The 63,269-nt window shown below is 42.3% G+C and overlaps 4 protein-coding genes across 6 annotated transcripts; 2 read left to right on the forward strand and 2 right to left on the reverse strand.

The window, feature by feature from the left end:
* The first annotated feature begins 6,684 nt into the window (after positions 1-6,684).
* LOC139657349 (circadian-associated transcriptional repressor) lies at positions 6,685-14,591 on the forward strand. Of its 2 annotated transcripts, none has more exons than XM_071535148.1 (6): positions 6,685-6,777; positions 9,024-9,468; positions 9,849-9,924; positions 10,685-10,763; positions 12,366-12,492; positions 12,969-14,591. In XM_071535148.1, exons 2-6 carry the CDS (start codon positions 9,064-9,066, stop codon positions 13,368-13,370), a joined length of 1,089 nt encoding a protein of 362 aa, XP_071391249.1. In that variant the 5' UTR covers positions 6,685-6,777; positions 9,024-9,063; the 3' UTR covers positions 13,371-14,591. The 2 variants fall into 2 exon arrangements, with proteins under 2 accessions (XP_071391249.1, XP_071391250.1); XM_071535149.1 differs by having other exon boundaries at positions 6,686-6,772.
* Positions 14,592-23,048: 8,457 nt separating this feature from the next.
* LOC139657348 (death-associated protein kinase 2-like) lies at positions 23,049-38,726 on the reverse strand. Of its 2 annotated transcripts, XM_071535146.1 has the most exons (13): positions 38,620-38,726; positions 37,700-37,872; positions 30,889-31,110; positions 29,747-29,885; positions 28,685-28,814; positions 28,489-28,537; positions 28,370-28,396; positions 28,111-28,263; positions 27,351-27,396; positions 25,943-26,541; positions 24,692-24,749; positions 24,493-24,573; positions 23,049-24,094 (listed from the first exon to the last, which is right to left on the reverse strand). In XM_071535146.1, the coding sequence occupies exons 2-13, from the start codon at positions 37,774-37,776 to the stop codon at positions 24,017-24,019; spliced, it is 1,659 nt and encodes a 552-aa protein (XP_071391247.1). In that variant the 5' UTR covers positions 37,777-37,872; positions 38,620-38,726; the 3' UTR covers positions 23,049-24,016. The 2 variants fall into 2 exon arrangements, with proteins under 2 accessions (XP_071391247.1, XP_071391248.1); XM_071535147.1 differs by lacking the exon at positions 25,943-26,541 and having other exon boundaries at positions 23,050-24,094; positions 24,692-24,781.
* A 288-nt stretch (positions 38,727-39,014) lies between these two features.
* On the reverse strand, positions 39,015-53,852 carry tbc1d2b (TBC1 domain family, member 2B). Its single transcript, XM_071535145.1, has 13 exons — positions 53,496-53,852; positions 52,284-52,434; positions 50,561-50,735; positions 49,022-49,170; positions 48,475-48,716; positions 45,900-46,319; positions 45,550-45,660; positions 45,153-45,349; positions 43,579-44,073; positions 43,111-43,228; positions 42,591-42,776; positions 42,138-42,259; positions 39,015-41,613 (listed from the first exon to the last, which is right to left on the reverse strand). The coding sequence occupies exons 1-13, from the start codon at positions 53,835-53,837 to the stop codon at positions 41,418-41,420; spliced, it is 2,904 nt and encodes a 967-aa protein (XP_071391246.1). The 5' UTR covers positions 53,838-53,852; the 3' UTR covers positions 39,015-41,417.
* A 2,714-nt stretch (positions 53,853-56,566) lies between these two features.
* LOC139657350 (SH2 domain-containing protein 7-like) lies at positions 56,567-60,416 on the forward strand. The gene is made up of 8 exons (XM_071535150.1): positions 56,567-56,772; positions 56,893-57,032; positions 57,534-57,700; positions 58,564-58,653; positions 58,755-58,920; positions 59,007-59,162; positions 59,299-60,027; positions 60,124-60,416. The coding sequence occupies exons 1-8, from the start codon at positions 56,730-56,732 to the stop codon at positions 60,166-60,168; spliced, it is 1,536 nt and encodes a 511-aa protein (XP_071391251.1). The 5' UTR covers positions 56,567-56,729; the 3' UTR covers positions 60,169-60,416.
* The last annotated feature ends 2,853 nt before the right edge of the window (positions 60,417-63,269 follow it).

Raw genomic sequence — 63,269 nt, forward strand, 5'->3', positions numbered from 1 at the left:
TGCAAGCCGGTAAAAAATTCTCGGTCCATATCACATCGCATCTAGATAGGAGCTCACACTAAAACGCCCACATAATGATTCCATAAAAGTGCTAGCAGAGGGAGCGTGGGCAGATCTACATTGGACCTAGATTTGGCAGATAGCCTGTTGTCAGCCAGCTCATCATTTCTCCACAGGGAACCTGAAGTAAAGGTTCAGTCGACCTACCAAGAAGTGTCTGCATGGTGTGCTTCACATTCACACAAAGGCTACAGCCAATCACTCCCCAATGACTTTGAATTATTCTATGCCATATGATCGCGATGCACTGATGAATCTCTATTTGATAATGGCAAAAAGTTGTGTGTAGAACAGCCATTGCTTATATGAACAAGAGGCTCACTTTTTGGACTTTGGACTTTTTGTTTCTATCCAAATCCAAATCCTATCAGAGGTTGTGCCTGCTGCAGGAGCCATACTGTATTTCTTGCATAGTCTGACCTCTTCTGCTGCTTACCAGAATGATGTAAAGATTACATTATACTACTACCAGCTGAAAATGTTATCTGACATTACTGAGAATGACACACTTGCTGATGGCATATTTCAGCTGTAATAACCAGGAGTGAAAGTGAGCAGAGTCCACAACACTGAAAAGCCAGTTTCTATGTTGTGCGTATTGGCTTTTCAAAGTCCCAGCCTAGTGAAGGAATTATTCAATGTGCTGTGAAGGCAATGCTTGTGGTGAGCTCACAGTCCTCTGCATCATGTGTAGCCCTCCTCATCCGTGCGTGGAGCGCAGGCTGGAGCACTTACATAACCCAGTTAAAATATACCCCCAGTCACATGTAACGTTCAGCCCTGCAGATAGATATCCCACTGTCGCTTGAGCTGTTCTGGCAGCCGTTCAGACATTAGAGAGAGTATAAACACACACAAACACGCACACACACACACGCATACACACACACACACACACACACAAACACACACACACACACGCAGAGCCATTAAGGTTTCGATCGTGATTCGCTGCCAGACATTCTAAACTGCCTGCATGTGAACTGTCAGTGGAAAATGGTCAGGGAGCTTTTCTCTCTGAGTGAAGCGCATGTGACTGACTGGAGTTGGACCGGGGAGAAGCCACAAAAATAGAGGGAGTGTACATGACGGGGCGCCGGAGGACCAACCCTTTAAAGTCACAGCACAGGCTTCTTGGAAACCAGCCCGGTATCACTTCTTCTCTGACTACATAACCTCTAACACCAGCCCAAAACGCTATTGGTTGAACCTTGCCACACACAACTGGCACTTTTTTTTCTCCACGCTGCTGCAGCATGCCCACACTGCATGCAGTCACATTTCTTGTGTGTGGGCGGGGTTAACTGAGCGGAACTAGCATTTACAGTAACAGGATGACATCTCTGGAGGTGTAGGCAGACTAGTGAGAGATGGAAGACACATTCTAACCACAGAGAGAAGATTAAAGAAATTTCTGCCCGATTATGCAAGGAATTATGCAAGGAACACACTTGTTTAGGTTGTAAAGGTTAAAAGCAAGGTTCTGCCACCAAGCTTCCTGTGATTAATGTTGTGAAAAACATCTGTGGGGAGTTTTACAAAACACTTCAACAGAATTTGCTTTGTTTTCTGGGTTTATAAAAGAGTCTGAGTACAAAGTTGCAATGATCTGTTTTATTTAGAAACTGACGACCTTGTCATTCATTTCAAAAGACGAGAGGGGTTTGAAGCAGCACTGCGGCTGGTCAAAACTCCAAGGCCTTACAAAATCAGGAGGGAACTATTGTGTAATCTTGTGATTACAAGGTTGTGATTTACTGGAAGTGCTGAATATTCTATCATCCAGTTGCATAATCCAGTTGTGACCAGCCACATCCACTGCATGCGTCTTTAAGGTCTTATCCACGTTTGTCATGGCTCATACTGTTTGTGTTTATAATTACGTTCCCTGTAGCCATGTCGGTTACTGTTAACACAGTAATGAACATTCCAGTCGGTCTTCAACCCTCCAAGCCGCAACCTGTGTCTGGGTAATGCTTGAGCTATTAGTGGTGAATGGTCACAGTATGAGCTATACTCTGGAAAGGCTACTGATTGGTGTCCCCATTTAGAGACATACTGCACCGTACACAGCATGCACAAACCCATACAATGACACACTCACACACACACACACACACACACACACACACATACACCAGTATGGGTCCCAGTGTGGGTACTGAAAGGCATATGGACCAAAGCCAGGGTAGACAGAGCTGAGTCATATGCACAGCTCATAGCAAGGGACAGCTGCTAGTAAGACAAGACACACACAAACATATTCCCCTGCCAGCACACAAGCATTCTCACATACACACACATATCCGCTTGCAGCCACACACATGCAGGTATGGACATGTTCACCTACTGTACAGCATGTCATGTGAAGCAGGGGTAAACTGAGGCTGTCGGCAGCATTCATCACACTACACCGAGATGCACACACTTTTTCCAGCTGCCCATGGTTGGTGACACTCTTGCAACTGGACTCATATTTTCAATAGTTATTGCATTAGACGTGCCACATGATTGGAAAATGAGAAACAGGTTTTGCAATAGCTTGTAAATTGTACACATGTGAGAAAGATGACAGATTGTAGCTTTTAGGTATTCTGCTGTGTCTTATTGTGTATTATGTGATGAATGAGGGGTTGGAGGGATTAGGGTCGCTTTAGTAGTTAGGGGAAAAAAAAGACAATTTGTAAAATTATATAAAAAAAGATATTGTGGGTTCCACACATGCGCACATCTTGAGCATTCAGTCAGCACTGGGATTGGGATTGGCATTATGAGTGTGTGGGTATCGTTTTACACTACATCTTGGAGGCTCATTAAAGCGACTTAGAAATGTCAAAGACTCATCTGAGGTTGCGTAAAGGTGATCTTCTCACTGAATAAAGAAAGCTTTTGCGCACATGAGAGGTCTTAGTGACAGGTGCGTAGGAGAAGACTGACAGTCCACAAAAATAGAGAAAACGCCCACACATCGTCTGCACTTGCACATCAAAACATACATTTATTAGGAAGTGTAGAAAAACACCTGACGCTATAGCCAGTTGTTCTGATCCTTCTAGCCGAGGATAAGGATATAGCGGTAGTCTTACTGACCAACCACAGTCTGACGCACACAGTATCTCAAACAGGAAGCAACGTTTTGGTCAAGGACCTTCATCAGGCATCCTGTTGCATCAAAATGGTGGAGGACATGAGAAGCAATCCTCTCTAAGTAAAGCAGAGCGAACGATTCCATGCACTAGGTCGATGTCCAGCACCGCAAAGTTATGGTGGATTGTAGCAAGAGTCTCTACTGCCTGGTAGTGAGATTCTGTGCTAACACTCTCCTTCTGAATGGTGCTGGAGGAACGCCTGTGAATGTCATGGAAAAGCAGCTGCATTTCAGACCTCAATTTTGCCTGAATCAAGATGACTTTTGGGCATTGAGTCATTTGTTTGCTGGAGTGAAAAATACATTTGACAGGAAAAATGAGCAGAGAGTTATGGTTGATGGACTGATATTGTCACGATTGTGTCTTTCAAAAATGTCTAAATGTCTACTACTGCATGTATTGTAGTTGCTTTAATGAAAAAGTTTGAATGATTTCCAACAACTGTTGTATGGGTTAGTTTATGTCATCTTTGCTATGCGCCGTGAAGTTCTTCCAGCAAATTCTTCAGTATAGAAGTTCTGAATAAAATGTGATTGATGTGTTTTCAAACTTTGGCCTCTTGTGTGTCATTCAAGAAAATTGTGCTCTTTTTAGTATGTGTGTGTGTGTGTATGCGGGTGTCTCGGGAGGCCTACAATTAAAAAAAAAGAAAAGAAAAAGAGTAGGACCGGTTCCCGCCCGGCTGGACACCTGCACCCCCCCCTACCCGCTTACATAACCATCAAGCTCGTCACATCTAATTAACAAAAACAATACCCTGGAAAAACCTTATCTAATCATCTCTCTCATATCCATGAAATCCTCAAAAGGCACAACGCCTCCAAAATTCCTCAGTCCTTAGGGTGAGGTGGGGCGCTGATCTTCACCCACGCACACGTGCTGTGCTTTTCTTAGAGGGAGGGTTGGGACCAATGTTTAGCGTATGCCCCTATAATGAAATGGGTCTGTGCCTCTGATTTGGCTTTTATTTTTTATGAATGAGAGTGGGAGACATCCAGTCTCGTTCGGGCACAGAATCAGCCAGCCTCTCTGACAAATCGTAAATCACAGTGCCAGTTTTTGTATGTGTGACTCATCTCAGACCTGACAGAAGAATGCGTCAACAAAAGAGCCGTGTATGTATGTGTGTTTGTGCATATGAGTGTGAAAACATCCTCTTTGTGAGGAGAATGAAAATTGCTCGCTGTTGTCCTTTATGTGAATGCCAACTGCAAAAGAATTGAATGGAGTTGGATTCTTCTTAGTGCAGAAATGTTCCTCAAGTTCACACAGAAAACGCATTTAACAAATCCACAGCAATTTGTGATTTAACACTCAAAAACGCTTTGTGTTTGTGCAACAAAGACAAAAAGGATGTCAGGATGTCAGGAAAATAGGGCTCAAAGAGCAATAAGAAAAGACATTTAGGTATTTCTGAACATTTGCTACTGATATACATGTAGACACTAGAAATCTGAATTTTGTGGAGATTTTGATTCCATTTTAGACTAATATCTGTGCAGGCTTTTGCCGTTATTCTAAGCACTACATGTGCCTGAAATATCTCTTTGATCGAAGAAAAAATGTAGATGTTTGTTTCCTATCCTTTGATGTGACGTACACCAGAGTGACAGGGGAGCCTTGGAGACAAAAAAGGGAAATGAGAGTTGCCGGGAAACTGTAGGAAGTGCATGGTCGTCTCAGAGGCCGGGGTCACGGAGGATGTGGGTCTGGGGAGCGAGACGACAGGAGACTGCTCATGGGATGTTTAAAGGATTGCAGTGGCAAACAGCACGATTTTAATTCTACATGAGCGGCTCGCTGTCCCAGCAGGCGAGTCACCTCCACCGGCTTTATGGGAACACTGGGGTCTGCGGTGCGCATTCTTCACAGCGGGATGTGATTAAATGCACAGCAGCGAGAAGTAAACCCATCTCTCTCTAGGCCTGGACACTGGGCTGCTGTTGCCCCTCTCCTGCCTGCTCCTCACTTTAGACAGCAGAGCATAAAACACAAGTAACCACATGTGCGCCTCTATGATCGCTTGACCGCAGAATGCCCTTAGAATCTATTTACCCAGCTGCAATTAAGTAAGGTTTTTATAAATTGTACGGAACATGCTCATTTTAGCAAGCGCAGAGGACACTCCAAGAAGTCCTTCTACATTTAAAGCCAGACAGATTTGCACCCAGTTGTTAAACTGTCTGGGCGGCGTCTTTGGCTCTGTAAACATCCCAAAGTGCATTTTCACATGCAACCTATCCACTCTGCAGACAGAGGGGGGAAAACAGAAGGAATGAGGAGGGGAGTTGAAGAGAGGTGAAGAAGAAGGGGAAACATGTTGCTTTTAATTCTGTTTGACTTGGCTAATTATGATTGTCAATGGAGGGAGACGGGGAGCATGGGCTGGATGTTTTGAGTGGGCGTCTCCCAAGTGAACGTGATCACGTTTGCTGTGAAGGGGTTTGTGACTCACTGGCTCCAGGCTCTGAATCCTCGTCTGGCTTCCCACCAGAGCGTGCTGCACTCAGCCTCTCAGGCAGCCAAACACAGGCGCTGTGAGTCATGCCTTTACCGTCACTGTGTCCACAGAAAAAGAACAAAAAATAATCAATAACAATCAATACGAACATTTAACACGGTGCATGTGAATTGTCTTCACTGACAGACTTTGTCAGAAGGTGGTTCAGGTCTTGCATGTCAAATTAATCTTAGGGTTTGATGTCTTGGCTTAGACTTTTTAAAGGTGGATGATATGAAACAATAACAAAGAATTTTAGATTAGCATTAGATCTATGCAGTCTAGATACTGAAGGGAAAAGGCATAACAACATAAGTAAAGAACTATATTGTGAAGTGGGAAGTAAGATTAAGACAGTTTACTTAGGAAAACATTAGGCAGCTAATCAAACAAAGTCAACAGGCTATCTTGTTTAAATTGTTGCAATGATACTGGCAAGGTGGCAGGGTGGCCTAGTGGTTAAACCATCCTTGGCCTGTACCAGAACCCCTGTGTCCACAAACATCTGCCCTGCTGAAGTGTCCTTGAGCAACACGCTGAACCTACCAGCTCCAGACTTTCTCCACAGGGAGTAATAAAGTATAACAATATTATTAAATACTAATTGAAAATGCTGACTATGCCTTTAGTGAGCTGGGCTGCTTACTGGCATGCCACAAGTGAAGCATCATCCAGATGATATAATGAGGAAGAATGCCTCTACAATGACCAAAACTAGCCCCGGATTGACTTTTCGCCCAGCTGCTGAAATGAAACTGATCCGCGTGTCCACGTGTTTGTGTCATTTCCATTTCATTTGAATATGTAAGCCGGTCTCGCCTATCGGTCCGAGGCTGCCTTGAAAAGCAAACTCTATTTGTCAGAGAGGGGGGGTTTGAAGAGCAAATGGGAGAGCCCGGCGTCTTTAACCCCGCCCCCCCAGACACGTTGCCTTGGGAGAAGCAACACGGGCCGCTGAATCGCAGTGCTGCTTCACTCACACACCGTTCAGCACATCAGCTGCTGTCCGCCCGGAGTCTGGATTTACCGCTGAACAAAGAAGAGTGCGATTCACTCCATCCCGGTAAGGTCGGTACCTCACTATAGCAGATCCTTCAAATAATGGGACGGGACTCACTGAGCCGCACTCATATTGTGTGGAGAAATAAATTATTCAGATGCTTTTATTTTAACAATAAGAAATCATCTAGAGGAATGTGGCACCGTTATGAGGATAGCCTGTGTTTGACCAAAATAAGCAGTTATCTGTCATGTGGAGGCGTTTTATTGATAATAAGACAAAACAGTGTAGGCCTGTACCGTGACAAATAATCCTATCGGTGCTTCTGCTTTTATATAATCCAACAATGTAGCCTGTGCTGTTAAATTTACTACGACTGATAAGGAAGAGTCTATTGTGTCTGTTGCCCAACTGCTTTTAAGTGGATTTGTCGGGTAGATCTATCTTTGCCATTTCTTTTCTTTTTTCTTTTCTGTGGATGTTATTGAATGAAGTTAAGGACATTGGAGCTCGCCATGAAGGCAGATGTTCAGAATATTTCTGTTCAGCAGCATTTTTAAATGGGAATGAATAGGCTACTGTTGTGGTGGACATCTGTGGGCTATTCATGTGCCCCACCTACACAGGTAGTTCATATATATCATATCATACAGGCTGTTTAGAGAAGAAAGGGAATGGCAAATGTGTAAAAACAGATCTCTGACCAGAGGTTGTTATCACTTGAACTGGGCCTGTACAGCAGTAATTTGAATTTTCCATCAGGAGAAGGAATGTAAGAAAGAATGCATGCGGTGTTTGTGAAGGCCCAAGTGAGGTTTAATGGTAAAATGAAATGACACTGCTGTATAAAATCCCCCCATGAGGCATGTGGTTGTACAAAATGGAACAATTAAGTTACAGATGCCATTTGTAGTTGTGTGAGGAATTTCTAGTGTTTGGTTCTCTGTAGTATTGTGTAGGTGTGTGTGGGTGTTTTGTAGGAAGTTTCCATACAGAAGAGCACATTGCCTATCTATGCCTAATTAAAAAGTAATATTCCACAAGAGTTTGAAAAGAATACTTTGTACATACAAAATAAGTAGGCATACATGGAGCATTACCTTATATTACCTTTTTGCCCACTTGTGTGGTAACCTGTTCACACACCTACATGTTCTTTGTAGGTCTTTTGTTTTCAGTAAAGCGGATTAGCTGTGGTCGAGCCATATTATAGGCTGTAATTAGGAACATCCAGATAGTTTTCTTGTTAAGTTAGAGGCTCTAAAACCAGTAAAATCTTAGCTAAAGGCTCGGATCTCTTTTTCTCTTTTTAACAGTAAGATCGAAAGCTGATGGTGATCCTGAGACCAAGAACCAGGGAACAGTTAACTCTCCTTCTGTCACATTTCACAGGAAGCAAGAGACATGCCAGGCAATTTAAACTCAAATAACAAAAATACTCCCTGTGCTGAAAATGCCATTCTCGCTTTATTTATTTATTCAGGGAGCCACCTAGTAATCATTGAGGATACAAGTAGGAGAGATAAAAAAGAGCCTACAAGCATTTTGTAACTCTCTCCTGGAGGCCATGAAGAGTCTATGGCCGGATGAGGCTTTATTCACTGGGCATTGTTTCACGTTGTGAGCCGCCAGTGCCATCGTCCATTTAGTAAAAAAAAATATTTTTTCATAATTGTTATTTGTGTTGATTCGAGGTCTCTAGTCTGAGCCATTGGTAGTCATGGTGGCAGACCCCCTGCTTCTTTGAATAAACAAGCTAACAATGTTTATGAATGTGTGTGGCAGCAGCAGCCGGCAGGCCACCTGATATAAGCTGGGTGGGGAAAACATCCGTGCTGCTGATTTTGAATAACACCAAAATAAATAGATTTGTTCCAGATAAAATAGGAATTTGGTAACGTGTACTGTTGTTGTTGTGTGGAGATTGTAGATGAGAATAATTCAAAGAGCCAAGGATTTGAATTCCTGACGGGAAGAACTGTGGAGCGTCTCGCTCAGGGCGACACAGGCTTGTTGGGGGTGTGAAGGTGTTTGGTATTTGCTTTTGATGGCGGCCAGTCTGTGTTTACTGGCTCAGGTGTTGCGGCTGCAAAGCACACAGGTCAGTGTGGTCCCAGCAATTGGGTTTCACTGCCACCATCTGCTCAGCATACTCAACTGACTCTGCTTTGCTGTTCATCTTCCTTTGCATGATGCACTAGAGGTGCAGGGTTTTTAGAGCTGCATTTATCTGATGCTCTTGTTCAAAGTAACCTACCGTGTTCATTTCTTTTGTGTTGTTGTAATATACTAACCATGGCTTTCTCTCTGTCAGGTCAGTGATGGTCAGTGCTGGTTAGAGCCTGCAGCCAAGGATGTCTGCTACAGATTCGGACAACTCCATTGACTGGCTGGCTAGTGACAACGAGGACGATGAGAGCGAGCGGGAACCTGACTGTGCCGGAAAGCGCAGCCAGACAGAAGCTCCTCCGTCACACCTGGTCCCGTCCGAGAGCAGCTGCTGCAGAAGCAGCGAGGTGAAGGAGGGTGACAGTAACTGGAGCGAGGTCAGCGAGGCCTCCAGCCGGGGGTCTCCCTCCAGCTGCACAGACACATGGGACAGGAACGCCTTTGGACTGTGTCAAACACGAGGAGAAAAACCCAATGATAAAAACACTCAGCAAGCACTGAAGAGGCCTCACAGCTCCACAGTGGAGGAGCGCAAGGAACGGCAGCTCATTTCCAACGAATCAGAGAAAGACCGGATTTTCACCCGTAAGGTGAGGACCTCTGTGACTCATGTTTGAGGTTGACAGTGTCAGCAAAACTAGAGCGTGCCCTATCACCTAGATCAAGTTCCCTGTTGGTTCTAGTGTGCTTCATGCATGACATTTCCAGTAAAAACGACCCTCCCCTGTACTGTAAGACTAGCATTAGTCATACTTTTCGCAAGAATTGCTGAGTTATTCCCCCATAATACAATCACAATAAAACAAAAGAACTTAAGTGGTCATTTAAATCATGCTGAGCAACTTTTATGTGACACTGAAAGGCAGTTTGTGGAGGCCAGTTTGGTATCAGTTTATTGCTATGAACAGTGAAAGGCTTTTGAACAAGTTTTGACAGATATTACCTACAATAAATCAACTTTCTTTTTCAGTGTATGGAGTTACAATGCTACATTCATCCACTGTCTTCAATCTTGAATGGGCTTCGTTCAGGGAGATACAGACAACGTAAGTCAGCCATTTCATATCTTTTCGCCTCTTTGCGCCTTGTAAATCTTTTCAATAGGTTCTGTACTGTAGTCTGTCTCTTTCTCTTTCTTTTTCCTCTCCTCTCTCATGTGGCTCAGAAGAAAACAATAGACTGGATAGACAGCGTGCCACTCTTTGAGGAATAAGTGTCCCTGAGATTTGAGAGAGAGATGTCTGAAACATGTACACTATTGTTTGGTTTAGGAGTATCAAGTAACCACAAGTATTTCCTTTGTGTAGTGTCTCTACCTTTTTATAATGGAGCCCATTTTGTGCATAGTAAAGGTGTGTATAGAGCAGCGCGAGTCACACTTTCTAAATGGCCTTTGAGCTTCAGATCAGCCAACATATTAAACAGGGAAAAATACACTTCTGAATTATTTTTATACCTATGGGCAATTTTCCTGTAAATTGGGTGCCTGGCAGAGATGGGTGAGAACATACCAGAATGCACACAGTGTAAGGCTCTACCTAAGTCGACTAACACAGTATGCATTACAAGGGCCTCTTAATAAGGCTTCTGTAAGCGAGCACCATGTTCAGGCAGGCTCTGAAAGTGCTTAGTTTGGGATCCCGGTCAAACCCAAACCTTGTGCGACCCGACACTTCCTGGCCAAAGAGGCAGGGAGTCTACTCCCTCTCATACACATTTCACACAACCCATCTGCTTCACAGATTCAGCCCTGCTGTCAACACAGTTCATGTGGCTCATGGTAGAACTCCCTTTTTCCTTTCCCAGGACTCAGCAGTTTCCAGGAGAGTGTGGCCATGGACAGGATTCAGAGGATCATGGGTGTGCTGCAGAACCCCTGCATGGGGTAAGTGTCTTGCCCACATATCACAGGTTACAGGTTGCAATATAGTCATCCTATAATATTCATTCTATACCAGTTATGTACATTTGTGTAGATACAGATGGGCTCAATATAGTGAGACATACTGTATGCCTGTGTGCTTGGTCCAGCCTGAGCATCTTTCAAATATCTTGCTAAAATAGAAAATCTCTTTTTCTTCAAAATGCGCTCATATAGCTCTGTCCTCTCTCTCTCTCTCTCTCTCTCTCTCTCTCTCTGTTCCTTTTCAAAGTCCAATCAGAATCAGCGTCATTTTAAGTAGCAGGTGCAATTACAAGTGCTAGACATTGTGCGAGCTAGCTGAGAGTCTAAGTGGCCTCAGACATGTCTGGGACACATGGCTCACAGCATGTTGCCCAGTGAGGAGCTGCTACCCCCACGCACTCAGGATAAATTTACTGCAGAGTTCGCTAAGTCCCGCTATTGCAGGACATCTTGTTAAAAATGTATCAAGCTCCAGTCTGGGAACAGTGCACTTGTGTCTGCTTGATTAGCTCTCCATTGGTCAGACGGTATAATGGGCTGTCATATCACCCCTTTTAAGAGGAAGGTCCAGCTGAGATGATGCTTTTCAATAATGTTTTGATGCTATATTCAAGTCACAAAGTAGCAAATGATTCCCATTTCCTCCCTCTCCAGCATCTTACTTTTATATCTCAGTATTGACCATTTGCTGGCATCACTACTGATAGCGGTTTACCTCTACCCTCTAGCTCTGCATTAAAAGTACCACTACTGATACTTGTGGGGGAGAAAAGCAGGGCCTGCAGTGTGCTGATAGGGCAGCCAGTCACTGTGAGAGTTCGTATCAAGGTATACGGATATATATACGGTGAAGTGCTATAATTTGGCACAGACTAATTGGAGTCCTCACTTACCAGCTGCTCCCTTCATGTGTGAGACAAAGAGTGGGTGTGGCAGCCGCCCCGCAGACAGCCGGGGCAGAGACTGGAAGGTGGACTAACCCCTCCCTCCCTCGTTCCCTGTGCCTGGTCTCTGTTGCCAGCTGGCAGCCCCCTGCAGCAACACAATGGTAGATAGGATCAAAGTGACTTCTTTAGCAGTCACTGTTGCGGATAATCTATCACATGAATTTAACATGCTCTGAATGGAGTATCGCAGGAAGGTCCTGATCATATGACATGGGCTAATCCCTACCAACCATCTGGTTTTGACGGGTGGGAGTTAATGGGCACTGTTCTCTGCCCACCTCGAATGAGAGCTGCGTCACCACGAGGAGTTTATTTTTGCTATGACGCTGTTGGAGACCGCTGTGGCTTAGGCGTTTATTTTTAGAGGCGAGGAGAACTATTATACATCAGGCCACGTGTGAGCGCAAAACATGTGTGAAATATACTTAAGACAATATTCCCTACACATGGAATATGGATTCTGCTGAGTGCTGAGTGCTCTCTGTCTATTCAAGATTACACATTTCCTGTGTGGTGCTTGAGGCAGAGATAAGATTGCAGAGAGAAAGTTGACAAGATGTTTGCTTGATTATGCTGATTCATGCACTGATGGCACTGAGCACTAATAAATGTTCTCTCCTTCAATGTCTTCCAGGGAGAAGTATGTCAATATCATTCTAAAAATGGAGGAGATGCTAAAGAGCTGGTTCCCCAATGTAAATCCCCAAGACCAACTCACTGTCACCCAGACAGAGGAAGCTGCTCCTACCAAGAAACTCAAGGTAAAATTGTACAAGAGCTGAATTGTTGTGCAAGAGCTCCTGGGTGAGGCGGGCCTGCTGTCAAGAACACAAGGCAGTGAAAGAGGGACTGAAATATCTATTATTATTTAATCACAGCTCTGGTACAGGGGAGAGAGGATTAAAATCTATTTTTACAGTTGTGAGGTATTAGAGCAGTCTCAGGTTCACTAAGAACAATGACGGAGGAGAAAAGGTAATTTTGGAGGAGAGTCCCTAAGGGGATAAGAAAGGTCAGAAGACTGTGGAACATTCCTCTGCATTTAGTTAGTGAGGATTTACTCTGGCTAATCCTGACACACCCTCACATAGAGAGGAATTTCATGTACCTTTTTTTTTTTTTGATCAACAAAATAGAGCTATTTTGCTCCTCATAATTGGTTGTAGTGTCAGTGAATGCAACAGATAGGGTTATGACACAGGTGTAACTCTAAACTATGGTTTCTGTTTCTCCACAGCTATCTCCAGTGACCACGGCTCTGGCCAGTGCAGCAGTGAGTCCCGTCAACATCAGTGCTCCTCCAGTGGGTGTTAAAGCCCTGAGGGTCACTGACCTCACTCCCCCTGGAGCCTACTCCGCCAGTAACCTGAAGTGGCTCCACACTTCGCCCATCTGCTCCCCAACAGCAGAGCAGGCCCAGGCTGGCCCCAGGCACCTGCTGCCCCCCAGAGACAGAGAGCTAACGCAGGACAACGCCGTGTCCTCCAGCACGGACAGCCACGCTAAGATAGACTCCTTACCCAGAGGCCCTCCGCTGGGCAAAATCAACGCGCCCTGTCTAGAGAGGCTCCTCAAGTCTACAGAAAGCATCATCACCCGCAAGGGGACAGGGGGTATGATGGGCAGCAGCTGGTCCTAGTCAAGACAGAGGGCTGGCTGTCCAGCTACACCCCCTACGCAGCTCAGCCCAGCCCAGCCCAGCCCAGCCCAGCCTTGCCCACCCTGCCAGGAGCCAGTCAGCTCACTTAGTCCATTCCAGCCTTCAGGAGAGACGGGAGCCTTCATAAGGGACGCCACAGATTCCTTTTTTAACGTGGAAGGAGTGTCGGTGAACATGTACTCTCTGTGCGAGAATGTGCCCTCTCTGACATGACAAGAGTATCTGCTTTAGTTCCCTTTTGTTGACTTATCTTTTTTTTTTTTTTTCGTTTGCACTCTTGAATTGAATTGTGTGAGTTGGGAAGGACAAAATTCACATGCTGAGATCCACAGAGCGATTTCCAGTGATTTCACAGCTGAAAGGTTCCCCCTGGCTTGTAGATGCAATAATATAGCTTGAATATCTGTGAAACAGCCATTTTGCCTGAAAGGGAAAGGATTGGAAGAGTAAATTGTGCTGGGAGGGAACATTTCAGATATCCAGACATGTCAGTGGTCTACATATAGTTGTACTGAAAAATGTGGGTGGAATGTGATGTGTTTTTTTTTCTCCTCATGACTCCACTCTTAAGTTTATTGATGTGACTGTTACTCATTTGTATACTTTATAAATAAGTCTTTTGGTACAACTGTTCTACCTCAGCGGGCACCACGTCAAGGTTAGTGGGCAGGAATGTGAACGCTACACTCAAGATCTACAGTGAGCCAAACGGCCTCTGATGGCGAGGTCGAGTGTACGAGTTGTTCTGCTTGTACAAACAGAGGATGCTCTCTCCGTGGGGATGCTCTTGTGGCCTGACTGGTGCCATTGTAAAGAATGTCAACTGCAGATTTCTTTTGAGTCTCCCAGTAGAAGGCAAACAGTGCCTGTAACGTCAAGCTGTGCCTGTACGCTGGTTTAATAAAGAGAGAGAACCGTTCAGAATACCTGATCCTCTGTCGGATGTATAAATCAGGAATTCTCAATCTCCTGCCATTTCCTGTATCAAGTAAATTATTAAAATCTTGCCAACTACTTTCTGTGGTCAAGTAGAACAACTCTTTTATTTTGCCACAGAACTGGACAGTATGTTAGACCAGCAGAGAGGGACAAGGTATTTCTCTGTGTAAATGTTTCAAAAAGGTTGATTTACCCTGAAAAGTGGCCTTTATAGTGTGAAATTTTATACTTTCAAAATAAATGTGGTTATATTTGTTTGACGCAAAATGACTGCAGATCTTTCTTTTAGTTTGAATTTGCTGAAAAACATCATTAGTTAAGTACAAATTGTACTCTATTATGTTGAATTATAGCCATGGTGTCATGTATATTTCTGGTATTTGCACATTTTCTGAGGTTTTCTTCTTATTTGCCCCTTAAGTCCTACTGATGGAGAAGAGCAAATGACGGTAAATTGCATGAATTTAGGAAAATACCATCTGCATCACCAAAAGGAACCTGAGTAGCTCATTGTAAATCACTCCTAAGATCTAAAATGGGTCAATTAACCATCAAAGAACACTGAGCAAAAGGTCTCTAATGATTTATATCAGGATGTTAGGCCAATTATAGGGAGAGACGACAGGAATGAAAGCCACTTCCTGCTGAAAACGCATTGTATGTCTGTTATAGAACATGATGTAATTTTCAGTACTTCAGAGTATGCTGTACAGGAAAAAAATGAAATTTCTGCTTTTACAGGGGCACATCATAATTTGACAGTATCACTTCGCATTTCTCAGAAAGCATTTTTTGGTGAAATGGGAGGGCAGATTTTCTTTTCTTTCCCATAACCATACTCTGATTTCTTATGCCTGTAGATTAGAGTCCAACAAATCAGAAAGGATAATTTTCTTCGGAGAGTATTTTCACAGGAACTAAAAAGCAGACAAAAAATGATGAGAAAATGAGACAAAAATTGACAAAGCTACAATAACTTTGATGTGGTTATCTGTGTGATTCAAGACAATTTAATTTGTGGTCCCACTGCCAGGAGCTTTACCCTGAGCACGACTAACAAGAAAATATACCCACACTGGCAGCAGAGGTATTCCCTGCCAACTGGACTTCAGAGGGAGAGGCTGCTGTTCCCAAATCTAAAATTGAATGCTGCCATCTATAGGTGAAGGCGTACATGGTGTAGGTACTTCTTTTCCTTATCCTTACTTAGGAGATACACATAATTGTAAACTGGGACATAATACTGCTTTAGAATAGCTTTTATTCAGCAGAGAGCATGCTGTATGTGAATTTGAACACTTTTGAGGAACTAGCATGATATCCCAGCTTTGGATTCACTTTCAGTCAACCTATGCAGACAGATGTAATTGTTTTCTGTTGCTTTTTTCAGTATGAACATGCTGCATTCACACTGAGAGTGAAAAGGGAAGTTTGTGGGTGTAGTGTGACGTAGAATACTATCAGACAGACTAAAAGCCCAGACAGATAGAATCAAAATAGAAGAGTATGGAGGCCTAGCATTTTTTTTATTTTTCTCTCTTAGAATCACATGATGGTCACGTGTTCCTGCTCCAGATTAAAAGAGGTGATTGGTGGGAGGCTTTAGGGGTTGATTACCCAGACTGCATTGTTTCAGCGTTGCCGCCCCAGATTCCATCTCCCAGGGCAAAGCTAATGGTCTGGACTCACGTGCCCAGAGGCCCTCGGCCCTGACAGCATCCATGTCCAGAGACAGTTGGCACAGCTTTTGCCTTCCACTTGCCCTCGAAAGGGAAGTTGTCATGAATGATAGGAAGAGCTGCATCAACACAGAGGCACCTCCTCGTACGATTGTCGAAGAGAGCTGGACCAAATCTCAACAATGGTGCAGTGATAAAGCTATGTGTGAGCACGTGATGAGCTAAAAATAAAACTGGATAAAAACGGATTGGCCAATTTAACCTCAAAATGGCAATTTACAAGTGCACAGTAAAAGCAGCAAGTGCAAGAGTATCCCATAACGATAATGAATTAGTGTAGTGGTTAATTTCCTCGACTATGTGTTTAACTATGTGAGCGCCATCAGAATTATTTGGCAATACAATAGACCAATCTTTTGAAAAAGGACAAAGGACAAAATTTTAGTTTGACTCCTGGTATAGTTGTTATAACGCATCACTTAACCAAGGCTATGGAAAATAAGTCATATTGCTTCAATTTTAAAGGCTAATCTTTGTTCACTAGAGGTTATGCTTTGTACCAATGATTGATGTCAGAGTTCTTTGTCCAGGCGATGTGTGGGCAAAACTACAAAGACTAATCATTACTGGAGGAGCAGAGATGGGAGCCTTTGCGGAAAGCATTCAAAGGAGAGTGGGAGAGAAAAAGAGAGGGGAGAGAGCAGGTCCATAGTTCCAGTTGCAAAGAGCCGGAAGGAATAATAAATAGATCCTCATTCTCTCAACTACCCTTTCATTGTAAATTGGCCTTGATTTGAGCTCCAGCTGAGCCTGAAATGACAAGGCAGTATGGCGCTGAATAGGAGCCAAGCTGGCAGTTTGCTCTGCTGGAGTTATTTATATGTACTGTATGTAATTCATTTTTTCTTACTGATTTTTCTCCCAGGATCAGAAAAATAGATGAAACTAAGGGACAGAGGCAGATGTCATGTCAGTCCCCCAAAAATAGATCCTCCCAACAGATGACTGTTCATCAGATAATAGAGAAAAAGACTATAGACGTGATGAAATCAAAAGCACAGTATGAAATGAAGAAAAGGCTCATCTGTTGAAGCCATAGAAAATGACAATGTTCTGATTACCACAGCACAGGTAGTGAATAAAGAACAGATAATTGTGGCATCTCTTCTGCCTTAAGCTATATGACTCACCTTATCACTTTTACCCATCGGTAAGGCAGTAATTAAATGTAATTCCCACTAATCCTCCCCTCCTTGTCCTCCTACCCCTTGACTTTCCTTATTGTCTATAGTATCTAATACTGTACCTATAGGACAGTTTTAACAGGCACTACCACACACTCATCACATGTATTAGATAATTATGTGCTGGAACCATAACTGTTTTGCTATCAATGCAGTGAGAGCTGATTGAAACCCGATTGCATCTCAGACCCATTGGAGCTACAGGGATTTACTCCTCTGTTATTAAATGCCAAGTCTCAAATGTTTGGACCTTGATGGGCAAGAAATCAAGGCCGGTTGATTCACAGGTACAAATGTTGAAAATCAAAGCCATTAAATCTGCTCTTTTGCCCCACAGTTCATGAAAAACATGGTTTCTCAATAATTTACAGGTTGTTAAAAATGTGAGAGCAGGAAGATTTGCAAGGGGAACAGCATGTTTCAGAACATTGTGTGAACTTCACAGGGAGAGCAGCGCCAGCCTGCTGCAGACGAGACTGTCACACGTTTTCATCTGATGCCTGCAAAGCTAGAAATGTACTCATTATGTTATTATGAATTCTACAGTTGATTCATTCACGCCCTACAGAGATAATGGTCTCATTTGTCAGAATGGTGGGCATTTTTAATTGAGAGACCTGTGGACCCAAAATATCCCCTACCCAATTACTAGGAGTGCAGGTTATACAAATGATCAAACCACCTCCATGAAATCCATACTGCTATTCACTGGGGAGTTTCCTGGGTTTCCAATGTAAAGTCTAAGCGATTTTGCATAACCAGTGGCGAAGTCTGGTCAATCATCTTGTTGGCCTTGGTTCATCACAGAATAGAATAAAACATGTGCCATGGAAACGTGACATTTTCTAGGACACATTACAAACCATTCTTGTCTGTATGGTTTATTATTTATTATTTATACTTTCATTTTCTATTGATGTGGACGAATCAACATAAGGGAGTTTCTTTTTGATTTTGTGGTGGAAATATTACTACCCACCAACAGTCTCGATTCCAGAGCCAAATGGCCACCAAGTACATTGATCCCTAACAAAGGCAGTGGTGGCCTCTGAAAACCAGTCTAGTGATATTGATTTCACCGTCTCCAATAGGTTATCCTCAGCCCTTTTAGGAGAAAGAACCGAGTTCAATGTGCATCTTTGCCATTCTATGTGTGTTTCCTGCAACAGCAGCATTGATTTTGAATGCTTCTGCAATTGCTAGGTTTTCCCTTTTGTCAGGGAAAATTATCGGTGAATAGGGCACATAATGTAAGGAAATTGACATGAACAGAGTATGAACACAATGTAGAGGCTAGATTTGACAAGAGCAATTATTTAAGAGTCTATGAACATGTATGGGGCTTATTATTGGATTGTGTTTTACAGGACCTGTTCAGAGCAGAAATGATGAGGGTCAGAACAAGGCATTAAATATGCATTTTGTATAGAGGAGAAGCTATATGCATAAATGAGATAATTAAGCATTTGACTAAAATAAATGAATGAATGATAGCTATTCAACAATATGCTGTCATGCATTTTTTAAAATAAACGATTAAATTCAGAAGAAAAATCCAACAGCCAAGTGTGGTTAATTGATTAACATTACCTTAGAATATCCTGCATAATGCTTAATTTTTGAGTGCTTAATTTGTACACCATTTTGAGATAGTAGACTGTAGGTTGGTGCCTCAGAGACCAATTATGTGAGCGAGGCAGGGACCCTCGTCCCAAGACCGTCCACACACCGTCAGCTAATTACCTGTACTTACTGTTGTAGCAGAGGAATAGCACTTATCCCCGTGGGCTTTGGATCTCCTTGCAACAAGCAAACTAGAGTTGAAAAGTCACAAACAAGCAGCATTTTAGTTCATTGCATTGGGGAATTTTCAAATCCCTCAGGGTGCATCTACATTCTGTATGGACCTGCATGTCTTCCAAAACATGTATGTGTCTGACAGCAAGGGAAATACAAATAACATTAAACCCTCAGGAATATATGCATGTATGATGTGTACAACACCTTCAACCTATGCAGCTCTTTAGAAATATATAATTTTATCCATACAGATATTCTCTTTCTTCAATGAGGATAATCTATACATACAAGGAAGATTATGAAATGTGTAGTACACCTCATCCATATCAAGAATAATATGAATCCTCTCAAAATATCGGAGGCAATAAACATGCAACTGTCTGCCCATATTGAAGCTGTGTCACATCAGTAGTTGCTCCTAGCAGTGAAACTTGACTTTGAAGGAAAGGTCAACCAATCAAATGGCAGCTTTTGCGTTAAAGCAGCATAGACAACCTCAGTGTGAGCTTATCCTAATGAACAACACCTGCCGCCTCCCTTGGGCCTAATCACACAGGTACCAGGGAAGCAGACGGGCAGGGATGGAGAGTACAGGGGGAACAGACCACTAGCAGGGACCCTGCCACTCCGTGACAGATCAAGAGCACAGAGCCTAAATATGGCCCCCCTTCATTAAGTCTCTTTTCTAAGAATAGGTGCAGACTGTGCTCTTGTAGGTATGAATAATGGAAGCAGCCTCCAGGAGCTCATTTCCAGAGAGTGATCATCATGCTAAAGTATGCCCTAATGATCACACAGATAAAGTGGAAGGCTGGCATGCATGATTAATGCCCCCAGGTCTGTCTCCTGAGCTACACAACCTCCTATTGTCACCGCCAGCCCTCTGACTGCGCCATTCACAGAGCATGGAGCATCAAATGTTCATAGAAAGGACGATACAGTATTACATGGCATCACTGGAGTCAGAGGATGCATTGTAGACATTGATGGCATACAGAGCTGGTTGTAATGTCAGATATATAATACTCGCTGGCATGGATACAATACTTATCCATGCCTATGTAAAATCTGATAGCAAATTCATAAATATTCATACAACAGATGATTGATTGTTGTACACAATATAATCGATTCAGCACAAAATATACTACTTAAGAACTAAACATTATCTCTTTTATGTCTCAGTAATACGTTTCATCTTACATTCTACTGAACATGTTCAAGCATTGATATTGTCTGTTGTGTATGTTTATATGACCCCTATTGGCTATATTTTCTTTTCTTTTCTATTTTCTCTTTTTGTTGGCTGTATGCACTTGCAAGGAACCATCATTTAAGTTTCATATTACCTCGGTCCTGCCCTAATGCAACTTTCTCTGTAGTGTCCACTAGGTGACACTATTGTGAAAGAAACATACGTAAATATCACTGGAGAAGGTGCAGCCATTTTTTAAGCAGGTTTTCTAAGAAGAGTTTCATTTTTCAACACGGAGGCATTATGTAACTATTAGAATTTACATTTAGCAGAGGTTCAACAGCACCATCAGTGCAGCAGTAGCTCTTTACTGTTGGAAAAAGTCAACATATGGATGATAACAGTGCATGCAACAGGCTGCTTTATAGTGGCAAATGTCTGATAGGATTTTAAGAGTTGCAACAGTCACTCTCCATGCAGTTTTACCTGCAGGTAACTTACATACTTGCTAAGGAGAGTCATTGAATTCTGCCTGCCAAATGCGAACATCTGCCTTGTTATAGTCTGATCTCAGACTGTGACACATCTGAGAGTCAACCACCGCTTCAAGGAGAGTTGCATCTCTTTAGATGAAGGGCATGGGTTTGGTTACAGCATACAGTTTCCGATAGCATGCCTTATCTGTCTGTGAGAATGGTCTAAGCAGAGCGGGCCACTGCGTCACCATCAGACCAGCTGTCTGAACATCACATCTTAAGTCCACTGGAATCTCATGATCCAGCACCCTGTTGCTGGTCGACCACAGAGTTGCTCCCAGCATGCCAGCTTTGACTCTGTTACAAGAGATGCATCAGAACCACTAACTGTAACAGATGACTGGAGGGCGCGCCACTTCACACTCTACCAATGACAAAGCCACAAAGGACTCAGATCATGTTGCAGTGCTACATGGCTGAAATATTTACAGTCACCAGGCTGGAGATAGAGGCTGAGTATAAACGTGTGAGCCAACATACTGTGTGTGTTCTCTTATCTCATCATCTGCCGGTAACTTACAGGATGTCGTAGCAAACAGTTATGGGAACCGCTAATGTAGAAAGATAGCTGTCATTAGAGAGAAGTAGAGTTATGTTCATGCACTAATAAGGACTTTAAATGTAAGTTAGCAGCGTGACGTTGTCCAGTTCACCAGACAGCTATAAAGCTTTGTTTTGGACCATATCAGCATCACCATACAGCAGTAAATTATGGTTGAAATTTCACTCTCTTGTATTATGGTGGCACAGGTTGAAATCATTTCATCACAAACACACAGATAAAGATATTTATTGAAAATAGTTTTAAAAAATCAAGCACATTGCATAACCTACTGCAGAAGACAATAATATAATTTCTTGAAGGTCACCTTATTACAATAATAATGTTTTTGAAAAGTTATCCTACACTGGAACATTGGCAAATTTTATTTGCTCATTATACATTCAAAGGACAGTAGCAAGCTCAATAGATGTTGCCTCATGCATTATGATACTGTGTATTGCACAACATGTATCCTGCTGGCTATGTGCCTTTATTTAATCAAAATACAATGTGAAGTATAAATCACAAAAATACAATTTTACATGTTATTATTGGTTTACAGCGGCTAATCAATGGTGACTAACCCCTTTGAAGTTGACACTTATTGGTTTATTTTTTTCCACATTGTTTCTTTGTGACTTACACAGTTGTGATTTTGTATGCGATATAGAAAATGGGCTTGTGCTTATGCTGGACATTAAAAACAAAGATTCTTCAAAGGCAGAGTCTGTGATAGGATGCTGTGTCCTAAACAAGCTTACAGATTCCAGACTGACCTACTTGTTGATTATAACCCCTTTAACACCATCGTTGTGGAACTGGCCTACATTTTCTGGCTGCCAGCAATGTATTTAGTTCAGGTCAAATTTCTCCTCCAATCTCTTTCAGCCTAACCGAGCCCAAACAACATTACTGTTGTGAAACGGCATAATTGAGCAGCCGCAGTATGAAAAATCTATCTCAACTGTGAGTAGCCAACAAGGACAGTGCACCATCTTAATTAGAGCTGGTTTATGTTCAGAAAATTAATAATGCATTTATTGTAAAGGGGTGTGGATGATCTGCCCCTTTTACATTTTCATTTTGTTTTGACAGGGACAAGCAGGGGATTTATGGTTTACTGAATAGGATAATGGGATCACATTGTAAAAATTGCAACTGCAGTCCATTAAACCATAGCTTAAATAGGAGAAGTCCATACATACAGCACATTCATAGTCAGTTGTCTTATGGGCCATGCCAAATGGTCTCACCACAGACAATAATAGGACATATTTATCCATACACATTATCACAGTGGCGGTCAGTGGACAGGGCCAGCTGCAGATCAGTGGGCTCAAGCAGGGGTTCAATGCCTTGCACAATGTGATAGTCCAAAATTATCAGCACCTTCACAATCCCTGGCCTAAATACAGTGTAAACCTTTCCACCAGTTCTGGGGTCACCGGGAAGCTGGCTGACTTTCCAAACTCCTGTTGCCCTAATCATTCCTAACAAAAAACACTGATGAGGCGGCAGGGAGGCTCGAGGTTAAAGCGTCCCATAATCAGAAGGCTGTCAGCCAAATGCACAAAAAGCAAATGTAATGGTTTAATGGCCATAACTAATAGGCTACACAAGAATCATGTGATATCCTCATTATAACATTGTGATTAGTTCATTGTTTTTTGACCTACTTCATGATATCACTAATGAGGGAGGCCAATTATGTTAGGTTTGAAAACGTTTATTCATTAATTTATTAAACAAAATTTCAATTTACAATACATACAAGTAAACAGAAATATAGTACTCTTGCTTAAAACAATCCATGCTCCATTTTATGAGCTAAGACAAGTAAAATGGAAATTAAGACACTGGCTGACATTTATATTTACACCATAAATACATCAAAATACTAAAAATTGCATAAAAATATTCAAGGATCAAATTTGTTTAACATAGACTATTTATATATGTATTTACGCATAAGAAGAACCAAATGTATTGGTCCCATTGGACAAGAGCAATTTCATAGAAAGAAATACATAACATCCAGTAAACAGATTGCCCTGTATAGCGTACAAGCTTCAGGTTATTTTTGATGTGGCAAATGAAGATGTTAACGGTAAACAGCGTGTTGACACAGACATTGCTGAGTTAAGCAGAACAACACTTGGCTATGAAGAGCTGCTATCAACTTGTATTCCTGCAGTACTGTTCATCTGCAACAATTTTAAACAACTTTATCTGACATAAGTTAGGGCGATACACATCTTGTAAACCTCTTATCGTTGTGCGCACAGCCAGCACAACAAAAGGACAACAGCCTATCAACTATCTGTCAATACTCTCATGTCAAAATATAGTTGAGAGACTTTTTAAGCCCTCAGTTGAAAGAAGAAGCGGACTACATTCATTTTGTGTATGCTCTAACATTATTTACGTCTCAACTTTATTGCTCATACCTTCTAGCTAACAGAACTTATGCAGGAAATACTCGCTCTATTTTAGGAACGGCAATTTCTTTCAAGATTGGCGTGTAACATTCAGCAAAGGATCTGTTGCTTAGACCACTTTAGACTGCTGTATTTACAGCGTACTCAAATAAATACCCTATTCTTTATGACAGGTAAAAGCGGTAAAATGTGCCTCTAAGTGCAGTGTCACTGTCGCTGTCAGTGTCACACTTTACACTGCTGAGCGCTTTCAGGAAGTGCTGCTTCTCTTTCTGGTCCTGGGTCTTCTCTTCAGGATTTCTTCTTCTTGGTCACTTTCGCAGTCCCTCTGAAATAATAAAACGCTTACGTTGAGTAACAGCTTAAAGATGTGGTTAGAAAAGGCTATTGTGGTCACACACATAATGACTAAATGATGCACTGTATATACAAGTTAAGAAATATGCTGATGGGTCACAGTACATTTGATATTTGTGAGACATACATTAGAGCAGATAGTAGCCATAACAGTGTTACAGAAGGTAAATAGGCCTACTGCTGTGATGACTCTTGAAAGAAGACTCTAGAAATACACAGGATCTGCTGTAACTATCATTTATTATTATCTGGCCGACCTAAGTTTATGCCAATGCCGTCTCATGACACAGTCCAAAAAGAGCCAGTAATTGCAGACTTTTTGGGATCAGTGATAGATTAGCTGCTAGCTTGCTAACAGTGTGTTCCTACCTCGTCCTGGTCAGGCAGCTTGTGGCCCTTCTTCATCATGCGTGTTAAGTGGTTGCAGAGAGCCACGATTCTGAATGACATCTGTGGGACAGATAAAAGAACAAGATAGTCACAAAATAAATCAAGGGAGAACCACCCCCCAACTCTCTGATTGTTGTATGGAAATAATCTTATTTTGCTCTCAGTACTTGTGTTTTACCTTCCACCTGCGCCTGGCGTACTGTCTCCTGAAGTTCTCAAGGTTGACCACTGACAGCCTCTTCACCATGGCCTGCCTGGGATTCAAGGGCTGAAGAGACAGGATGAGGGATCAAACAAATGGCAGTGCTACCTTTCACATTAATGTCAAATCAGTCTTCATGTTTATAAAAGCTATGTCAGGGTATTGGTCTGATTGTGGCTGTATAATATGAAGAATAACATGAAATCTAAAGGGAATCCAGACAAACTACAAGGGTTTGGGATTGGGATAGATAAACAATGAATGTTTATTTCAGTGCTTGGAAAAAGACAACAGTCAAAAATGTCTGTGTGCAAATAAAAAAACAAAGCCAAACGATGTGAGGTGGGTATATCCACTGAAGTGCTGAAAAAGACCACACATAAACAAACAGGTAAAATGTATTACATTTATACAGTTATGCATTTTATGGTTAACTTCAAACATAAAATAATGAAAATGATGACATTCAAAATATAGTTTGAATGCATCATAATGTGTTTTACCTGTTGGTTCATGGAACATCTCAAAGAAAGAAATAAAACATCATGGTATCCAAACTAAACAAATAAATTCAAGCTTAAGTAAAAGTGCTCATTCATATCTATAAAAAAGACAAACTAATCTGAAAAAAACATTCACTAGCTGTGACTAAACTTCACAAATGAATGACCACTGTAAACAACATAACCATACAGTGTACAAAAATTGAATGGAATGAAAAACTAAATTAATCAAAAAAGTGTGAACTTCTGCTACGTTCCATTGAAAGGAATTCCTGCTTGACCCTGTTTTTTTTTCTGGTCACAACAAAAGTAAAACAGAACATTCATCATCAACATTCATGTGCATCATTCCTTATTAAATCATAAAAAAAGTTACCAAGCCTGCTGAACCAAACAAGAGCAGTGCCATCTAAAAATAAATGTGTGCTTGTCATCATTTCAAGTTTGGAATTATTCCTAACTAATATTATCGTGCCACTTAACTGAAACTATCATAAAGCTCACACAGGAAAAACAATCTTATAAATCATGAAGAAATTGTAAAGAATTGATAGCTTAACAACAACACAAAGTTTGTGTCATTGAATAAAATCAACGTATTGAATTCATACAATCTCTTTTCAAAGGAACATATATTTAAGATTAAGCAACAATCAATAAAAAGTTTGTCTTCTCCTGTGTAAGTTAGCCAGAGTCTGTGATTGTCTGTTTGGCCTCGGGGCACAGGTCCGCCCCACAGGACCGGTGCAGCAGCTCCCTCAGCGCCTGGTTCACTTCCTTATGCAGACTGCTGCTGTGGATGCTGCCGTTGGCCCCCTCAGGGTGCAGGGAGCCCATCACCTCCTGCAGCCACTGCAGCTCGGAGTTCAGCTCCTGCCTGAGAGCGTTCAGCTGGCTCTGCCTCTGGTGGTACTTCCCGCTGATACTCTCCAGACTGGCATCTACCGCCTTCATGTCCTCCTGCAGCAGCCTCCTGGTCGCCTCCACTTTGCGGAACTCGTATCGTACCTGGGACAGCTGCTTCCTCGCGCTCTCGCTCTCCTCCTTGTACCAGGCCTCCTTCTCGTTGTAGATGGAGAGCAGGGCCTCTATGTCGCCCTGCAGGGTGTGGCGGGCTCCTGCCACCTCTGATAACCCTGTCTCCATCAGGCTGATGTCCTCCACCACATGGGCAAAACGCTCAAAGTTAGCGTACGTGTTGTTCGGGGGCATGCTGGAGTGGGACTGGATGGTGTACTCCTTCAGACGCTTCGTCTTCAGCTGCCATGGCTCCACTTTCTTCTTGTCCTCAGGGGCGGAGCTGTCCTCCGTGTGGCCGTGGGACTTCAGACAGAGGGGTGGAGGAACACTGAGTGAGAGTCTGTCTCATTGGTGCATCTTTGACACACACATCAGTGGTGAATGTCCCAGCAGGCGTGGCACTGTAGGATTAGTGTGTAAACCGACAGCAAAAGCCATGGCAGGTGAGACAGGCAGCCCAAAAGACATTTCCTGCTGAGAGTGTTATGTTCCTTGTCTTCATGCTTGTACGTATCCAAACAGGACGAGGACTCCACAGCAAAACACCATTCACATGCATGTCAGCGGCCAGTAGTGGAACACACTTCTTCAGCATTACAAGCTGTTAAATGTCATAACCATGCCATTCAAAAAATTAGTGAGATCCAGCTTTGGTTCGACGTCTTTGATTTCTGTTAATTAACTCAAGCCAGAGGGACAATTTCAGACTGCAAAAGCCAGAGGGAGCCTGTCCAAGATGTGTAGTGCTGAGTGCATTGATAGGTGAAGGGTGAGAGAATCGTCCCAGAGGAAGGGTGTGGTGCTATGATGGCTACAATATAACTTTGGTATGTTTTGAACAGGCCAGGCTGTATGTAGTTGAGTGTGAACTGTAGGATTTTGAGCTTGTAGATATTCAAATACACTATTCAAATTTCATTGAGCATTTAAAGATGGATTTGCCACTCCTATACCAAATAAACCTGATACCCTACTATTACCTTTGACACATGAGACGCAGCACGGCGAGATGTTGTTTAACATGTTTGGGTGGAGTGCTGACAGATATATCAGTGGTAGCTGACAACACAGAAACATGCTATTACAGTATATAGCATAAACCACGTGCATACCTTTATCCAAGGATGGTTGAGGGCGTCTTGTATGGTCAACCGCTTTCTAAAAATGAGGAAATAAACAAACAAAAAATGAATAAACAAAGAAGGAAAAAGATAGATAGATAGATAGATAGATAGATAGATAGATAGATAGATAGATAGATAGATAGATAGATAGATAGATAGAGAGAGAGAGAGAGAGAGAGAGAGAGAGAGAGAGAGAGAGAGAGAGAGAGAGAGAGAGAGAGAGAGCAGATGATCAAATAAACAACTCCATGAGAGACAGAGCATGGAAAGCAAGTCCTATCGTGCTTTAGGTTGTGAACCCCACAGGAATATGTTGAGAACAGCATACACTTCACATGAATATTCCTAGTGGTGCATTTAAATGAAAACACATGTCAAGCAACAAGTCCAAGATAGGATCTAATTGCATGGTACAAAGAAAAACAGTTATTACACAATGCTTTGCCTTGGGTGCAGTACTTTGATTCACAGTATAAATAATGTTTGTTTGTTTGTTTGTTTGTTTTTTGCTTATGTGGCTATCACATGCTGTCAATCCTTGAAATGTGCCCAATTCCATGCTCTAGATTTTTTGTGGATTGGCTGCCCTTTCAATCCCATTTGGACAAGGGATTGGGCCTTTAAATACCAAAAAGCGCTTAGTATTTATTTCCGGGGGACCTCTGAAACTGTGATTTTTATTATAATTGTCAGACTTGACCTTTGGCCTTCAGTCTCTCTTCTGGTCATGAGAGAGCCATTCCTTTACCTTGTGTCTTTTTCCAGCAGCTGTCTGATGAAGCTCTTGGCCAGCTCACTTGTACTGCTGAAGAACTCTTCGTCAAACTCGTAGTTCATCGCTGAGATGTTTCCCAGTGTCTCCTGCTTCGTGTCACCAAGGAAAGGGGAAGCACCACTCAAACTGAAACAACAGCAAAAACACACACATGCACACATGAAGATCTTCCTTTATTATCTCTTACAGTATATTAAGATTCAGATTGAGATAATGAATCATCCGCACTTACAGTATATATGTGATGACTCCAATGCTCCTGTGAAGGATTGCACAAAGTTAATCCAAAGAAATGCATTGCAGCCTGTTGTATGGTGGTCAGTAGAGTCAGAGATAATTGAGGGCTCTTACCACATGTCTGCCTCCAATCCCAGTTGCTCATAGTTGACTATCTCCGGAGCTAAAAATAGACACCACACAGACTCCTGCATCACAAACAACACCGGGCCAAATAACAAGAATCTTCTCAAAATGTCCAACAGTACACACAGATGTCCCACAACTACAAACATGGAAAAAAAACCCAGACCTGCTTGAAAATACCTACCAACAAATTCAGGAGTTCCGAAAATGTTTTTGAAATCTGCTCCAGCTTCTATTTTATGTGCCAGACCAAAGTCTATGAGTTTGATGCGTGGCAGCAGGACATTCTTATCCAGCAGCATTATATTTTCAGGCTGCAAAAAGAACAAAAAGAACAAAAGAGGCCACATTCGTCAGCAGATTCATACCAACGCTAAGACTGGGTAATAAGCAGCATAGAATAATACACGTTACCTGTTTAAAGTCATCTTTTGCGTAGGCATTAAAGGAAAACATTGCAACGGTTATAGTCGTAATTGTTAGTGTGCAACATTAAGGTAAAAAAAAGTACATTTGAATTACAGCTAGGTGGAAGCAGCAGGATCATTTTTGCAGATCTACATACTGTATGTCCACACTTAATGTAATGAGTGTCCTCAGTATGTAGGATCGCTAAACGTTGTTCCCATCATTCTCACTGTCGGTTGCTTTGCACACCCACAGTCCTATAAATCAATTTAAAGGTCACAAGGTCTATAATATCAACATTGACTGCCTGGGTAGACAGTGTCAACATTTTCCTTGATTGACTATTAACCTTCCAGTTTCACAGAAAATGTTCAGCATTTAATTACTGCTTAGAGCAAACATTGTGTGCTGTAGGTCTGAATCAAGCCCTTCACTGAGCTAGTTAGTCTCTCCTTGCCAAACTAAAAGCATTCAGAGCGAGTGTAGGAGGAGGCAGCACTAGAAAAACAGGATGGTGACTATCAGAGAGTAGCGAGGGTGACATCTCTCTCTAATGGCGAACAGATAACCTTGTGGCGTCTGTGTCTGAGTGTCTGGACCCCAGCCACAGAAAACAGGAAGGATGTGTGATTCACGCTCTAACAGCACGTACATTAGAGAACTGGTATACATATACATAGAACACTGTATGTCCTGCTCAAATCTGCATGTACAGTAGCAGGGGAGTCAAAGGATTTAGCACAAAACATCCTCCTCTTCCAAAGGAGTCCTTAACAGAAGTCAAATGTGGCTTTACATGAGAAGCAGGTGGCACATTTCACTTGTGGCTCCATCATACCTTTAGGTCAAAGTGAGCAATCCTTTTGGAGTGGAGATACTGCACTCCATCTAGGATCTGTTTGATAAACTGGGTTGCCTCCTCTTCACTGAGAGACTCCTTCTGAGCCAGGAAATCGAACAGCTCTCCTCCAGAAACTCTGTAACACACACACACACACACATACACACACACACACACACACACACACACACACACACACAGGCACTCCTTCATACTCAGTGACTCATACCATGTGCTCCCTCCAATAATCTGGAGCATGACCACTCTTAAAATGTAATTTTAAGTGTGTTCTCAGTATGTGGATGCATTGGTCAAGGATGCCTTGGATAACTTTGTTTGTGGTGACAATACATTCCTGTTTTAAGTTAGTTTGCCCCAGTGATGGACCATAAGTAGTACTCCATCTAGCCAATAGCAATAGGAGAAATTATAAAAGGCTGCAAATGATATTAAGTTCTTTCTCACTATTGATTTGAATGAAGTGTGCTTTAAGCTCTCTATCTGTAGCACAGTGTGTGATCGTGTAACTATATAGTGCAACATAAACCGGTCTGTCGGTCGATTCACCCCGGCTTCGGTTGGATTGAGCTTTCAATTAGTCCTAATTGGGCCCTCCATGTTCCCAGGCACCCACTGGAGCCGGAGGGTGCCCTAGCTCCCTCTGGGGCCTCTTTCTAACCAAAGCATTATTGACTCAGTAAGAGACATTTAGTTCTTTCTGGTCTGCATGATCCTGGCAGAGGTTTTCAGCAAACACAGGTTCGACAAACAACCTATGTACACAGAAACAAACACACAGACCAGATTGTTCCTACACACAGACACAAAACTAGCATCGAATTAAGACATGGATCTAGATAGGCCTAAAAGATAATAATGGCCTTATGTTTTTTATATTATAACAACATGCCATACATCCTGCTTAGTGAGGTCTAATCCTTTGACTACAGAAGAAATGCCAAAAAATAAAACCCAAACATGTGGCAGGGATTTGATTGTGTAGCGAGATTTGTTTTTAGGATTAACACTGGTGTAACTTGACAAGCATGAGGAAATGCTATTGTATCAAATGGCAAAAGATTGTAAATGGTACCCTGTTGTATTATGCAAGTGTTGTAGATACTTCTGCGGTGACTCACAGTTCTAGGATCAGCACCACATCTGTGCGGTTCTCGTACACGTCGTGCAGCGTTATGATGTTGGAGTGCTGGATCTGCTGCAGGATGTCCACCTCCCTCTCAATCTCCTCTCTTCTCACTCCCCGCCTGCTGGCCCGACTCTGCCGCTTCTTGATGAACTTTGCTGCGTATTCAAGGCCTGTGCTCTTCTCTATGCAGCGCTTGACAATGGCAAACTGCCCACTGCAGACACAAAACAAGCAAAAGACATTGACATCAGTTCTAACCTCAGCAACTACAAGGGGGACTGATCTGCTTCGGGAACTGAAACAGACAAACGAGAGAAGAGTTTTGTTACAAAATAAGATACTACCACTGGAAAAATGAGGCACCTACTCTCACAAAATGATTGATTAGCAAAACATTGAAACAAAGTATGTAACAATATTAGCAATATTGAATGATTCATTCACTTTTCTTAAATGGATATATAGCATTTTTTTTTTTACTAATCATGACTGTAGAAACATGTGAGAGGTCTGATCCATGCCTAGCTGAGTGGCAATTCAACAACTTGGATATATGAAACATTTCATGCAAGTTGGAGTACAGTATGAAATGGATGGCCAAAACTGCAGAGAAAAAAAGCAAGTTCATGATTCAATATCTCTAAAAAAAAAAAAAAAAAAATAGGAGTACTGAGAGTTATTATTACTGTTTCAGTGTTATAACTTAATCAACCGAGGAAATCACCCACTATTCTTTGAAAAATACCATAATTTGTTTTTCTTGTGCTCTCTATCATGTGTTGAATCAAATAGTGGGTATTTCATTTGGTAATGAAACTCATATAACATATAACTATATGATATGACTAAGGGTGAAAGCAGAGGTCAGGGAGGAAATGTTCTGTCTATAATGGTTAATGTCCATCATTTCCCGTCTCCCAGCCAGCCGGAGAACAATTGTACAGACCGGCAGTGTGGACAGAACTGCTGTCCTCCCACTACAGCAACCTTCCTGCCAAATTTCTAGCCATCCTCAAGAGGTCAGTCCTCCGACAAAAAATCCCAAAACCTCTGAATATTTCACAACAGAGGTGTGGCTTACAGGCCTTCTGAGTGGATCATTGTTCCTGTGTTTTGCTGCTTTGCATATTCTAGTCTCTGGACATACGGATGATTATGGTGTTTAGTTTGTGGAGTTTTAATACTGAGCTTTGTTAACCCAACATGTTTAGTGAATAAAACCAGGATGATTCCACTAGTAAACATTCAAACTTTATTGTCACTCTCTAATAACATAGAGAGTCTTAATAACTTAATAACTATAGAGTCTTTTCACTCGTAATTGATGAGGAGGGTGAAAACATTTTCTAGTACTTTGTCACCCAGTTAAATATATGTGGTGAGTCTCCATGCCTGTATTATCAGACTAACACTTGTAATCTCGGACCTGACTAAGCCTGCCACTCCTGCTTCTTACACCCTGCCTGCTGCAGGACGCTGTGGGTTTGCCTGCCTACTCCATACATTTATCTGTTAACTGGGCCACTGAAGACAAGCCTCTGAGTCACTGAGCCTTCAGTGTCAGGCCCAGAAAGACACGAGGGCTGGTGTGGTGGCACAACTGGCAAAGAGGCTCTGAGTGGGCAAGCCATGGATGAACGTTATCTTTGACACGACTGAAGAGGAGCACTCAGTCAAGTATGCATCCAGAACACTGAGTGGGATAGGTGGATTAAACAATAAGCTAGCGGACCCCAGGATTTAAAGGGTATAACTCTGTGAATTCTGCAATGTGGCAATGACACCTTGCACTTTCAGACATTGTGAAAGAGCACGCTGGAGAGAGGGAACAGATAATTATGGGCAGCCAATTGATGTGTTTTGGACATAAGTCTCCACAGAGACATCCCAGGGTGGCTGTGATTGGCTGTCCAGGCAGTGCACGGCACTATCATGGCTAGCAGGCTAAGAATAGCCGCGCCTGTAGGCTCATCCTCCACCTGCCATCTCTCCGGTGCCGGGTGGAAGGAATGGGCCCGCTGAGCTGGAGGAGGTGAGGGAAGGGAAGGGAAGCGGGGTGGAAAGGAAGTGCTGAGAGGGACTAGAGGATAAAAGCTGTCCCCTGATGGCAGCACCAAGCACACAGATTCCAGAGGCACACGGCAACCCGCTGTGCTCGCACCACGCTCACTTCAATCAGTGGAGCCGAACACACGCAGCGTACACTTCCATTTTCAAAGTGCATTCACTCAGGGAAAGTTCCAGACCATTAAAAAGCCTTTTTAACACAAATGTATCTACTGTAATAATCATCTCTCTGTGGTTTCATGTAACTCTTCTGTATAGTCACTGAGAATTGGGTCTTTTTTAACCTTTATTTACCCAGGATACATTGGCTGAGCCCGTTTGCTCTTTTTCAGACACACCCTGCTCTATAGCTACACAGTCACATCTGGGAGCTTCCCAGTACTATTACATTGATCTAACGTTGGACATTGAGCAACTCCAGCGAAGATATTTGGGGTTAAGCACCTTGCTCATGGTCACCTAAACAGCAGTTAGTGACGTGAATTTCTCCCACATTTCCCCCGAGTTTTGCACCGTGTGCAATATGCCTATTCCTAATACAACTGCTAGAATTCTCCATGATACAATCTTTGGAAAATACAGTGACTAAACTCATTATATATGCATAGCAACAACTTATTTTTGGTTTTATGCTCTAATATATTTTCCAGGCTCTGGAATGCATCTGCTTAACCTACTTATTGAAACCATTTAGCCCCCAGTTATTATCATGATCATTTACTTAATATTAGGGCAGCAAAAACACCATCGTGCACGTCCCTATTTGAAAATGCTGAGTGGGCATGTCACAGAAGAGAATGAGAGAGAGAGAGAGAGAGAGAGAGAGAGGAAGAGAGAGAGAGAGAGAGAGAGAGAGACTGTACATAAAAACCAAAATACAAGGGAAGAATGCACACCCTAACCCTGGGCTTCGAATACTCTCTCTCTCTCTGTCTCTCTTTCTCTTTCTCTCTCTCTCTCTCTCACACATACACACACACACCACCTACGCATACACACATACACCGCAAAGGGAAAAAAAAACATGCTGTGGGGGGCTCAAACAGAGCATCATGGAATCTCAAATGCTCTTTCTATCCTTTCTATTCACAGGACATTTCTCCCCCTGAGACATCCCTGAAAGACTGACCCTGTTTAAGATGACTGTGGTAATGTGTGAACCGAGGAGGGGGCAAGTCACTGAATGAATTCATCTTTCAAAAACAGGCACCGAGCACCCTAAGGGGAGGAACATGTCACATGATAGGAGCAATGATGTCCTAGATCTAACTGTTAAGCAAGATTGAACAGAGTGACCTTCGTGCTGATGGTCGTAACCTAAATGCGAGAAACTGCAGGACCCAGGTGTCGGTGTGAGGACTTGACTCAGTGTTGTGGAGTGTTGTTGTGGAGCGTAGAGTAACAGAGGAGAGAGTGGTGATGCTGGGAGGGGTATTCCACAACGGGCCAGGCGTGCCGGCTGTCTTAGCTCTAAGCCGGCCAGTGGCTCTGAAAGCACCGTCTCTCTGTGGAGTTTCCACTTCCAACAGCTGAAGGTTATTATCCACGGCCAAGGTCGGACGAATGCTCGGACGAGTGGCGCCGGCCCAATATTTAAACACATTTCTCAGCTGAACAACCTCTGGGACAGCGTGACAAAGCCAGCTTCATAATTGACCAAGCCCTGTCCCTAACCATCCCTGTCATCTGGAAATGCTAAACTAATGTGTAGGAAGGCTGGGGAGGCAACACAGACCGACAAGATGTTCCTCATCATCACAGAATAATATTATTTCTAACCTGTCAGAGGATGAACAGCTGTATTATGTAGCGATGGAGATGCTTCAAAACCCAAATACACCATTTGTCTGTCACTTTATCTTACAACAATACTAAGCATCTCAAAAATGATGTCCGAGAATCTATTCTAGATAGATTCCCACTGATTTTTGAAGCGGTCTGATGTCAACAAAACATTTGTGTAGGAGCAGGGGTGTGTGAGCGCCCCGGTGCTGCTGACCTCTGTCAGGACGGGAACTCCAGGAATGTCCAGCGGGTCAACATGGAGTTCCCTCCATCAAGCTGCTCTCAACAAACACATTTTTCACCCACTCAACAGCAGGAATGCCTACGTCTCAGAGCTGACTGCACGCTTTCTCTCCTGCCCCTAGTGCATACATGCCCACTGTCTGTGCTATAGATACATCATGTAAACCCCGTAAAGGATCAGCAGCACCTGTTTGCCTCGCGACTGTTGGCCCTTTTCACTTCAACACATCGAGTGAGTGAAATGTGTCTCTGCATCCTCTCTAAAGACAACAAACTTCTGCAAACTGAAAACATTTCTCCAATTCATTTCCCTTTTCATCTATTTTGCATAGTATTTCCAAAATGGACAATAATAGCAACAGCCACAGGGAGCTTGTGGTAACACTGCTCTTTGTATTTCAGTGTGGTCTGATGTGACCTTTTCAGTGTTCTCACATTCAGTTACAATTGACACACTCATGGCCTTTAACTCATTTAATAAAAACACTGCAGACAAAAGACTTCCTATACTCAAAAATGTGCACCCTTGTATTTGTATCCGCTGTGACGTAGTTGTAGTATTTACAGAGAGTTTAAAATGTGGAGGAAGTTGACAAGCTTTTGTATTTTCGTTCAGGTATGTAAAAACAATGGTGCTTCCCATCCAACAGCGCATCCTGTGAATTCTTGGGGCTGCTTGAAGATGAGTGATAACACATGACGCTGTTTTGTTCAATAACAGTCACGTAATGCGAGTGACTGATGGCCACCACAGTTTGAACCATCTCACAGGAGCAAAGGTATCAAGGTTTTATAAAAGGCTCAGGCGGATTTCCCGTTCTGGCCAAATATGGAAGAGTGTGAAATCGTGGTGGCGTTAGCGACGGTCACATTATTGGTTGAAAGGTAGGGTTCACATCGTCCTCTGTGTTCCCAGAAGACCCTTGTTTTTGTCAGCCTTGCCTGGACGATCACTTACATAACAGCTCACCACCGCCTCCACCTGTCCCTCAGAAGGCCGATGGCAGCTGCAGGCTCGCACCCCACGACACTTCCCATGTCATCAGCGTCATCACTTAGACCGTAAAGACTGCCTCACATCTCAGACAAGGTTGCTTCAGAGATAGGTTTACCACAAACACATAGTCATATGTGAAAAGGAACATCAATTACAGCTGTGAGAGGCCCAACGGTATCAATATCTGTGAACAAGGGACCTCAGCATGATGAATCACCTTTCACAAAGGGACTGGCTAAACAGTTCCATACAGTACATCTCAAATATTCCACACAGATCAGTTTAGGGCCCCTTCATTGAGTTTCCCCCACCCTCTTGGGATGACGATTGAGTAACATCAGAGAGTCCAAACCCACGCAACACACATAAACTGTGACCCGACAGCCTCCCCAACCCACTGGAAAGCAATGAGCCAGAGGAGAAAGGAACAAGCAACACCTCAGTAACTACAATTAACCTAGAGGCAGCTGCTGGAGAGCTGTTCAAATTCACAGGCACTCCCATGACACAGAGAGCCTTTCTCGTTCTCAGTCACAGAAAGTCTGTGGCTTTCAGCCGCGTTGATTCTAGCCTTTCTCTACCCCATGACAGGGGGGCTAAACACATGCAAATTAAACCACAAGTCCCTCCTAAGCTCAGTCTTCTTTTCCGAACAACATGCTTTCAGCTCCACCACAACTCTTCGATATTGTCAGGCCTTTAAACAACACATTTCTACAACATGAGCCTCTCATTTACCTTCTAGTAATCTGCTGGTTTATCCTAACGATGTTTAATCTCTTTATCCATAGACACATCTGAATATTTCAGAAGAAACACATCTAAATCAGAGGAAGAATCTCCATCAGAAAAATGACACTGAGCTGTGGATCGTTGCTCTACTAATATTAAACATGTAAACACAGCTGGAGTGCCCAGTTCATCAGCAGGCTATACAGGGACGGTCTCGGTTTGTCCTGTGTTAGGTAGGGTGTGTCAGAGTAGCTGTATGTGGACAGCAAACAGGTTACAGGCCAAGGCTACACTGGGACATAGTGTGTGTTTTGATTGGTAGTGAAAAGTAAGAGGTCAGAAGTTTTCTTTTCACACCCTACCAATCTGTTAACAAGTGGTGCACATGCCCATGCTGTCCTTCCGTGCTAAAAGGGTTCGTAGCTTCCCCATATTGCACTATCAACTTCCTTTAATTTGTTTCCCCTTGGTACACAGTTTCCTTGAGGTCTGCTGTGTAGTGGCTTGGCCTATACATACTCTTGTCCCTTGAGTTTTTCATTATCCTTAACTTCAACACATTGATCCAACACATTGAATCATATGGTGTGGAGAAGTGCTCCTATATAGACAGCAGACAGGTAAATCTAAGTTTGTTCTCTTTCGTACAATATAGGCTACATATTGTGCCAAAACAATACTTGTTTACTTGGTGTACCTTTATCTTTTGAACTTTATCTCTCGCTGTAAACTTCAACCTACTTAAAACAGTGACACTCCCAAATGCAAGCTTTAACAGGCCAGCTGTTTGCATATCTCCATTCCCTATGTATACTCATGAGGACTACAGGGATACACTATATCAAGAGGCAGGCGGGGGAGTACCGAATCATAATCTCACTCAAAAAAGAAATGAAGGAAAGAGATCATTAGAGTTAAAACTAAATTGGAATTAAACTACTTCCATGTGTTTCTAGTAACAGCTTCGAATAACACTCACCTTCCCAGCTCTTCTCCAATTTCATAGAAATCATCCACTTTCTGTTGCTTGAATACCGCCATGCCCAATGTCTTCATTGATGTAGTTTATCTCCTTAACATGCAGCACTGAAGTGAGTCTTGCCCCTGTCGGTCTCTCCAACTGTCCTGCTCCTCTTCTTCACAAGTCCAACCCTGTGAGAAGAGATGACAACTCAGATAGATATTCCTGTTGATTTCTGACTAAAGACTAAAGAGCAATGAACACTGTTGCTACATGTTCCAGCTTGCTGTAAAACATTCCATCTCTGAGCTGTACCTACCTGCACTTTGGTCTTCAAGAAACACTACAACCTGATGGGCACAAACAAAGTGGGCCAATGCTGGGCTCCTTTGCTCATGAAAAGAAAATAAATAGGGCAGTTTGTCTGCCTTTCACAAGTCTAAATGCTGATTAGACAACATTAAGCCAAAGTACTAATGACACTGTTATTACAGTGGGCTTCATTATTCAATAAGTACAACTCAGACAACTGTGCCAAGCTGGTTAGTAGCACTATTTAGTTCTTGTGATTATAACAGGATTACAAAGGAAAAAGGAAATGGCATTTGGGTAATTAGGGCAGGGTATCTGTTTGGGAAATTATTGCAAGATAGGAAATATTTTGTGTGATAAAAGTTGATAATGGCACTAACAAAGTCTCAAATAACTATTATTACTACTATGAATCAGAATTTAAAAAAATCAGATCTTAAATGAATAGTAATACATGGTTCAGTACAACAGTCAGTACATACATACATACAATAAAAAACATGAAAAGACAGACAGCTTTTGAAAACAGCACCATTTGAGGAAACATGGAGAAGTCCTGTCTGACAAGTTTCATGTGACACCACACAAGGTCTCAACAATAACAGCAGCTTCATCTCATTTCTTACCTTCTGTCAGAGGCAGAGCTGCTAATACACTTGCATACTATTCCCACGTCTGCAGCTGGTCTGGTCTGCTCTCGTCTGTAGTTCAGTCACAATGCTGCCACTTCAGAGTCTCAATTTATTTCTCACTCATGGCAGCACCATCATGCTTTTGTTTCTACAGAAGGACTGTAGTCCCTCCCCCTGATGGCTCCATTATGAAACTGCACTATGACAGAGCCAGGCTATCAATAAAGATGACTGACTTGTATGGACGTTTATTCTGTGCTATGTCTCCTTTCTTGAACAAGCATTTAAGGAACTTAAGTGTTGCTAAAGAAAGCTGGTGTTTTCTCACCAACAAGTGCAAATGAGACACAATGCACTCAGTCAGCCATTGTTTATTGAATTTGTCTTTTAACTGATATAAAAAACAAACAAAAAAACCCGAAAAAAACAATCACACAGCGATATACTGAATTCAACACCATAAAAGTGTAGCATTTTGTAACATCCAATGATACTGATTAACCATGAACAAGATGATATCAAATAGATTTAGATACAAAAAAACGATGTGCCCTTTAATATTCTGGAAAGTCATCATGGCACTACAATTGTGCAATATATTGCTGGGAAAAGCAAAAAGGAAAAAAAAGGAAAAGTGGGAGCTTTAAAACTAGCTTATTCAATGTGAAAAGTAAATTGAGTGATTGATGTAATATGATAGAAAACATTAAAACTGACAATTTTAGCATGCAAAATAACAAGCTTAAAATAGAAGTTACATATTGGAATACGGGTAAACTCTGAAGACATATGACAGTGCAAACCCTTTGACAAAATGAGTAAACGTAAAAACAGAATAATGTGAGTAAAAGAAATTATTATTACAGCATGTCAAGTTTGAAAAGTTTTGATTTCTAGAGAGACCTGCTCTCAAGGGGAAAACAAACTTAAATTCAACTTCTAGATGACTTTTTTTTTCCAATTACAATGTCTTTATGTGTAATTGTTACAACAATTACAATTCTACAACTTTCTCATTTGATTAAAAAGCCAACATGGAGCAGATGGTCCAACAATAAAAGGAAGAGCAAAATGCTATGGCTAACAATACTGTAGCACGAGAAAAGGTTGCCAGTAAAGTAACATTTTTGTAACCAGTATCAAAGGGAAAAAAAAAAAAAAAAATCAAAGGAAATTAAAGTTGCAGCATGCTGTAAACCGTATAGGCACACAGGGGGAGACTTGTCCCCTACGCATAGACTCCCATTCAAATAACACATTTTCAGATGTTTAGATTTTTAGATAAATCTAAACATATTTTTTGTTTTTTTTCTACATCAGCTGTGATGTTAGACATGCCAGCTTTTACATATTTGGCTGTTAAATAATAAGAATGGAGAACAGGTGTAAAGAGAGCCTGATAGCAGTGCTAAACCGTTAACTGTACTCCAAAAGTACCTGGATGGCCTGTGTGTGTATCTATGGAAGAGAAAAAGATGGTGCCACACATGCCTAGGAATTCCCTCATATACTTCCCTCATTGATTACAAATCATATTTTTATTTTCAGAGAACAACAATGTTTCAACATTTGATCTAAAACTCAATCACAGTGTAATTAACTTTGAAACCAGTCCCTATACTGTGTGGAAGGTACCTGCAGACTCGTGTAAACATACTGATGGGTTGAAAGATGTTATACTGCCACTCTGAGGACAATGAGTGCACCTACAGCAGAAATTTCAAAGGGGCTCAGAAATACAGTTCCAGCAATAGTGTAGCTGATGTGCACACAATGCAAGATACAACTGTTTTAGTCAAGGGGAACTGAACCCTTTAAACACTGAACAACAACACCCTAATTTCTGGCAATGGTAATAATCTGATTAAAATAGAGCATTGTATTACATTTAAGAGCTGTAGTTTAAGGCAAGGGTTTAATTTAAGGGCAGATTAAAATATCCATCTTAATACGTGGATTTTAGAATAGTCAGATGGTCATGTAATTTGACCTGAATCCTGAGATAAGAAATACAAGCACAGTCTAACCCAGAAATGTCATGAAGGGACGCACATTTATGTATGTGACATTACATGGGAAGACGTTGCTACTGATCCTGCTCTCCGTGGTAAATCTTTGTGCTTGGTCTTTCGAAACACAAGCACTCTCCTGCAGTCTGGAATGGCCTCAAAAACTTTGGAATGACCTATTGATCTAAGGACTTAAATTTCAGCAAAAGTGATTCAAGTGCAGACACAGGGATCAAACACAAAAGATGGGATGTTAAGTGGAAAGGTGGAGGGGGAAGCCTCCAAAGTGATTTAGGTAAACATAACTAATTTATACAGTGAAAGGAGCTATAATTAGAAGCAGTGAGAGAATGTCTAATCATAAAGGAAGACGAGAGTAAAAAAAAAATACAATCATTCCTTCAACAGGCTTAAAATCACCTGATGTTAAAAGATGACATGACGCCATATTTTCAAAAATACTGATTCGGACTGTAAGGGCTTAGCTTGGCATTGAAGACTGAAGAGCCACAGGACATGCTTCTATTCTGGCTGTCACACAAGCATACAGCAATGACGGCGTTTAAAAAAAGATGGCAGGAATACTGATAGAAAGCCCATTTGGCCTATAATGTTTTGGTCCTTTGAAGCCATACCGCTTAACAAAGTATAAAGTTGATTGTTCCAGCTCTGATGCGGAGACCAAATCCAACAATGCGTTGCAACGCATCGCCGGTCTATGGAGATGATCTCTTTGTTTTTATACACACAGCCAAACAGCGTGGAGATCTGACGAGCTCAAGGTCAATTATCTTCCTCATCGTCGCTGACGAAGCTCCGTCTGTCCTGACTGGACTCTCTCTCCCTGAGGAAGGTCTGCCTGATGGCCTCCAGCTCAGTCAGCTCTAGACGGACTTTCTCCAGGTGGAAGGATCGGCGGTTCTGGATTTGCCTCAGGGGGAAGGGGTTCATGTCCACGAAGGCGATGTTCATCAGCTTCCTGGAAACAGAGGTCACAGAGAGATGCGGTCCTGGTAATGTGGAATGTTTTTCTGTTCATACCTTGTGCTGATTTTGACTCCCTGTTGTCCCTGTTCTCTGTGTGCCAGTGTGTACTTCTGTTACTACAGGAGTTGTCAACATGATCCTTCACCAATGTCACCATGATAAATTCTTGTACATTTATTATGCTTGGTGAAAAAAAATATTCTGATCCAGACCTACTCCTCTGATATAAGGCTGAGCATAATGGATAAAATTTAATGCTGAAAGCCTGATAGCGGAAATGTCAATATTAATAAATTAACATTTCTTTTGCATCTACAATCTGAGAGTGTGACTCACTTCTTTTAAAATGTAACGCTTGTCACAACGACCACAGAAACAAAACGCATACATTACAAGCCAACATACTGTACGCATAAATGTCAGCTACAGCCAAACACAGTATTACACTTACAGTAGTGTATATAATACTGAAACATGACAACACATGAGAAAAATGTGAAAAGTGCAGCACTTTACCTTGAATCCAGGATTGTGCGTGTGAAGTATCTAAGATATTTGAAGATGGCTGTGGAATCCTGCAACTTCAAAAACTCTTCCTCTTTGTACTTGAAGAGAGCAAGGGCAAAGCGAAATATGATCTGCGGAGAAACATTATCAAAGCCATGAAATCCACTGCGTGACTTATCCTGCTTCGAGACAAAAAGCTATAAAACATTATCCCTCTGAAATGCAAAGCCACTTCAGAGGACTGACACCAGTATTCTCTAACCTTTAGAGCAATGCTTGAACAGAACAGTATTTTCCGGTGCTTATAGCATCGTACAGTCCTCATTGTCCTGATATGAGCCTTTTGTCTGGGTGCAAAACCTCAACATTTACTGAGTTTACAGGTGATCGTCCCACAGTTGTCTCTGACTCACGGCCCTAAATATCCCTGATGACTATAGCTCTAGTTCCTCCCCCTCTTACCTTAGGTCCCTCATACAGGAAGGCATCCCAGATCTTGAAGAGGGTGTCACTGACCACGCTGTCCACAAACACCACCAGGAACCAGTTGAAGGTGATGAGGGAGAAGTCTACCTTGTACTGCTCAAAGTGGGCATGGAGCCGGGGCAGCTTCTCGCTCATCAGGTCCTTGAACACACGCTGGTCAACCTGCACGGACATAGAGGGGGCGGAGGTTAAAAAATAAATTCCTATGACCTGCTGGCCTAGATGCAAGACAACCAGGACATTATTTTTAACAGCTAATCAAGAACTTTATTTTTACAGCTGGAGAAAACATGGGGTCAAATTCAGCAGCGGGAAACCAGAGCAAACTGTGCTGATCACTGCTCCGCATTCTTGCTCTGGTGAGTCATGAGCAGCAGGCCCTGTCACATGAATATGACATCACTGACAACCAGGGAAACTTGCAAACTCTGATAGTGCAGCAGCAACTTGCCCCAGTGTTTTCCCATGCTAGAGCGTAACCTTTGAGCTTGTTTACCTGCGAGCCCAGCAGAGTCTTGGTATAATAGTCCCTCGGCATGAAGACCTCCACAATGGCTATGAGGCACCAGAAGGCCTCCTCTTGGTCCAGATAGAGCAAGGCGATGGCTGCCAGCCTGAGAAAATGACAAGAAATACAATTCAGAGTTAGACTGGAACTGATATAAAAAGGCAGTGGAAAAATCGGTTCCCAATGGGTCAGAGAACATAAAACAGAAAAGGTGGGAAACCATATAATGCACAAAACAAGTAGTTGATTTGCTATAAATAGTGTTAACAAATACAAGCACTTCAAAGCAATTAACAAACACAAATAAACTACTTGTTTTGCGCATTATACGGTTTCCCACCTTTTCTATTTTACACTGGAACTGAAAGACATAAACAGATACAAGTTTTAAAGAACATCATTTAGCACACAGCAGTGCTAAGTGACAATAACCAGAACCCCTTTCTGCTCCAGTACCTGTTTAGTCCTTGGCAGTAGCCGATATCTGGGTTCCTCCAGGAGAAAGCCAGAAGCACATTCCTGAGTTTCTGGATGCCATCTGCACTGGGGGAGGCATAGTGCTTGTTGTTGGGCAAAGTACGCAGCAAGTCCAGCTCGATCTGCTTGGAGGCCGGGTTGGGCTTCTCCCGGGCCACGGTCAGCAGGGTCTCGTAATAGTCGGGCGGCATGTTGTCCCGGAACTTCCTGACGTGGAAGGAGACGCACCAGTGCCACACCTTGGGGCGGTGCACATGGGGCACGCCGCTGCGCATCAGGGCCTTGAGCTCTGGGGAGCGCACCAGGTCCCGGTTCATGGTGCTGGCCAGGAAGTTCTCCCACTTCACCCCGACGGACACCTCCTGATCCGTCATGGACAAGGACTTCAGCTCCAAGGCTCTCACCTTGGCAACCAGCTTCTCCTCCTCTTCCTCCTCCTCGGGAACCGTCTTGAAGCCGAACACGTCATACTCGCTGACATTAAATAACGGCAGAGAGAAGAGGGTCAAAGTCATGACAGTAATAGGTCACACTGCATGACATATCTTATTGAATCAAGTGATGCATTCTATGCCTGTAGCTTTTTCTCTGTACAGTTTGAATGAAGCCATTATCAGGAAAAAACTGAACTTATTCTAAACTCCTGCAGTTCAGGTGCAGCTCCCACATCAAAGTATAATCCAGGTCCCACATTAAAAGGAAAATTCCATCCTCAGATACTCTTTCCCACAACCTGCCTCATCCACATCTCTGTCAGTTAGTGATTTCCTTCATTTCCCAGAATGCCTTTCGATAAACCCCAGAGAACATGCCTGAACTTGTTGAATTTCAGCTGTGGTTTTTACGTGTCGGTGGAGAGAGCAATATGAATAGCAACAGCAAGTTTTTCCAGTTGAGAAAAACATGGTAGTCAAAACGTAACATGTCTAGTAGCAACATCCTCTTCTACAAGGGATTTCTCCCTGTATGATTGTCGAGTGCCAGTGCAAAATGGTGCGTCTAGAAATAAGCCCCTTTCTTTTTGACTCTGCGTGACCAACACCAAAACACGATGTTAATCGTTGATGTTTTAGATAGCTGAAAAATGTTCTGCTATGAAGCTCCATTGTAGCTGTGCTGTAAATATCTCAACATGGCATCACGTTGTCTATGTTTGTCCAATTCATAAGAAAAAAATACAACCCCAAACAACAAAATGGACCCAGGAATGCAAGGTGCAACACCAAGAGCTATTCTTCACAGGGTTAAAGTGTTTTAGGGTGGATTTTTCTTTTCACCAGTGAGCAACAGCTTTATCAAAGGTATCACTGTGTTAAAAACTCCTGTAAATAATGTTGACAAACAATGTTGACTAACTGCGCCAAGCTGCTTTTCCTACTTTGCGTTATAATTTAAATTCAAATCTAAGAAAAATGTTTACTATAGCAATGTGCACTAATTTTCTATCCTGCTTTCATATTCTAACTTCTGTTCTATTGGGAAATGTAACATACTTTTCAATATGGAAATATGTAACATCATTTATGCATAATGGCTTTTTGCAGCATCCATACCTGACAGTATGTGGTTTGAAGATGGGGTGCTCCTGCTGGTCCGTGCTCTCTGCCTGCAGTGCGTCCTCCAGTAATCTGGAAATGACTTCGCGGGCCGGACTCTGCTCTGAAGAGGAACACACGGGGGTCTTCACCTCCTGAAGCAGCACCAGATACTTACTCTCCACCTGGCACAACTTGGCCTCCATCGCCGTGCACTGGAGCAAAGACACGAGAACAAAGTAAACATTGAGGGATTATCTTCACTGACAAGAATGCCGTTTTCTGACTTAGCATTTTTAGATGATTTAGAGGGCACCAGCTGAGGTCAGCGCTGGACTTCCCCTAAAAGCTACTCTGACTTCCTGTTTCTGCTACCAGAGAATTGTACCATTAACCCACAAACACAAGATGGTACCTTTGCTTCTAAAGCTTTTTCTCTGCTCTCCGCATTTCTGCGTAATACTGTCAGCTCCAGAATCTCTTTGTTCAGGAACTTGTTCTGGGACTTGTAGCCTTGAAGACTGTCCTGAAATTAGAGAAACATATGTTCAGTAAAACAGTGTCAGTGTGGAAATCAGCAAACATGTATAATGATTTTTATATAATATAAACCAGCTAGGCAAATTAATTCTACAAACTCAGGTTAATAACAGCTTTGGTCCATTGGTTCCATGTTCACACTCACTTCCTTCCTTCCAGTTCTCACAATCTGCTGCTTTCTCACCTAAATCGACTGGAAATCAGTTCAAGTGTTTCCCATCATACCTTGAGGATGTCCAGCTCCTGCTGCTCCTTGTTGGCCGGTGGTGAACTGCAGTCATTTGGTTGGCTGCTCTGCTCGGCGCTCTGCTGGGACAGTTTGATGATGACTTCGTCCTTGGCCTGGATGGTCTCCATCAGCATGCCCAGCTGGTCATTCATCTCCCCCACCTTGATTTTCAGGCCCTTCAGCTCCTGTTGCAGGCTCTCCTTCTCCAAGGCAAGACGCTCCATGTGGCCGCACAGCGCTTGGATCTGTTCATCCTTTTCCTGAAGCAGGACCTCCACCTGGGGGATCTCCTCCTGGGTTACGACAGGGGCTTGACTCTGGTCTGGGGCTGAATCTGGAGCAGGGACTGGGCGTGGCGCTGGGTTTCTTTCACACTGGGAGGTCCGAAGAGTCTGCTGCAGTAGTCTCACCATCTCCTGGTGGAGAATAAAGGATTTTCTTTGGTCAATACTGGCAAATCTGGCAGTTTGTCCAATCACTGGAAAAATAAGTGCACTTCAAAATAATTACCCTTCCTCCACACAGCTGAACTGACAAGCTCACATACATGTGGGTGGAAGGTGTGAAAACAATAGGCATTGTGTTCACCAGGAGGAAGGTGAACAAATTAATGTACAACAGTTTGTACACAGACAGTGACATATCCAACGGCCCAAACAGAAGAAGCAGATGCTGTTTTCCAACAAATGAACCAATTCATGTCATGTGTTTTTTAAAGATTGCATAAGGGAAAAATGACTTTTCAACTTACATAACTGCTGCCTGTATTTACTTTTTAGCAGAGTCACACACTATGAACTGGGTTTCGATTTCCATCTCATTGTGTCTTTAAAAGGAGAGTGGTCAGCCCACACCCTAGATATAAGAATATAAGTAGGCCGAGAGTAAGGTAAATAAAAGAGTGCAAGTGTTATAGTTGAAAATAACCAGAATGCCTGTGAAAGAAGCACAAAATGCAGTAAAACGATTTTGCTCCTCAAATTATCAAGATAAATCCCCTACAGGATACCTCCATTCCTACCTTTTGATACATTTGAAGTCAAAACTTATTGCATGAGGAATGAAATCTCAATACAATTTGATCAGGAAACTGTTAAATTTTTAACACCTTTGTACTACTAGCTAACAAATAGCTCTGGTTGCCTAGAACAGTTGATACCACAGTGGCCATAGAGGCAGTGCTGACCTAAGCAAGAACATGGAACTGATTAACACAGCCCCCAGTATGCCCAGACAAGCCTTTATCTAACTTTATCTAATTTCTAAGCATGAAATGTAATTGCAAAAAGTTTATCATGACTAAGTAGATCACTAAAGAGAAAATTAGCCCAATGCGCAAACATGGATAAAGTGATTTGCCTTGCATATTTCCATTGTGTGTGTAGCACATGCACACAAGCCTGCACACAGCCACACACACACTTACTTGACTATACTGTAACGTGCAGTGAAACCTACTTGATATACTAGTACGACTAATAGATTCAGTCTAGGTCCAATATTACCTTGAGGGGACCAATGACTATCAGTACCACTGGAATACACGCTTAGGGTCCAGTTTGACTGAACAGTGCCAGGATAAGGGTGACAGGATATTTCCAACACCAGTGTTATACAGAGAAGGCTTCATGAGCTACTCAGTGAATCCCTGCTTAAGTCTGAGCACGCAGACCAAAAAACCATAACTTCACAAACAGAGGACACATAGACCTTGTATTCATCTGACTACCTCTCTATTATAGCAAGCTGTCCTGTCATTGTGCCCATTTCCTCCATCTCACCTTCAAACAAAACGAGAACAGAGAGTAATGGGAGGGATTGACACATCTGCGATTGTTGGTGAGACAGCTGCTGTTTCCTTGTTTCTTTCTGATGCATGACTAATCAGTTGTTGTCTTCCTGGATATTGGTGAGAGAGTTAGAAATGTGTTGCTTGTGTTGCATTAATATTGAACAGACAGTAAGAGCAGAGAGAGTTTCTTCTAAACTACATCGTATCAGGTGATAGATGGCACCTCATAGGTTATAAAGCCAGTCCAGGTATTTACAATCAAAGCTAAAACACCTAGCACTGTAACTGTAGTTCCTGAAATATATCGAAGAAATATTTATTATATTTACAATTCTGACCATTTCCCAAACACTTCCGAAAGAAAACACTCAAATGACAGGGATCGCAATTTCCATGCCAGTGTTCCCATCATAACCTGTCAAACTTTTTTTTTTTTTTTTAAAGATTTATTTTTGGCATTTTATGCTTTATTTGAGAGATATAGTGAGAGAGACAGGAAGGTATGGGAGAGAGAGTGAGGGGAGGACATGCAGCAAAGGACTACGGGCTGGATTTGAACCCGGGTCGCTGCGGGAAGGAGTGAGCCTTATGGTACGCGCCCTACTCGGTGAGCCACCAGGGCGCCCCATAACCTGTCAAACTTTTTAACAAGCAAATACATTTTTGCAGAAAAGCTGCAGCAACAACACATACGGTTGCTATAGTCACTGAAAAATCCTGTGTGTATTACATTACATTTTTCTAATGCTACAGAGGGTGAGAGAGAGAGAGAGTTGTACCTTCTGACTGGCGAGCTCCTCTTGGAGTTTGGCCTGTTCCTGGTGCAGGCGGCTCAGCTCTTCCTGCTGGGTCTGAAGGCGAAGCTGCATCTCCATGGGTTTGCTGCCGTTACATTCCACTGGGGAGCTTTCGGTGCTGCGGGTCTCAGCATTGCGCCCAAATTTCATGTCTCGAAGGAATGGCTTCTTGGGCCGCGATGAATTGCGCCCAAAGTCAAAGTTAAAAGCTGATCCAATGGAATCTGAGAGAACAGAATTTCATCACTCGCTGTAGTCATTTTTATTTGCCTGTGACCAACACCCATGATTTTGAATTGTACGCATACAAATAAGCAGATATAAACAAACATGAATTAAAGTGACTTAAGGGGGTGGAGGCAGGCAGAACATTTTCAGAAAATAAAATTTTTTGACCATTTGTTAGAATATTCAGCAAATAATCATTGGAACCACATAAGAGAAATACATTTTATCTTAACAGTGGAATTCATGCTGCTATCTAGAGTAACTGTCAGTGTTAAACCCAGGCAGCTGGGAGTGGAAATACTTCTGTGTGTGTCTGGATGAGGTTTCTGTTCAGCCATGTCCTTGGGTGGAGGATCCACCAGCTCCCACTCCTCTACGCTGTTGCCAGTGTAAAAGACACTGCGTCTGTTCTCTCCTCCTCGCCCCGGCCGCAGATAAGACATGGAGTTCCTGACAGAACAGAAACAAGACAGGAGGAGATGCAGGAGGGTCGATAAAATCAGGAGTGGAATGCATCAGCACTACAGTAGATAGTAGCCTGTTGCTGCTCTAACTGGCTCAAATCCACGGGGCAACAAGGACAAACAGTAGGGAAGCCTGATAACCTGTTACTTTGTACCTCAGAGGTTGAGATGTTCTCAGATTCAATAGCATCAGCACAAATTTTCTTTGTTTGAGTTCTCCAAAAACTTTTCTCAATATGGAGAAAATACCATGCAATGCAATGCCCACAACATAGCCATATGGAAATATACAGCCATACATAATCCAGTCCTGCAACTAAAGACCTCTATACATCTAGATCACACTTGATGGGAGAACCTGGCTTAGAAATAAACCATCTGAAATCAAGAAAACAACACTATGGTGAAATGATTGGATTTAAAAGTATTAAAACACAACTAAATTATTATTATTGTTTCAGGACGCTCATGGTGTCTAACCAGTTCCCTTCAAGTGTACCTTCGAGTGTTGTGTGAAGGAAGTTCTGTTTTTCACACTTCAGAAAGTGAGACCACTACAAATATATAGTCGATTTTACACAGTTTCTTTCTGTGCAGCAGGATCGTACCATCCACGCCTTACGAACCTTACCTCAGTTCTGCTGTTAAGGTTTTTGGACTTCAGTTGTTTCTGGGCTGATCATGAGCTAAATATGCTATGGGTGAAACTTAAGGATTTAGGCACAAAACCAGTGGGTATAGTTGGCTGCTCCATCAGCCTCCATTTTAGTTAGTGAGGATGATTTTGCACTGGTCTGGAGTCAAAAATAGTATTAATCTGTTTGGTTTTTTTAGCCCTAGAAACACCCCTTGCACACCACAAAAAATGAGAAACCAAATCAAGTTGACTAAGATATCATAAAAGGCAGAGAATACTCAAATAATACAGAGATATGATATTAGAAGTAGGCAATGTCTCAGCTCGAATGCCTATAAGATGTCTGTCCATCTTAACCTACAACCTCTCTTCCCATTTCACAGTGGACACAAAGTTCCAAACCAAATCTCACATTTTTGTCATTCTAGTGAGTTACATCACTTGAATGGACGTGTTGTATGCCCCAGAAAAGGAACTGCATGCTAGAGCAAAGTACTATAGATGTAACCATTTCCTCTACTGCAGCCAACCTCAGGAAGGACCGAAGAGGTATTTTCTTTCCTCAGTATAGCTGCATTAGGGCACATAGTTAAGACACTGGCTAAGCTTGTTCAGCAGGCACTGAAAACAATGAACATATACATTCTCTCTAAGAACATGGAGCTAGGTTGCATTAAATCCTCCTCCAAGTTAGTGTTGTCCGGCTGCAGCAGTGCTTCAGTTCAGCTCTTGGCCTTACCTGAGTTCTGTACCCCAGTTTTTGAGGGAGAAGTTGAGGGGGTTGTTGGACAAGCCAGACGGCCCTCTGGCAGACTGCATGCCCACCATTCCCCCTCCATCTGTGTCCGTCTCCATGGCAAAGTCGCTGCGGACTTTCTCCATGCTCTCACTTGGCTTTTCAAAAAGGAAGGTATCTGAAATCCAACAGAGAGACGCTTTTCAAAGATTACTAGAATAACAGAATAGCATTACTAGCACTGCTACTGTTGATTCTCCGGCCCCTATGACTAACTATGAGTAAAGCTTTATCAGGAAATGGGATTGCAATGGTCCTGAGTAAGCCCCAGAGAAGTAGCTCTGCTTGAAGCAATATCTGGTGTTACCCAGAATGCTTTACCGGGGTGTGTCTGTCTGTGGGTCCCTGAGCAGCTCGCCAACCATCAGACAATATGCAGTCTGAGGTCAGCACACTAAATAGATCTCTCCACTTGGTAGGAAAATGAGCTGGAAAAGTGTGGGAACATCTTATGTAAGGGCCGAGCCGCTCTTACTCTTTCCAAAATAATGCTGTCACACCCGGAGGTGAAGCCAAGGGCCACTGATACATCGTTCTCTTTACACCGTAAGTCAAGGGTAAAATTAGTCAGAGCCCTTCTGCTACAATGCAACCACACCAACGTGATGAAGCATCTCATCAAATCACTTTGCTCTTAACTTAGCATATCTATGGAGAGTATTTTAACGGGCGGGATTTTAACAGGCGGGCAATTTTCCATGTCACGATTAAAAACACACTACTTCTGTTAAATGTGGAAATGGATTAAAGTGAAAACAAATGTGGCCCCGAGTAATGTACGATGTTCAAACTATGAATTAACATATTCAGACAAGAAAGTAACAAAGCCTATTATCTTTTCTAAAAAGAATTCACCCTGCACCAACTCTAATTAATATGGTAAATTAGTTGATTGCAAACTGACAGTTGCACATGTTAATTTACCAGAATGGCAATGAAATTCAAACCAGCATGGTTTGGGTATGCAGAATCATAAACCTATCTATCGTTAGGCCATTACTAGATCCTCCACCACCTTGGCCATACTGTGAAGCCTAGCCACATTAATCTTGTACTAGCCATAAAAACAGCCACATTAAAATGTCAAATGTCCTTTCCACAGTGAAACACAGTGAAAATTCCAATTAAGCAGATGTCACTGCTCTTTAAAAGGCGGTCAGACTTCACAGGCCGTCTCTCTCCTCCCACACACTTCATCAAAGCTCTTTGACAAAAAGTCAAGGCTTCAGAGACTGAAATGGCAGAGGATATCACAAGAAATGCATACAAACACAATATCCAAGCAGAACAGCAAGCACCAGACACATTAGGACTTTGCTACTCAGCAAATTCTGTAAAATAAAACACACCCCATATACATTACATGAGAAGAACTATCTTTTTCCCTTTTTTGATTTGTCATTCAGTCACTGCGTGGCATAGCCCCACCCACATAGTAAGACCAAATCTTTCTACAGGAACTCAGGAACTTGGCAGCAAAATAACTGTCACTTTTGTTTGCAGCTCTTATGTAAATATTAATCCTTATTCAGATACAGCCATTTACTTTCAGCTGTGTTAGGAAGTGATAAAATAGAACCGAGAAACAAAGGTGTGTGTGTGTGTGCATACACTGTACGCCTATGTGTGTGTGTGTGTGTGTGTGTGTGTGTGTGTACCTGCCTACCATTGTCTTTGGCTACGAGGCCAGTGTGCGGATAGAGGAGGGTTGGGGAACTCCAGCTGTCTCTCTGGCCGGAGCCGCGTGTGTTGCTGTACTCCCATCGCTTCTGCTGTAACTGTTGCAGCCAGTAATGCATCACCTGCCTGTTGGGGGCCTTGGAACACACACACACACACACACACACACACACACACACACAAGGTTATTCACTGGAGTGGATAAAATAAGTCACTGTTATAGGTTATATAAAAATAGGTTTCGGTGTGCTACATTCAACATGCTCATTTCTCATTCCATATTCCACATTGCTGCTCTAGTTGTTACTATCCAAGATTACATCATGCATCAATGAAAATTATTGCCATTTGCCAATCAATCAAAACATGTTTAAGACAAATAAACATCACCATGAACACCTGGGCTAGCAAAATGATAAGCTGCCTGTGGAATAAATGCAAACAGTCCAAGAGAGCGTTTCAGTGGAAGCTAGGATCCGTCATGTGAATCAGCACAGATGCTAGTTTCAGTCTCAGTTCCAGCCTCGGGCCACGCAGGCTGTTAGCCATTAACCATTCACACAGTCTGCTCAGAATGATGGAGACTTCAGCTGCCAGCCAGAGTAAGTGAACTAGAGAGGTGGTGGTTTTCTCAGCCAACTCTGTCATTGTTGTTGTTGTTGTTGCCACCTGTCCTGAAACTGAACCCACTGGCACAGTCACATCACATGACAGTAAGGGGGAGTGAGAGACCATCACATGAGATGCTGTGAGGCATCCATGACCTCGCAGAACCCCCGAAATATGTGCAGTCATGGTCATTAGATGGATAAAATTACCTCATGGCTAATTTTCATTCTGGCCAATAGAAACAGTGGGGAGACCGTGCTTTCAGCCTATCAAGTGTTGAATTAGGCCCTACTTAGCAAAGTGACACATATAGCCTACGTACCTAACACACTGTGAAGCATTGTTGTTGAACAGTAATTAAGACTTGTAATATCACATCTCCTCCCTGCTACATTGTCCACAGAGGAAAGTTGCTTATCTGGCAAATCGATGCTCTAATAAAACTGTCAACAAGTGAGAATGGGTGTGTCTGCCTTCTTCACAATGAGAAAGGAAGTGACAAATCACACCAAAATAGGGTCATTTTTGGCAAGGCAGGGATACACACTCACCCATGCTGAAAGTTTGTTTAGATTTTTAGTTTGCCTACCTTCAGGAGAAACTCCTTCCCGAACGTGTGGATCTCAAACTGACCCTCGTCCCCCTCCACATCGTAGCTGAAGCATGCATCGCCTATCTCGATGTGCCCGAGCGGCAAGGTATCCTGAGGAGTCTTGAAGTAATACAAATAACATTTCCTCGGATCATAAACGAACCACCTTGGTCTGTACCCCCTCAGCGGCCCCTTGCTGGCGAGTTTGTTCAGGTAGCCGCATAACTTGGAGGGCTGCTCCTTCGCGCCCTCGATTTCGGCCACATCCACCGACCTGGAGGCCAGAATCCGCGAAGCTGTCGGGGAATTTGCTTCGCTGCCATCCTCCTCTTCGTGCATCTTCCCTGGAAGTTTCTTCTTCGTGCAGCACAGCGGATGCACACTTCTGTTTCCATCCGCATGACTGCCTGCTTCTTGGACGCGGGCATCACGGTAGTTGTAGTTTTGAATGGGGGAAATATGAGTGAGGAAGGAGCAGAGCCTCCCTGGTACCGCCGGGTGGTGGTGTTTGACAAGAGGAGCTGCCTCTGCTAACCTGAAGCAGCCTATCCATCCAGCTCTGAGCGAAGTAATCCTGCTATAATCCTTCACATGTGTTTTTCCTTTATCTGCGGTTCTTCATCCCCAAAGAAAAGGAACTATAATAATCCTATAATACGTTTTAGGAGGATACTATACAAATATCACAGCAAAACTATAAGTCCCTACTGTGCCATAGGAGATTAAAAATACCATGAATTACGATGAAGTCATTATTATTAACTGTTCACTGTTCATTACCACAGACACCTGCGGAAGAGCATTAGGGCCACACGTGAAACATTTAAAGTTCTGAGATGAATCTCAGAATTTAGAGAATAAGTGAGAGTCTCAACATTCTGAGAATAAAGTCAGAATTCTCAATTCTCAGTCAATTTATTCTCAGAATTCTGACTTTATTCTCAGAATTTACAGGTGGCAAATCCTCTTCCGTAAACACACAAACTATGCGACTAAAATAGAATAATTATAGTGATAGGATAACTAGAATAGCCTAATTATGGATAGGATTTAAGAAATCCAACGCAGCATCTACAGCTCTGCTTCCAATTTATGACATGTGCAAAACAATTTGTTAATCATAGCGTGACTCATATGTAAAATCTTAAAGGAAACAAAATCAGTCTAACGCAGAACAGAGTTGAGCTTATTAAGCATATCCTTACTAGGCCTGGAGCTCATTGTGCAGCTGCAGAAGTAAACAAGCCGTCCCACAGGGAGAGAGGCTTTGTATTTTAGGTTGATTAATGGTTGTAGACCTGAACATGCTACGACATGAGGGTATGTGGGTCCAGCAGTGTAGAGAGTAGATGATCGGCCTATGGCTTGAACAAAACATTCAGTGCCAACCCTATATGTATAGTGCTACATCTGTATTTAAATTATTATTATTATTTTTTATTTTTTTTATCATTATATAGTCTTATCATTCAGCTCAAGCTCTTATGTAGCTTGTTTTCTTAATGTCCTGGTTTTCTTTTTTCCCCATGAAATCTCATCTTAAAAAGGAGGTTGGAGGTTTTCTACTAGGATGCAATACAATAAAAGCAAAAAATAGCATCTGCACCACAGCAGTAGACTATTTTGTTACAAATTACTACATGATGATTTGGGTCAGATAGGCCTTTTGCTACCATGATGTGATGACATTTGACTGATGTCAACTGACTTGTGACCTTTAAGCATCCGCCACACAGCCATGTGTCAGGAGACTGATAAAGGCTCCTGTAACTTATTGTAAGAGCAACCTACTGTCTATTTCCTATAAATCAAATCTGCCTTTTTGTCATATATGCCTACGTGGTGATAGAGAAAATACACGTATACATTGTTCAGGTACTGTTAAGAAAAACTGCTCATATCCAGAGATGCTTTGCACATAATGTTTAAGGGATTCTTTATGAATATGGAATGAGTGATAATATATGACCCAAAACTTTTCTACTCCCCCAGAGGAGCACACATGAGTCACGAAGATGCTTAAAACCTACAGCCATCTACAGAAGCATTAGCATGACGACAAGAAAAAATACAAAAAAACAGCACTTTTATTTTAATGTTTCATAATTTTTTAAGTTTAAGTTTATTACTCATCTGAAATACATGAGCATCTTGGATCATCTTTTTACTCATGACTACAAGACCCTTTTTCCATAGAGACCCCAAACTATTTTTAACATCAGAAGCTAAGAAGCTTTCCAGCCTCCTATCTCTTTTTCAAGTATTATCATGATGATTTTGAAATGTTAGGTCACAGTAGCAAGAGTTAGTCATACATAACGTGGAAATTACCCTTATTGAGTACAAGCTCATTTGTGACTACTAAGGCTACACTGTCTATTATATGAGAGATTGAATAAAATGAACACATAAAAACCACACTGGGCACCGGCTCAGAGAAAATATTATGCTGGTTGAAGGGACTGTAGGAATATGTCTACTAAGATCTAACGGTGTTGCCATTGGGGAGTAGAGAAATCCAGTCTCATCCTCTTCAGTATGACACAGCCTCTGTCAGGCTACTGTCCCACCCACAGGGAAATCCTACTGCTCACCACATAGCACAGACTGCTGGAGCTGATTCATGCCGAGTGTCTCTGCCATGGAGGGGATGAGTTAGTTCATCACAGCCTTAAAAACAAGGCGGGGAAATATCTGATTTAATTATTGTTTATTTACGCCTTGCAACGCCTAGGCAAAGACAGTGGATCTTCCCAAATATTTCCATTCTTCTGCACATTTGGTCCAGCCTCAGTAGCTGTGATGTGATTTTATAGCAAGTCAATGTCAGAGAAAACAAAAGCTGAAGTGTTGACGTAACGTATTTCCCACTGCTACAGTAATCAGACGATCTGTGGGCAAAACATCTCCTGTTGCAAACCAATGCGCTCATGTGCACAAAAACCACATTTTTCTGTAGGCCTACAGCTTACTTTCCATTTCTCTTCAGGAAACTCTTGCTTGGTGAGAGCCGCTCTCTCCTCCGTGTCTCTCAAATGCAAATGAGCTGTATGAACATGTGCTTTACCGTTACACAGAGCCGTCGCTTTCCAAGCTGGTGGAAAAGTGTGTGTAATTCTAAATGTCATCTGTTCTATATCTCCCGTGTACAGTCACACTCCCTCAGATCACCTTCCCTTGGAGGTTGCAGACAGTTCAGAAGATGAGAGCATCATTTTAAAGTTTGCTGAAATGACACCAGGCTCAAATCACACACTGTTAATCTCACCGAAAGGTATGTGCTGAACCTGAACTCTGAAATATAACTAACCTCAGTATAGCAGTAACTGAACTTTGGATTAAACTGAGAATAAAGTCTCATTGTAGATTTTTTTTTGTTCTGTTCTTTTTCTAGGGATTAAATGGAATTGCGCTCTGTTTAGACTATTAAAACCTAAATCTGAAAAGAGCTGCAGCATTTTAGGGTCGAGGCCAGTGGATCAGAGACATCCTAAGGCCACCTGCTTCAGGACTTGTCGGATGTTTTGCTTCAAGGTAAAGTACAGTCCAGTCCAGTCAGCCAAACAATCAATTTGTCAAGTAAAAACCAAACAGTCTGGCTACCACAGATGTCAGCAGTAACCTCAGAAACAACACGCGAGGTCAAGCTAGATAACTGTGCTGTCGGATGGAAACCTTGTATCTTCAAAAAGTTAACTTTTCAGGAATTTCAGGAAAACTGCGTTATTTTCATATTGATGCGGATGCATTTTGTGAACTTTGTCATAGGATTTGAATGGGTGTTATGCGTGATGAAACATTCTCTGCCGAAAAAACTTAAGTTCAATTACAAACATGAAAATGACCTAGAATGGAGTTACTAGGTTTTGCTGCAGCATCAGCAATAAACTTGAACAATGGGGACATTGAGCAGGTGTCGTTCTCTGGTTGACGCCTCCTGGAAAATAGGCAAATTAGACTGTTGAACTGTAATGTCACGGGGTTGAGAAATGAAAACTGGTTGTCTTGATCAGCTGTCTGTCTGGGTTTGATTAGGACCGGACTAGGATGGAGCAAAGGGAACCACTGGCAGAATCTGTGGCCGAGGGAACTGAGGGGAGACTGAGGGAACTGGCATCCAAGTGGTTCCTAGAGACTCAAGCACCTCTCATTCTCCACAATGGCATCTTCCCCACTTGGTTCCTGGGCTTCATCACCAGAAAGTAAGACCTTCTAAGTATTCATTTGGAAACAGTTCAATGTATTAGCATAATTTGCCTGTGATAACAAAAGGTATCACATTTGTGCCTACAATGTTCTGACAGGATAAAGGTTTATTACTATAGATAACCTTTCAAAATGTAGTAATAAATGACCAACACAGAATATACTTAATTGCTTTGTATATGTGATTTCTAATACAGAATGTATCCTATACATAACAAGAAAAATTAACATGGATTATTACTTAAGTCTGAATATGTTTATGTAATGTTTGAGTATCGTAGCGCAAACATCAAACGATAGAAATCTATGAAAAAGGGGATTAGGTTTACTATCTCTGTTTATTATTATTATTAATTACTTTAATAACGTGTGCTGTAAACTGAGCATTCATATTGTGGGCTAAGTGTAAGGCTATTTGTCAGTGCAGTGTGGGGTTAGTGCAGTTGTAATAGAAGAGTACAGATCTGATGGTGTAAAGGGGGTTGGTTCTCACTGTTGATGCTTCTGGAGGAGTTGCGGATCTAATTCACCAAACCATTTTTGATGGAAAGTGTTCACTTGATAACTGTACTTGCCATATCCGCTCATAGATCAGGTGTCTATAGGCGCTCACCCTAAATAGCACAAGGGAGAGTTACATCAGATCCTGTGTATTGGTAAATGATAGGCTTGTGGAAAGGGCCTTTCGCAAAATGGATTTTCTTTTTATAGCAGCGTCATTCACAGGGTGAATTCCACGAAGTGCGTGTTTGAAAAATTGCCGTTGTGTTTTTTGTAATAAGACGTCAAAGAGGCCTTCGGGACACTGTTGTGCTAATAACCTTGAAAGGTTTTAATGCCCATGGCTGTCCATCTACAGGGATGCTGAGGAAAAACTCAGAGACAAGGAGCTGGGCTGTTTCCTCATCCGTCTCAGCGATAAGGCCATTGGATATATACTTTCCTATAGGTGAGTACTGGTTTACTCAGAGCAGGTTGTTATAACACGAAGTCAACAGGAACATTTGGTGGAGAGTCACGGCTTCAACATGCAACACTTTCTTGTTACAGAGGCAGGGAACGGTGTCGGCACTTTGTGATAAACCAAAGCAAATCAGGACAGTTCATCGTCTCCGGAGACACAGAGGGACATGACACTCTCTTAGACCTGATAGAATACTACAAGATAACCCCCATCGAGCCGTTTGGAGAGTATTTGACATCTTCGTGTTTTGAGGTGAGAAGACACTCCTTGAGTCACTCCCCTTAAGTAAGGAAGTGTTGAATCAGGTTGCAGGTCTAACTGGTGTTTTGTTTATCCAGGCATTGAACGAAGAGCTGTATGATATCATCCAGTTTAGCCCTAGAGAAAAGCCTGTGGTCACTGTCAGAGCTGTGAAGAATGTGCAGAACAAGTGGATTAACACTGCCGCAGAGCAGCCGCCTACACTGCCACCGAAGAGCAACAGCAAGCCAGAGGTGAGTACACTCTGTGAACTAGGACACATCTTTTCTCATTAGAGAGATTTTATTCTGATTGATGAGCATTACTGAGATTAAAGGTTCTTTAATCTTCAAAACTGAGTTTAACAACCTGGCTTGCTTTATGAAACAGGAAATACCGCCTTTGCCTAGGAGGAGCAGGCTGCTTGAGAGTGACCAGAAATCTGCCGAGGACGGGGTTTCCTATGCTCAGCTGAGGAAGCAGTTACCCAGGGAAATACCCAGAGCCCATCACAGCTGTCAGGAGAATTTACATGGAGACTGTCCAGGCAGAGCCGAGAGGCCCACAGCCCAGAATCAGACCTGTCAAAAGGAGAACATCAGCAGGTATAATCCTGCCTCAGGCTCAGGCACGGTCTACTCTGAGCTCAGCATACTGGACAGCAAGAGTCGGTCTCTACCTCTTCTAGACAACAACTCAGATGAAGAGCGATCGTACAGGCTGAGCGCAGCCTCTCTCACCCCACCGAGACTTTCCCCCAGACCCGTCAGACAAGCCGCCAGCCACGGCCCGCCAGCGGAGAAGAAGGACACATACAGCCAACCGACCAGCAGCCACAGCCTGGACTACCTGTGTAACAGTCCTATCTATGCGCTAGCTGGCAGACCTGGCAACCCGCTCACTGCCATTGAGACTAGGTCATTCCCTTCAGAGCAGAACAATGAGTCGATGTATGCTGAGGTTCCCATTGAAGCCACTCCTGTCTGCTTCCCTCTTGGCAATACATATGAGCAGATTCCTGGCCATGGGGAAGCAGCCAAGCCTAAATTCGACAGCAACACTTACGAGTCCCTTGAGGACCTCAGACCCAAACACACACTCCCATCCTGGGGGATGAAGGTTGGTAAGACTCATGTCAACAACACTTGCCTATCCTAAAGTCATATTTCATGTTTATCGTTTGTAGTTAATGACTGACTTATTTACCCCCTGCAGAATGAAAAATGGAAATGGTTCTTCCCCGATGTCAAGAGGAAATGATGAAGAGATTACCTCACCAACTACTGCAGTAAACATTTACTTACTTTGACACTACTGCCTATACACTCAATGATAGCTTCCTTTATATATTTAACATGAGCTCATGTGTGATGATATCTATTCAAACTATGTCTTATATATATTTTTGCCTTTTAATATGCCTTTATTTGAAAATGAAAATGTAACCAAGATTTGTTTTTATGTATATGTATGTGCTGGACACTATACAGGTGTCACTATTCTATAAATAAGAGATTCTAAAAAGAAAACTTGTATACCTCTCTGGGTGATAATTACAGTCAGAAATGCCTGTGTGGGGCCTGTGTTTTAATGTTAGATAGAAACCCTGTGGTTAGACCAAGATGGGGGAGGCAGCCAGTCAGATGTTTGCAGAGGAGTTCAGGCTGACGGCTCCTGCAGTTTGTTCACTGCCTGCCGTCTCCAGTGACCCTCATTCTCACGGACAGGGCGAGGGCGCGTGGGCTGGGCTGTAAATTGAACAGCAGATGATACTATCCATCAAGAGGACGAGGGTGGAGAAATACATCAGACTGCTAAAAGAAATGGGCAAGTTTCAGGCAGCCACAACTAAACTGAATGGTTACAGAGAAAAAGCAGATTCACACGCAAAACATGCCTTCTAGTCAACAATGCCTTTTCCCTCCTGATGCAGTGTAGGTTGAAGTAAATTGTTTTCATCTGTGACATTTATACCAAAGGTGACAAAACTATGAGCCACATTAAAATAGGTTGTGACCTTTAACAACCTGTTTAGGAAAATGGATGTTACATCATTACATTCACCCTCTTACACAACTCAAAATTGATATCAGACTCTTCTAAATCTTGTAAATATGACCATCTGTGGACACTTCCACATCTGGAATATACAGCATCTAAGGTCAATCAACTTTCTTTTTTTCTTTTTTCTTTTTTTTAAGGCTATACAGTACTTACTGCAAGTAAAGATATTGCAGTGCATACCTATACTGTATGTGAAGATGTGATTAACACCCACACTCATGCTGCAGGTACAACAGCAAGTTTAGCCTATGAAGTACAGACATACAGTGAAAGACTTTGAAAACTTTGGTCTTTTGAGTAAAAGGAGACAGGTAGTATTTCACAAGAGCTGTCAATGAAGAATATCATGTGATAAGTAACATAATAGCCTCATAATGGAAGGAAAAAGGGGGGAACAAAAGAGTGCAGAGCTGCTCCTGTACATGTTAGAGTACTATACTTCTGTGTGTAGTGTGCAAGATGCAAATAACAAATATATCAATCTACAGGATGGATAATTTATCAATAGCGATTACCCTAAATATTCATCATCAAAATGGCTATTGCAAGTGTGATGCACTTTGCTCTATCATAATTTAAATTTCAGTCTAGAAAATGTTTATTAGGCCATATTGATGCAGCGAAATAAGCTCACAGTGGAAATTCAACAAAATCCACATGCATACAGTATGTGTTCAGAGCTGATAACTGCTTTGACTAAAGCTTGTTCCTGTCAATGGTGTGCCTCATTCACAGGAAATTTATTTGCATGAAGACCTTAAGCAGCTGTGTAGCTGCAGCAAGGGGAAGTTGTGGTCATAGATGTAAAAAAGGCATTTATTTATTGTTTATTATCATCTGATGCTCTCTTATGTATGTTCTAATTATAGTTTTAGTGGTAATAGCACAAGATTATTTGTGTTGCTGTGCTCACAATTATTTCCATACGCCACAGTAATGTTTTTATGTGGAATATGAGATATAGAGAAAAGGTCTAACTGCTGGAAAGCCGGGTTAGGCCATGGAATGTAAGTATGTATGTGTACTTGAAAGATTAATATTAGTTTCACATTTCGTTCACTTTATCTCTCACAACTGAGATGCAAGTTTAGCATGAGAAAGTGTCACTGAAAAACAGAAGTAAATGTGTGTTACTTCTTACAAGAGACAGACAATGGTTTATTCTTGGCACACACTTTCATAAACGAGAAAAAATAGTAACCTCATGTATGGAAAATTATCACAGCTGACTGATCTTGTGTTAGTGGGTTTGTGGACCCATAAATAACTCGATGACATCACGGAACACTACAGAGCCCCTAAAGTCCCGAAAGGTGATATTTTTTTATCTTGTGCGCACAAGATATCACCTTTCGGGACTTTAGGGGCTCCGTAGAACACAGATTTAAGCAAAATAAGAAAAATGCTGTAACAAATCATGCCCCTGCGCTCCTACCATAACAGTACAGTATTCTGTACTGGCAACACCAGTGCAATGGATACCAAGTTAGCAATAAAACCATTCAATTTTAGACTTAAAAAACAAATTTATATAAAAATGAATGTCCTTTATCATCTTTAAAAGCAATTCATGACTTGTAAAGACAAATTATTTGCCAAATCTGGGGACAGTGTTAACGCAGGACAGACATACCCCCCACAGTAATCTCTTAATGTGCTATTGAGTAGTTTCTAAAATCTCCACTGTGGTCGTGTTATGTAAGCTTAATGGCACCATCTTAAATCAGATCAAATTAGAGAGCAGCTGCAGTGTCACAGGGAGAAAGACACAGACTGTCTGGCCCCTCTCAACCCGGGACCCGAAACAAAGCTCTAATGGCTGCTTTACAGCCGCAGTATCACGTTCCACCAGAAGCTGCCCTACTGGAATCTAAATTAGCAGATGCTCGCTGTGAGGCCTGTAATTAATGACGCCACGCCATCAGCACTATATTGCCCTGAATATTTGATACTGCCCTCATAAAGGGAGCTGGAGGTAACGGAATGAGGAATTAACTGCATATTAGCAACAGCCCCGCTTCTCTGATGAGTGCACACCGCTTAGCTGAACCCAACTTCTTCACCCCCTCAGGCCTGACCAACTGCACAAACAACTGGGACATTCAGTATCGATTTCTCTTTATTTTCATACCTGTCAATGGCTATGAGAACAATTATCATATCTATTACCTGTATTTTGCACAGTCATGTTTTGCTATAGTTGTACTTTGCTCATCAGCTGTTATCAACTAAGCCAAATGCTGCCACACTGGAACAATGCTTCAGCTCTGAATGCATACATGTTTATCTTTACTGCC

The sequence above is a fragment of the Centroberyx affinis genome, unplaced genomic scaffold (genome assembly GCF_046629955.1).
Source record: "Centroberyx affinis isolate AG114_WGS23_722 - 3 ecotype Tasmania unplaced genomic scaffold, CSIRO-AGI_Caff_v1 ptg002672l_1, whole genome shotgun sequence".
Taxonomy (NCBI): domain Eukaryota; kingdom Metazoa; phylum Chordata; class Actinopteri; order Beryciformes; family Berycidae; genus Centroberyx; species Centroberyx affinis.

Excerpts from the sequence above, each read along its gene's own strand:
- LOC139657349 (XM_071535148.1), top strand. The coding sequence starts at position 9,064 with ATGTCTGCTACAGATTCGGACAACTCCATTGACTGGCTGGCTAGTGAC. Across the intron at positions 9,925-10,684 it reads TTCAGGGAGATACAGACAAC|GACTCAGCAGTTTCCAGGAG; the intron begins GTAAGTCAGCCA and ends TTCCTTTCCCAG. Across the intron at positions 12,493-12,968 it reads CTCCTACCAAGAAACTCAAG|CTATCTCCAGTGACCACGGC; the intron begins GTAAAATTGTAC and ends GTTTCTCCACAG.
- LOC139657348 (XM_071535146.1), bottom strand. The coding sequence starts at position 37,776 with ATGAAGACATTGGGCATGGCGGTATTCAAGCAACAGAAAGTGGATGAT. Across the intron at positions 28,815-29,746 it reads TTGCTCACTTTGACCTAAAG|CCTGAAAATATAATGCTGCT; the intron begins GTATGATGGAGC and ends TTCTTTTTGCAG. Across the intron at positions 24,750-25,942 it reads CGGTCCTGTGGGGCGGACCT|GCTGTCAGTGGTCAACCTTG; the intron begins GTGCCCCGAGGC and ends CATGGTGAAGAG.
- tbc1d2b (XM_071535145.1), bottom strand. The coding sequence starts at position 53,837 with ATGCACGAAGAGGAGGATGGCAGCGAAGCAAATTCCCCGACAGCTTCG. Across the intron at positions 52,435-53,495 it reads GGAAGGAGTTTCTCCTGAAG|GCCCCCAACAGGCAGGTGAT; the intron begins GTAGGCAAACTA and ends GTGTGTTCCAAG. Across the intron at positions 42,777-43,110 it reads AGACTCTGCTGGGCTCGCAG|GTTGACCAGCGTGTGTTCAA; the intron begins GTAAACAAGCTC and ends ATGTCCGTGCAG.
- LOC139657350 (XM_071535150.1), top strand. The coding sequence starts at position 56,730 with ATGACACCAGGCTCAAATCACACACTGTTAATCTCACCGAAAG. Across the intron at positions 57,033-57,533 it reads GTCGGATGTTTTGCTTCAAG|GACCGGACTAGGATGGAGCA; the intron begins GTAAAGTACAGT and ends GGGTTTGATTAG. Across the intron at positions 59,163-59,298 it reads AGAGCAACAGCAAGCCAGAG|GAAATACCGCCTTTGCCTAG; the intron begins GTGAGTACACTC and ends TTTATGAAACAG.